Source organism: Microtus oregoni, unplaced genomic scaffold (assembly GCF_018167655.1).
Source record: "Microtus oregoni isolate MIOR12 unplaced genomic scaffold, Mior012 000030F_ref0000283, whole genome shotgun sequence".
Lineage (NCBI taxonomy): Eukaryota > Metazoa > Chordata > Mammalia > Rodentia > Cricetidae > Microtus > Microtus oregoni.
The window spans coordinates 13,010,268-13,082,356 of record NW_024543089.1 but is presented as its reverse complement, the minus strand read 5'-3'; positions in this window follow the sequence as shown (position 1 = coordinate 13,082,356).

Genomic DNA, 72,089 nt, shown 5'->3' with positions numbered 1-72,089 from the left:
CTTCACATATATAAGCTTGTGCCATTTTACTATTGTGTTTGTCCTATTTCTTTGTTATCAGTAACACAATGACGGCAAGTCCTCTTTTGTACCTGTTACAGATGTTCACCAGATACTATGGGACACACTTCACTAGAGGAAGCCAATGACTGTTGACTGTCACCTGTAGTTTATACTGATTATGTAGACTTGGAGTAAATCCATCTTATGGATATATATCATATAGCCATAATGTATTTTGAATATGATTATTACCCAGAACTCACACTGAAGTTTAACCCCACAGTTTGAAATTTTAAAACATTGTAAATAGAGAAAGGTTAGCATTTGACATGATCATTAGAGCAGTGTTCTTGTGACTGAATCCTGGTGACTTTATGAGTGGGGGTGGGGAGAGAGGGAGTGAGGCAAGGAGAGAGATGCAGGTTCAATCCCTTATCTGAAGTTCTGTACTCCATTGGCAAGTGTTGTGGAATATTATTTTAACTATGTAAAGATACGTTATATTTGTTTATGCTGTGAAATATTACTTTAAACGTGGAAAGGTGTGCTACATTTGTTTATGCTGCATTGGTTTATCGATGTAAGGATGTGTGTTTAATTATTTAAAGATATCATGCATTTGCTTGACCTTGCCTGCCCAAGGCACCTGATTTGTCTAATAAAGAGCTGAACGGCCAATAGCTAGGCAGAGAAAGGATAAGTGGGGCTGGTGGGCAGGGAGAATAAATAGGGAAAAAGAAGACACAAGAGCCAGTGAAAGTATGGTATACAGAAAGAAAAAATGAAGGTTGAAAGCCATAAGGCAAAAGGTAAAGATCAACAGGTTAATTTCAGTCAAAAGAGCTAGCCAGAAAAGAGCCTAATCTAGGTTGAGCATTCAAAACTAATGATAAGTATCCATGCCATGATTTGGGAACTGGTTGGGGGCCCAAAAGGAAAAGCCTTGTACAGGCAAGCTCATACATGTGGCTGCTACGCCAAACCTTTTCTGAGCTGTAAGCCAAGATGACACTGTTGTCTTTATACATTAGGCAGCCTCAGGCATTACACAATGCTAACAAAAGCAGATTAATACAAACCCTGACATAGGCTTTGCTTCTTGGGCAATCAATCTATCAATCAATAGGAGTACATATTAAGTCCTCCTATGTGGCAGGCGCTTGGCGGGATATGAGGAGAAAATAGAAAGTTATACGAAGCAGGAAATATCACATTGAAATATCTCAATGCAAATGTCTAGTTCTCAGGTCTTTGTTTTCCTTCCTGCTGCATTTAGAATCCATGCTTTGAGGGTTTTTTTTCTTCTTCTTTAGGTTCTCAGTGATGCGGGGTCTGTGGATCCCTGTCTATGTCATTCTCATCTCTTTCTTTTACTCATCAGAGCCACATCGCCATAAGAATGAAGCACACACCGTGTCCAAGGACTCCACAGTTAAATGAAATTCTGTTAGCAAATGTAATCATGGGGATTCCAGGACAGAAATGAGCGTCACTCAACCAAAAGAGGCCAGGTCAGGAGTTAAGAAAGGCTTTCTGGTTTGAGGGAGGTTTCTGAATCTTAAACATAAACAAAATGTCTAAAAATCCAGTGTGTATAAGATTGTTTCATTAAGAAGAACCAGGGAGTCCAGAGGCTTCCCAAAACTGTAAGGGAAATACAAGTACTTGCTCTAAGTAGATCATTTAGCAAAAGTGAGAGAGTGCTGCATACAGCCTGCCTGTCCATCTTCTGAATCAAGAGAGATGGCTAAAGATTTTCATAACCCATAAGTCACAAATTGACACCAAGAAGAATAATTTTCCTCTTGACTTTGTGAGATAGTCAATGCTAGAAAAAGGCTGGGAAGTAATTATTTGGCTCAGTAGGAAGACCCACCGCTCTCTAGGGCCAGGTCTACAGAAGGGGAAGTAGGTTAAAGCGGTTTCTTGCCTGGAGTGACATGAAAGGATCTCTCTGAAAAGCGGGTTCCCAGTGGGGTCTCCATCCCTTTCTACCGGGTTACCCGCTTCAATGCTAACTCGCTGACTACCAAGGTCAGCGAAAGTGGGGCATTGTCTTCGACAGGAGTCCTCAGCGATGATGCAGCCTGCCCAAAGAGCTCATTAGCCTAGATTAGCTCATTATCTTTGAGGTGAACTCCAGAGGAGTTTCAGTTCAGTAGTGAAAAGAGGATGAGCTCACAGGGTGCAACTCTGGGCAGGCAGAGCATGGAAGGGACAGTGGGGCCCCAGTGGGAGGTGTCAGATCTAGTATCTTGCTGTAAGCCCCACCACGGGGGGGCTCATTTGGGACTGTCTCCCTTCAGAAGAGAATCAGGTAACAAATGTGTGTCACTGAATTAGTTACACTTCTTGTTTCTGTAATGAATAGCTGACAAGACCAGCTTGGGGAAGGAAGGGGTGATTTTGCATCACTAGTGAAGAATATAGTCCATCATGGCAGGGAAGCCTCCTCAAGAAGAGCTTGAGGTGGTTTGATCCTATTGCACCAAAATCAGGAAGCAGACAGTAATGGATGCTCCTGTCATTTTCTTTTAATTCCATCCAGGAATGAAGACCATGGGTGGTACCGCCCAATCTGATAACTCCTCTGGTGCCTTTCCAGACAGAGGCTTATCTTTTAGGTGAGTTTAAATCTTTTGAAGTTGGCCATCAAAATGTACCCTCCCAATTATCAAAAGCTACCACGTCTTGGTACTTCATCACAGCAGTAAGAAGGCTCGAGTCTGTCTCTCGAATCTCATGGGATTCATAAATATTTGCGTGTGAGATCTGAGAGATGTTTTGGATTCTCTGACGTATCAGTGGACTCATTTGTTTTTTATTTGGGAGCTCTGCCTGGAATGCTTGTTTTGTGTCTGCCTGGGATGGTTTCATCTGATGCTGGCACCTTGAATTTTTCAACCTCCATGACCAAAAGTTAAATAAACCCTGATTCTTTATAAGTTACCCATACTGTGGTATTCAATCATAGCACTAGGAAGCGGACAAAGACAAACACCCTTAGATTTCTTATACATTGCTGTCCTTCTCTGTAGTAAATGGCTGTGAGTCAGAGCTCGCCTCTCCTACCACCACGCTCTTCCATTCCACTTTGAAATCTCTGGTTCTGTAGGGTCATCTGGGGTCAATGTCTCAGGTCAAACCATCAGCAGAGCCAGAACTGGAGTCCATATCACCTGTCTGGAAAACTGAGAGGAAAGAAAGGCCCACACAGACAACTCCAAAGTTTCCCACCACTGGTGTAAGGATGCACACAGAGCCAGCAAAAACAGGGCATGTGGGACTACGTGCAGGAATGGAGGAAGCAGGATCTGGAATGAGACAGGGACAGCCAAGAACAACTTGAGACCTGACGCAGAGGTGTGTGTGTGTGTTTTGGTCTTACATACTGTGGACACAGTGACTGAAGGATAAGGTATAACAAACTGTTCATGTTAGATCATCTTGACATAAGTCTCTTAAAGCAGTGAAGAATGTAGTAAACACAGAAAGGGAATCTGAGACTAGGAATAATTACCTGTTAGCATATACTCTTTTATTTTGTCTGAACAGTTGATGGAGGCCAGTATTGTATCCCAAAATTATCATTAAAATTCATCTTAAATTCTCAGAATCTCTAGCAATGTAGATAACTTATTTACCCTTTGAAAGTGACACAGAGCTCAGCCTTTCTAGAAGTCACCTAAAATGACTGAGTTATTCGGCAAGCGCTGTGATGGAAGGTCTGTTAGTGTTTCTATTGCTCTCATAAATCACATGACCGAAAGCAAAGTGGCACGAACAGGATTTATTTCTTCCCACAAGCCTCAGGTCTATCAGCCAGGGGAATTAGAGCAGGAATTCAAGGCAGGAACCTGGTGGCAGTAGCTGATGCAGAGACCATGGAGAAGTGCTGCTCACTGGCCGGCTCAGCCGGTTCTTTTGTAAAACTGAGGACTCACTGCCCACAATAGGAGGGACCCACTCACATTAAACATCAGTCAAGAATATGCACAGTAAGTTTGCCTACAGGGCAATCTGTTAGGGACATTTTCTCAATGGACAGTCTCTCATCTGAAATGACTAGTTTATGCCAAGTTGACATAAAACTAGCAAGCACAGGTTTTCTTTTTGAATTTTAAAAAGTCCTCAAAGATATATAATAATATATTGTATATATTATATACCACATGCATATATGTGCATATATATATATATATATATTCATTTTAATGTTCCGAAAATTAAATCCAATTTGCTGGAGTGACATAGGAAAATACAGCATCACAGGTGGCTTCAAGACTTGCTGCCTTTTCATTCACAGGCATCTGAGATAGGGATCTGTGGCCAGGGAAGCAAGCAGGACAACCGCAGACCTTTGCCTGTTTTCATCTCCTCCAAATCCATCCCGCGAGTCTCATCCTCACCTGCTGCAGTCTCCCTTCTCTGGCCCCACTGCCAGTGGATCATACAGGCCTTCCTCTCCAAAGTTCTTTCCTCCATTTATGCCATGCCCCCATCTTCAGCAGGGATTCTGTGGGAACCCACAAACCCAGGCTGCCAGAGAAGCAAGTGGACCATCAAAGCAGGTAGGCAAGCTTCAGATTTTCACACTGCCTCCTTCCTTAGGATCTAACCCCCCAGCCTCATCCCCAGCTCTGTACTCCACTCCCCATGGCCTTGCCTCTCTTGCTGCCCCAATCTCAGGGGAGTAAGCCCAGCCTGGGGTAGACCCTGCTTTCCTTCAACGTATGGACTCCCACATCCCACGTCACATTTCTACTCCCGTCAGCTTCCAGTTCCTAGAAGAAACACTTTTTACAGCAATTGCCTGTGACCACACCTAGCAAGATCCCTAAAGAAGTTCCTACCAGGCAACACATGCAACAGCAGCCTCCTAAGAATCAGAAAGGGCAGCAGAACCCAAGGAACAAAACAGCCACCCAACAAAGACAAAACCAGATATGAGCACCTAAATGCTCCACATTCCCAGACTCAGATGCCTAGATCACAGCATCACAATAACAGTCAGGATAGTACATCTCCACTAAATATCAGCAACCCAGCCACATTAAGCTCTGAGAATTGTGATGTAAGTGAAACACAAGACATAGATCTTAAAATAACATATATGGATATGATGGAGGTCTTAAGGAGGAAATGAACAAATCTCTTAAGGAAATCTACAAAATCCACAAACAGTGGATAGAAATGAATAAAACAGTTCAAGACCTGAATTTGGACATGTAATCAATAAAAAAAACCCAAACCAAGGGAAATTTTGATATAAAAAATTTAGGAATTTGAACAGGAACCTTAGAGGCAAGTCTTACCAATAGAATACAAGAGATGGAAGAGAGACTTTCAGGCATTGAAGACATGATAGAAGAAATAAATACATCAGTTAAAGAAGATGTTAAATAAATATAAAAAAATCCTCCTGACGCAAGACATTGTGGAAATCTGAGGCACCATGAAAAGACCAGAAGTAAAAATTATAGAAACAGCAGAAGAGACCCAGATCAAAGGCCCAGAATATAATTTCACAGAATTAAAAAAAAAATATTCCTAATTTAAAGAAGGAGATGTCTATAAAGGTATGAGAAGCATAAAGAGCACCAAATAAATTGAACTAAAAAAAAAGAAAGTCTCATGAGCACATAATAAATCAAACACTAAACATATAAATGTTAAATGCATAGTAAATGATGCAAGAGAGACCATGAAATTTTCAGGTAAATGGATGGAGTTAGAAAAAGTCTTCCTGAGTGAGGTAATCCAGACCCAGAAAGACAAAGATGGTCTGTAGTTACTTCTCTGTGAATATCACACAGACAACCAAGCTACAATCTGCAGAACCCCACGAATTTAGGTATCAGATAAAGGACTAGTTGAGGACAGACAGATCTTGCTGGTAAAGGGAACTGGTTATACATGGATGGGGGATTGAAATGGGAAAGTCAAGGGGGGTTGTGTATAAGACGGGGACAAGGGAGGGAATGTGGACAGAGACATTTGAAGGGTGGTATGGAATCCTAACACAGTGGAAGTTTTCCAAAATGCAAGCAAATATGAAAAGTCCCTAAATGAATTCACCAAATAATGGGAGAGACAGAGTCCCAAGTGGATATCTCCTGTCACCAAGTGAAGTTTTTAGTACTAGGATTAAGTTATATCTAATTGAGGCTTGGGCCCACGGGAACTGCCAAATAAGTCTGTTGCCAAGACATTGTCCTCCACAAACTGATGGTGAAGCCCCATTGCTACAACAACTACACAGCTCCGTGAACTTGGCAAAGTCCAGCTGGTGCCCACAGAGAGCTTTCACACTTATGTGCTAGTGTTTGATACAGGAAGGAACGCTGTGCACTATCAAAAGAGAAACGTTAACACCAGTCCTGCCACAAAACCTTTGATCTACAACGGTGTCCCGTCTGCAAGATCTGCTAGTGCAATGGTGGCACAAAGATTGTCGGAATAACTAGCTAAAACCCGATTTGACATAAGGCCCACTGATGTGGGAGTCCCCTCTGTGTGCTGTGATTACCATTAAGGAACAAAGAAACTGCCTTGGCCTGTTGATAGGGCAGAACGTAGGTAGGTGGGGAGGACTGGACTGAATGCTGGGAGAAAGAAGGGCAGAATCATACGGACACCATGGATCCACCCCTGGAGATAGACTTGCTGAAACGTCACTAGTGGGCTACGTTCTTGTGGTGATATACAGATTTAATAGAAATGGGTTAAATTAAGATGTAAGAGTTAGTCAGTAAGAAGGTAGAAATGGGCCAAACAGTGATTTAATTAATATAGTTTCTGTGTGATTATTTTGGTTCTGGGTGGCCGGGATGAACAAGCGGGCCCTCTTCCTACAGCCCACTTCATGTGATAAAACCCATACCCAGCACTACTTGGGTGACCAAGAACCTGAACCTAGATAGCCCTGGGACTTAGGGTAAAACCAAATCCAACTGTTAAAAAACAAATGTGGCAATTAAATGATGCCTAATGGCATTCCACGATACTGATGGATCAGTGCCCTGATGAGTCATCATCAAAGAAAAGATAGAAACAGATCCAGAAACCCACAGCTAGACATTATGAGATGATGAGAGAGCTTGGACCACTCAGCCTTAAACAGAATATCTCTATTAAATCTTTCCCATCAGGACCCTGGGAACCCTGAGAAGAGGAGTCTGGAAGAATATAAGAGCCATAGAGGACACATACAAAAAAGTCATCCTTGGTCGATGTACATATGAACTCATGGAGTCTGAGGCAGCATGCTCAGGTCTTGCACAAGTCTGCACCAGATAGGGTCCTACAGCTGAAAGTAGACACATGCCTCCATGCCTAACTCAAAAGCTATCACCAACTGATAACCACTTCCAAATAAAAATTTAGTTCCTTCCAAGAAACTCTCACTGGGGAAACAAGCCACTTTTAAGGGTCTGCTGCATGCCCAATAGTAGATGACCAACAGAAAATGAACCAGTGGAATTATTGGAGATTCCTCATCTTATGATATCATGTCATGGCTTTTTAAATATATATATATATATATATATATATATATATTTAAATATATATATTTCTACTTTTATGTGTATATATTGTGGCTTCCAGTTTAGTGTTCTATGAGATTCCTGAGAACTCAAAAGAGTAGGTCTCTGTGTATTTGCCTTTTCTTGTTTCATGTGCCTTTTCTTTGACTCTTTCCTTCTGTCTGTGTCTCTTTTTCTGATATGTTAGTTTTGGTTATATCTTATTTTATTGTTATCCTTTCAAAGTCTATTTGTTTCCTAATGAGACACAGAAAGGGAGTGGACCCGACTGGAGGAGAGGTGGGGAGGAAGTAGGAAGAGTGTGGAAAGGGAAACCATAATATAGATCTATTATATGAGAACAAAGCTATTTTAATAAATGAAAAAAAAATCAGAAAAAAGTTGAGATAGGAAATCTTGGTTTTACTTGAAAGACAGGTTTTTAACTTGCCTTCTCTTTTTCTGAGAAATGGCTGACAAAATCTGGTGGGCGAGTTCTGAAGCCATCACTGAGCCGAGAGGCCCACATAATCACCAAGGAGACAGATCTTGGGACTACGCGTGGAAGAATCTTCTGGATTCCCCGTCACTTTAGCACTGACATGCATGTCTGAGAAGAGTTCTTGCTCCATTTCTGAGGATCGTGAGGACATGGTTGATCAAGGCACTGTAGGAGGGGCCTGAAATACACAGCTGACAATGTTTATGACAAAAGCCAGGGTCTGAAGGTTCCACTTTAACATGAGATTCTTTCCCTGGGCAATAGCAACCATATTCAGAAAACATCACTTTCAGAAAGCAGTTCCCCTGCCGGTCAGCAGACAAATGCCCAGTGGAGAGGGTGCCGTGCACCTTGTGTCTTCTCATGTCTTCAGCTTCCAGTGCTCTCTTCAGGACGCAGTTGGTGACGTTTTGTGCTGGAATACTTTTTCTTAAAAATAAAATTTATTGTTAATTAATTACTTTGCATGTATGCCTTTGCCAGATGACAGCTCGTGGGACTTAGTTCTCTCCTTCCACTCTGTGGATTCCAGGAATCAAACTCAGATCAACGGGCTTGGACCTCACAGAGCCATCCCGCTCTCCAATCAAAAATGCTACCATCGTCCCCTCACCGTGGGGCCTCTTAAATGACCATGAGCACATGGTAGCCTTTGTTTAGGTACGTCTTTACAATACTGGCTTTCTCCATGACAACCTACGCACTCCCTGCAGCCCATGCGTAAAAATGCCACCTATATTTCACTGGTTCATCACTACAGGGTTCCCTTCTAACCCTGCTTTAGGCAGGATTTTAGAAGAAATATGGCAGGGAAAAATGGAGAAGAGGTAACCAACCATCTCCCTCTCTATTGTGATTTATGGTCCTAATTGTTTTTTTTCCCCACAGGGTCTGCATCTGGCCCAGGGTGACCTGGAACTCTGGAACTCTATCCTCCTGTCTCTTCCAAGTGCTAGAACTAGAGACAGGTGCCACAACTCCTGGCTATACACTAAGATCTTGAATTTGGTTCATCTTCAAAATATGAAATATTTGCTTCAAATCACCCTTCTGCAACTTTTGTCATTGTAACTGAACTGTACCACAGCAAGAGAAGATAAAACAAGACAGAAAGACCTCAAACCACCTTGGAGAGAGAGACAAAGAACTGAGACAGTTCGTAAGAAACTGCCATGCTCTGTGTGGCTCCAGGGACGAACTCAACTGGGGTGGCAAGGAACTGAAGAAATGATGAACACACGGATGATGTAGGCTAGGCTCTCAGATGGAGAAGTTGCAACATCCCAGAATATTGGCATGTTTGATATATATATATATATATATATATATATATATATATATATATATATAGTTGCTGCATAGAGCTGGGGTTACTGCATAAAGATGAACAAGGAGGCAGGTTTAGGTTTAGCCAGTCTGGGAAGAAACAGTCGCTTCAGAGGAGTAATATTAAGGCCATAAACATCTTCAGGGAGAAAAAAAGCTACAGTGGACATTTTTCTGCACACTCAGTCAGAATCTGCATTTGTCTCTGAGGAAGCCTTCGCTAGCCTTCTGAATGGCATCAAAACACTGTGGTCCTGTATAGGGCTGCTCCCACATAATAACACACATTCACCCAGAGCTTTACTGACCCCCTCCAAAAGATGATTTGGTAGTGACTAATACTTTCCAAAATCAAAAGATCACATTGTGGTGGTATTTATGTTTTCTTCAAGCATTAGGCTGAGCTTAAGAGATTTAAACCCAGTACGAAGCTGAATATAGGATTATCAGAGGCAACCAGTATTTTGTGATGAGAGACAGAGAGAAAGAGAGCAGAGGCAGCTCTCTAGAAGATGAATGTTGTGAAAACCATGAGAATATGGACAGCTTATGTTCTCACAACTTAAATACACTGAGTTGCTTTTCCAAGCGCTGGTCTCCTGAGGGGGGTAAAAATGTATTTACTTGGCTGCTATATATAGGATAACATGGAAAATGTATTCTGGGTTTGCTGCGTCCCCTGCCAAAGACTATCTTCATATGTCTGCTGATAATTAATCAAATTAACTAGCCTAAAAAATAGCAAGCAGTTTTAAATAGCACATAATACAATAAGTCTACAATGTCAATACATTTCTCTTCATAATTTCCCTGCATCTCATTTTCTGGTAGTTAAGGAAAGAAGCAGGAACAACCTTTCATATATTTTATTGTTTTATAAACATTAAAAATTTTCCTCGCGGTTATTTTGGCACTCATCCTGAGATCCTCTAAGTTATGACTAATATTTTTTAAATGTATACAATAAAAGCACCAATATTTTATTGAAGTACTTAAAATAAACCCCTTAAGATATAGACCCAGAAAGGGCTAATCACAGTGCAGAACATATTCATTAAAGATGTTGTTTTGAACTCTTCATACCTCCCAATATTTACCAGAGTAAGTGATGATCTCATTCGGGCTCTGGAACCTATCCCCCCCAGTCCGAGTCTTCTGGATTCTTCCTTTCGTTCTCCATGCTCAGAAGTATCTATTCTGTACCCAGGATCGCATTCCCTGGACACAGGTTCTTGTGTCTCCACCTCCTGAGGTCCCTTCCTTCTCCACGATCACCTCGTGATCTATCTGCAATTCTCTAGTTTCCCTAGAGGTTTGTTTGCCTCAAGTTACCTTGCAATAGTTGTGGGGGTCACAACTTACACTTAGGCACTTGACTTTTAAAGTAATCATTGTCTTTAGAAAGTTCTGAACATTAAGAGACGCACTTGAATCTTCTTGCCTTTATGCTTCTCAGCTGGGTGAGTGCAGGCTGGGAGGATGGACTTCTCTAATTAGCAGTTTTCTTCTTTGAAACGTTAGAATGTCGATTGGCCTCTCACTGTTTCTTGTAAAAATTAAATAAAATGATCCCTATAGAGTACTTGGTTCAGTGATTCGTCCATAATGAGAACCCAATAAATGCTAGATGTTGCTTTTACCTTGACATTCTATAAGGCAAATGTATTTGTGTGTATGCATGTATATGTGCTTTTTATGTGTGAGTGGATATGAGGGGTGTGTGCGTTTCTCCTAACTCCTTAACTGAATTGTTTGAATTTTGAAGCTGAAGAAAATAAATGTATGTAGACTTTTTCTTGTACATCAAGAAGCACCCTGAAATAAATAGGTACAATGTATTTTAAATTAGCTTTCTCTTGATTCTTTTGTAATACTTTTCTGGATGATTATTAAGAAACAGCTATTAGAGACTTATGCAATATAATTGTTGAACAACTTATTACAGCATGGACATTTCTCAACAAACTAAGCATTTATTTTGTGAGTGTAGATGCTTATGTAGTGTGCGTGTTTGTGTGTGTATATACTTTTCATGTGAACGCATTTGTGTTCATGTGCATGCGCATGGAGATAGGCTTGTGGAGACTTGGGGTTTCTTCCTGGATGGTTCTACTTTATTGCTGAGTAGGAATCTCACACAGGTGCAGATTGTCCAGCTAGACAGTCATTCTGGGAATTCCTTGTGTGTTTTCCTAGCCCTGGAACTATGTATGGACCAGCACTCTTGGCCAGCACTTGCTAGGAGCTGAGGACTTGAACTCTGATCTTCATACCTACACAGCAAGCATTCTACACTAAACCATGTTTCCTGCTTAATTTACACATTGAAAGTAATTGTTGGGTATGTAGTTCACATTCAACAAACATGTTACATGCATATTTCTTTCACAGTTGAATAGCATAATAAGATTTAGGTCTTCAAACTTTAATCTAGATTTGTTAAGAAATGTTCTCTGCTGATTTTGTCTCAGTTAGAGGAGTGTGTTGTATTAATACACAATCACATGAGTGGTTACCACTTCCAGGGTTTCACTGTCATTTAGCTTTAGTTAACGGGCACTTAAAACCTTGGTAAAATGTCCCCAAAGACCTATAGATCTTTATGACATTTTAAAAATAATTTGGCTATAAGTGGGAATTAACAGGGCTTTTTATTTTGAGAAATACATAGAAATGTTTTACCAATTTAAAATTAAAATCTATATGACAAAACCACAAAAACTTGGAACCAAAAACTACAACAAGAATAACCAAAATTCAGCTCTAAATTTTTTTTTTAAAGAAGGCCTCTTTTATAGCCTCATCCCACAGGTAAATGATAGATAGCACTTTCTAAAATGATCTCTTTTCCATGTTAACATTTTTGAGCCTTCAGTGTTAACCATCAATGGCCACACAGAATCTTTCACAACTGTAACTGCTTATAGAATCTAAGTCATTATGTCCTGCGGGGTTGCCTGGCTTGAAGCAGAGAGTGATTGTTTAAGTAGAGAGTGATCAGCATACAGCTATCACTATCCCATCTCTTGAGTCAAGGGTTTTTTTTTCCCACGGCAGGGGAATGAACAGTAATGTATGAGAAAGAGAAAAAGCAGGAGGTTTCCAACTATATCTACTCATTCATGGGAAATCCCTCTTTTCCCTGCGTCTTGGGGAGATGGTCTGCCATGCTTCAAGAGCTGAATATCACAGACTTCATATCTTTTCATATCATACTATCTTTTAAATACCAAATATAGTAAATGATTTTTCCTTTATAGATGAAAAAGCTAAAACTAAAATGAGATTGATTTATTCAAGACAACACACGCTTAGGAAAGAATTGAAACTTCAGGGGAGGCCCTTGACTTTAGAGGCAATGCAATTACCACTCTGCTTATTGCCGGAGCTATTCAGAAAGTGGACAATAAAATCATTGGTAAGTTAATGCATGCATCTTTAATGATATTAATAACTGCAACTGTGCTCCATGATACTAATGGTGTAGTAGACAAGCAGAGCACATAAATGGCTGGAATTAGCATGAGTTTCAAACATAGCTGGGTTTCATCTTTGCCATTTGTGGGGAAGGGAAACTAGATTAGTCAGAGGGAGAAGAAGATGGAGTTTCTTTGTAGATCTGCCATCCACAGCCTGGTTTTTGGCAAACTGAAGCTACAAGATTTTATTTTTCCACGTTTTCTATCAAAGCCTACTGCAAGGGCTAGGCACCTTATAAAGGTGGTCCCTGGGTTCGAACATGTACTGAGTGTTCTCTTAGGGAAGGCTAATTTAATCAGAGAGTTACCCAATTCCATCACTCATATATAAACTAGGGATTGTTTTCTTTTAATTTCTATAGTGGTTTTTCTAATCCTTAGAGAAGTGATGTCCAGACTTTGTGGAGAACAACTCAATTACAGCTGTTACAAGGCGTCTCGTCCATTTTCTGTTAAAGCCTAAGTAATGTATAAAGAAAAGAAGTCCATTTGGCTCACTATTATTGTAGCTGGGAATCGAAGGTCATGGTAACCGTGTCTGGCAGGGTTCCTGTGAGACAATATCCGTGGTGGGAATGCAAAAGGCCTGTAAGTACCTGTGAGAAGAGAAAGTGCAGGAAAGGACACACTTCATGTCACTGATGTGTCAGGAACGTCGTCCTGTGATGACAACTCGGAAGAGGCCTGCCCCGTAGCCAAAGCTTCCCCGTAGACCAACGCTGCTGCATTAAAGAAGGAAGCTTCCAGTGTGCAAATCCTGCAAGCGATGACTCAGGCCAGAGCATGAGAAAGAGGCCTGCTTGGTTATCCCTATCCTTCGCTTTGAATTTTGTGTCTACCCCACCCCTGTCCTCTTGCTCTCCCTTCCCAAGAACCCTTACTCTTACTGAGAGCTTTTATCTTTTTCTTGATCCAAGCTCTGCCTTGAAATAGCCTCAAATTCTTCTGGTTGCCAAATTATTTTAACCTCAAAGAAAACTCCCCATCCCTTAATATAGATCAAGATTCAGCAAACTTTTTTTGGTGAAGGCCAGATAGTAAATATTTTCAGCTCTGCAGGCCAGATGGTCTCTGCTGTAACTACTCAACTATGCAAGTTATAGTGTGAAAACAGCCATAGGCAATAAATAACCAAATGAGCATGGCTGGGTTTCAACAAAACTTTATTTACAAAAACAGATGCCAGGCTGGATTTGGACCAGAGGTGGAGTTTGATGATCTGGGATATGACCATTTCCCTCATCACACTGTGCTCTGGTGTCAAATTTTACAAGAACAGAGAGGTAAAATTGACTTTGGTCTTAATTCATTTAGCAGGGCAATGTCACAACCCCCATCACGCACCTGGGCTTGTATGTCACAATTCAGCATTAGGAGTGACTGAGACCTGGGTTATGTTGAAGACTGCTTTCTCATATCCTAGCAACAAAAGGTCAGGACAGAGAGATCAAAATTATGGCTTAGGAATTAATTTATTAATTTTTTTTACAGAAAGATCTCTTTGTTGTGTGTGTGTGTGAGAGTATGTGTGTATGTGTATGTGTGTATGTATGTGTGTGTGTGAGTATGTGTGTATGTGTATGTATGTGTATGTGTGAGCGTGTGAGTGCATATGTGTTTGTGTGCCCATATGTCTCTGTTATGTGAACATGTGTGTCGGAACTGGAGGAGGCGCTAGGAAGGTGTTGGGGCACCTGGGTCTGGTGTTACAGGCACCTGATACAGGATCTAGGAACTGGACTGTGGTCGTCTGCAGGAACACTGCATCTACCCACATTAATTCCTTTTTGAACTAGACCCTGGCTTTGTCGACAGAGCCAACTGGGATAAAACTGCAGTTAGACCAAGTTCATCATCTGTGTCTCTTCGGACCGTTGCCTCACCTGTGACCTTTGTCCCACCTCTGACCTTCGGAAGGTCATTTCCCTCATTCTTTTTACTAAGGGTCTTCCCTTTTCTCTCTCTTCTTCACTTCACACTTTATCCCTTCTTCACTGCCCGATGAAAGCTTCTTGTATTCATCCACCTTGGATCCTTGGCTCTGCTGACACCTGCATCTGTGAAGAAGCAGCAACTCTGAGGCACGTGTCTCCAAGTTCTGCCTAAGCTGTCAAGGATCAAACACGCCTTCTCCCTTTGGCAAAGGGAGAAAAGCTGAATTTGGAATTAGCAGGGCCCTCAGTAATTTTTCTCAGTTTGCTGAAAGAAGAGAGGAAAAAGAAGTGATATTTGTTAGAAAAGGACAGACAGCTCAAGGTCTACCTGGTGGCACCAGCCCAAACAGAAGGTATGGAATGAATCAGCTCGTCTCATTATGAGAAGTGTGTAATAACAGAGAAAGGCAGAATCCAATGTTAAAATGCATTGAAACAAAACATTGTGCCATCCTTTCCCCCTTCCTCGTGGTTTCTTAAGCACAGCCTTTGCTCAGGTATCCAGCAGTCAGCTGTAACTCATCTGTAAATTCACACGCATTTATGCTGTAGTTAGTAGGTAAGTGATGACTATCTGTTTCATTTCTTCGCTTGCCTGATATTTTTTTTTTTTTTTGCTGTTGTTTATTTCATCTTATTATGGTGCTGAGGATTTAACTCTGGGCCTTCTAGCACTAGGCAAATGTTCTACCACTGAGCCAACTCCCTGACCCTGACTGGGTATTTCCAATGAGAACTACACCTTGAGTGAATATTTCAATGAGAAATACAATGGTGGGTGCATCCTTAGGAATAGGAAACTGCAACAAGTAGTTTTTATTCATAGAAAAAGAAGAAAGAGTCCCATATTGGTCTGCTGGGAAAAGTCAGTGGGTATAACATATGGCAAAGAAGAAAATGATATACATCAAACCAGCATGCTGGTCCATACAATTCAGTTAGCTTCTCCACACTTGTTACACAAAGAATAAGACAAAGAGTCTTGGAATCTTTGCATTGGGCAGGCATGAAGCTTCTTGGCCTTCAGCTACCCCGCTGAATTTGTTTTCTTCTGGGCATTAAGTGTCTTGATAAAGTAGTCTAAAAGGAGTTGGGTTTCCCGAGAAGAGACGATTAGTTATTTTGTACAGAAAGAGTTATCATGGCTTACAAACCTCAGCTGTATCTCAATGAATCCATTGCTGTTACCTGATGAGCATGCTCATTGGATAGCAGTGAGCCAACTCAACTAATTATCACGTGATCTGTTAACAGTACTGTGAGAGCATCTTAGGATTCAACTCAGCCCAGCACAAGTAAGTTGGGTGGTGTGCCGAGAATTTGAAAATAAAAATTTATCAGCGTGGTCGTTCTAGATGCTTGAGACGTCTACAACAGCTCCTACCTTGTTAAACCTTGCTCTTCTCTCTGAACTAGGGATGTGCCTCTCAACATTGCCTTGGCCCTTCCAGGAAACTTCTGGAATCCTCCTCAAAAAATGCTTTAGTGTATAAAGTATTTCCCATAGGATTAGAAGTTTATATTACTGGGGCTGGAGGGTTGGCTAAGCAGCTGAGTGCTTGCTGGTCTTCTGGAATTCTGGAGTTTTGTTCCTAGAGCTCATGTCAGGGGAATCACAATCACCCGAACTCCAATGCCAGCCGATCAAATGTCCTTTTCTGGCCTCCATAGGCATATGCACACACACACACACACACACACACACACACACACACACACACGAGAGAGAGAGAGAGAGAAAGAATTTTAAAAACCAGTGAAATACAATTATAAATGTGAAAATTGTTACAATATATTAGTATATTCTTTTGTGTTTATGCGTGTATATGCATGGTTTTCATGTACATGTGTGCGATGTGAAAGTCTTAGGCAGTCTTTGGTATTGTTCTTATTTTCATTTTGAGAAAGGGTCTCTCATTGGGCTGAACCCCATCAAATAGGTCAGCAAGCCTCTGTCTCAGCCTCTCCAACACGTTACCGTATGTAGCCCCTTTTACAGGAAGAATGGAGATTTAATTCAGGTCTTTGTGATGAACCAGCTGGGCTCTCTTCCCCTCCCTGGTATATGTACTTATTTACAGCAGCCAACAAGATTCAGGAGTATGTCTGACAATCACCCTAACTGACTATTCATACTCTATACGATGTTTACATAACATTCCCATTTCTGTAATTTTTACTTGATATACAAAAATCGTCATTATCAATATTACTTCATTTTTGCCTATTTATAATGTATTTAGAGGTGGTTTTTAAAAATGTAAAATTTTTACCCACCTTTGTTCCTTCATCATAGACAAAAAAATTTGAAGTTATTCGGTAAGGTTTTGGAAAAAAATCTTCAATCATGCTTGACACATTTGAAGTGGATTTATTTGACAAGCCAGATATCAAAATCAAAAGAATAACTTAGGGCAGAATATATTCATTTATCAAGAGGACCCAGCAAGTAAGACAACTGGATAGAACAAGTTGAGGATCATTTCCTCTCTATAGCGAACACGCGGACTATAAAAAGAGTGAACACTGAAATTTGGTTAGCTGAAGCCACCATGCTGACGAAATGCCAGTGTGGTGATGTGTTTGTAGGATAAGCATTAGCCTCTTTTCAGTAACAGTTATCATCAGCAGTGGGCTTTATATTGTGTCAAGACACTGAAAATCCTTTTAGGGACTAGCTCCCTTTATGATTGCAGGCATCATAGAGGAACCACTAGAATTTGCACATCACCAATAAGTCATCCTGGGCAAGATAATTCTGTTCATTTCCCACAAGATGACAATGGTTAGAAGCAGGCCTTAAACCTTCACAGCAGACTCAAAGCATGTATCCTGTTTATCACTGCTATGATCCAACAGGACAAGAATCCATCTTTTTTTTAAGTGTAAATAACATGTAAAGCTTTTACAGAGGAAAGCAACAGTACAAGTGGCTCCTTTGAGGAAAAAATAGCTTTCACCCAAATCCAGCTCTGTCAAAAAGGCTGCTGTAGACTGAATGCTCATGTCTCTGTGAAATGTAAGTGTTGTGCACTAATCCCCCGGGAGTGGCTATCTTTGAAGATGGGGCTTTGTTGTGAAACATTACTTTTAGACGTGTTACATTTGTTTATGCTGCAAAAACATTTGTTTAGTGATGCAAAGATGGGTTACATTCTTTTATGCTGCTTTTGTTTAACTCAGTGAAACTGCGCTGTTTTGTCTGTCTAAAACATCTGATTGGTCTAGTAAAGAACTGAGAAGCCAATAGCAAGGCAAGAGAAAGAACAGACTGGCAGGTGGACAGAATACATAGAAGTAGAAATCTGGGAGGGAGGAGAGGGACTCAAGGGGCCAGCCTCTTAGCTACACAGCAAGCCATGGAGTAAGAAGTAAAGAAAGGTGGACAGGAATAAAGAAAGGTAAAAGCCCAGAGGCAACCGATAGGTGGGATAATATAAAAGTTAAGTTGGGAGGCAGAGGCAGGCGGATCTTTGTGAGTTTGAGACCAGCCTGGTCTGCAAGAGCTAGTTCCAGGACAGGCTCCAAAACTACAGAGAAACCCTGTCTCGAAAAAACCAAAAAAAAAAAAAAAAAAAAAAAAAAAAAGTTAAGAAAACCTAGCAACTAATGTCAGGCATTTATAAGAAAGAACAGGAAAAGCCTGGGATAAAACCGGACTCTCTGAACATAGCGGACAATGAGGACTACTGAGAACTCAAGAACAATGGCAATGGGTTTTGATCCTACTGCACGTACTGGCTTTGTGGGAGCCTAGGCAGTTTGGATGCTCAACTTACTAGACCTGGATGGAGGTGGGGGGTTCCTTGGACTTCCCACAGGATAGGGAACCCTGATTGCTTTTCGGGCTGGGGGGGGGACTTAATTGGGGGAGGGGGAGGGAAATGGGAGGCGGTGGCTGGGAAGAGACAGAAATCATTAATAAATAAATAAATTAAAAAAAAAAGAAAGAACAGGACTCCTTGTAGATTGACTTGGGAGCTGTAAGAGTAAGAAACAACCAAATGCAGGGCTTCTTACAAGGTAATTAGGGGTAAGTGAATCTTAAGGGTAGAGCCCTACTCTGATTGGTTAGTCTTCTTATAACTAGGGGCACCAAAGTGCTTTTCCTTCCTTGGTCCTCTCCCTCTTCCTTTCCTGCCCATCTTTCCTTGCCTTTCTGTCCTTATGCTGCTTGTGCATCCAAGAAGGAAGGTGTCCCATTGGAGGACACAGCGAGAAGCCACCTGTAAGGCAGGAAGGGCCCTCACCAGAAACTACAGTGGCTCAAATGTTTATCCTGGATGTTGAGTTGAGTCTGTACAACACAGAGGAAATGCACTGCCGATATTTCACCCACATAGCTTAGGATAGTTTGTTGTGAGAGCTTAAGTTGATTGAGGCACGGTGTTAAGCTACACATTCATAACTTCAACAATGAGGTGTGTAGTAATAACCAAAAAGATGTTTTTTCAAAAAGTCCTCAGATCTGGTACAATTCTTCTATAGGAGCAGACCTGAGCTAGGAATCTTGTAAGTAATGATTTTGTATTATATATTATATCTCTGTTGAAAAATGAATTTAGCCCAATCATTTGCAAATAGATAACAGTTAAACTCATTTGCCACTCCCATCACCTCTGAATGTTTGAGACTGGGGCTTTCTCCCTTACTGAAAGAAACAAACAAACAAACAAACAAAAAAAAGAGCAAAGTTCAGAAAAAAAATGGAATGCCATATTCAGTGAAAATACGAAGAAGCATCTCTTCTAGAGAATTCTTAAGGTATAAAATTTCTTTTTCCCGTAAACAGTTGGGTTGGTGTATAGTTACTGTGTGCTCCTCTAGTATTCAATTTGTGTTTAAATGGAGATGATGTTTGTGTTTTGTATGTGACAAGTGGCCATTATAAGAATCAAAGGAGGTAATCCATAGGAAACCTTGAAAAGTGTCAAGTTCTATTGAAACACCAAGTTGATCATTATTATTGAACTGCATTCCCTAAATGGCCAATACCACATTCGGAATTTAAATCACGAGTTCCTTTATTGAAAGGAAGCAATAGCCACATAAACTTTGAAGACAAACTCAGAGCTTCCTGAATGATCAGGACTAGTATTTTCAACAGACATGGAATACATTATTAATTACTGTTTAGTGACAAAATGTCTGTAATCAATACAGGGTTTGGGATTGGAGATGTGGCTTAGCAGGTAAAGCAACTGCTAAGTAAGCAGGAGGACTTTGAACCCTAGCACTCAGTGCAAAATTTCCCAGAGCTGAGTCTGGCAGCAGAGGGATGGAAGGCCAGTGCTCCAGGTCAGAGGCAGGGGGTCTCTGGAGCCGCATGGCTAGCCAGGCTAGCTGTATCAAGGAGTTCCAGGGTCAGTGAGAGGTAAGGTCTCAAAAATAAGGGAGGAAGTAATTGTGGAAGACACCTGGTGAAGACCTCTGACCTCCATACATTCATGTTCATGTGTGTGTGTGCGCGCGCGCACACACACACACACACACACACACACACACACACACACACACCACTAAAATAAAGTAGAATCAAAAAATATTAAAACCAGTAGAATAACATAAACGAGGCTAGCAGGGGACCCATTCTATGTGTAACATGGTGACTTTAGAATTACAGAGTTCATGATCAATATCATGAGACAGACGCCCAAGAAGAGCAACATTCAATTTCCATTCAGCTTGCAGAGGTAGCCAGTACCTAACACGTGTAAGTCATTGTGCTGGTTCAGGCACCATGGCTGTGCTCTGCTCAGATACTGTTTGAAGGTGTCTCTCAAACAATACTGTGCTGGAAGCCTGGGCCTCAGTGGGCAGTGTTGAGAGCCGATGAGCACAGTTCTCAGATGAGACCTAGGACAGGAGAATGGGGATAGAGGGTGCTGCTTTCAGAAGGGATTAAGGCTGATCTTATAATTCTGACAAAGAACTGTTAGCATAAAAAAAGGAGCAACCCTGCTTCTGGTTATTTTGACTTCCTGTCATGCTGTCTTTTTTTTTTTTCCCCCACACACTTGCCATTGTGATGTTTCCCACCAGGGTGCTGTCACCAAAGGCTGAGCAGATAGGGTCTCCCCTTCCTGGACTTCCTGTTCCCAGAACATGAGCTAAACACACCTCTTTATTAAGTTTGTAACTTAAGGTATTTTATTATAGCAACAAAAAGCAGACCAATACAACGAATTCATTTTTTATGATGCAAGTCAGCGGGAAGGCATGTTTGTAGTGTTGGATGATTGATCTTCACAATGAGATGTAAGTAATAAATTTGAAGAAAAAGACAGAGAGCTTTATTGAAACAGAAAGAAGAGCAAATGGTATAGCAAGTCCTTCTGTAAATGTGTTGCTTTTATTGATTAGTAAATAAAGCTGTTTTGGTCAGTGGCTTAGCAAGAGTAGAGTTAGGTGGGAATTCCAAGCAGAGATAGAGGAGAAAGAAGACAGAGTTAGTGAGAAGTCATGTAGCCTCTGCTAAACCCAATAAAACTTTGTCACTTACCTTGTGGTGATGCACAGATTAGTGGAGATGAGTTAGTATAGGATATAAGAGCTAGCTAGAAATACGCTTAAGTGATTGGCCAAACAGTATTGTAAATAATATAGTTTCTGTGTGATTATTTCGGGAGCCTGAGCAGGCTGGAAACAAACAGCCGCTCCCAACAAGTAAAAACATATTATTATATAAAAATACTCACTTCAAAAATAATACTACATTGTCAGTCAAAGACTAATTCTTATTTGTTGTTGCTTGTTTTTACTTTTATTCTTTGGGGGGACCATCTACCCAGCTCCCAAATAAATATACCCATTGGGGCTTAATCTTTCTTATAATTTCCTGGTCTTAGCTTGGCTTATTTCTAGGCAGCTTTTCTTAAGTTATCCTGTCTACCTTTTGCCTCTGAGCTTTTACTCTTATCTATTTCTTTATATCTTTTCTTTCATCCTCACTCCGTGGCTGGCTGTGTTGCTGGGTGGCTGGCCCCTTATTTCCACTCTTCTTCCTCTCCTTCTCCCTAGATTTCTTCTATCTATTCTCTCTGCCTGCCAGCCTTGCCTATTCTTTCTCCTGCCTCACTATAGACCATTCAGCAATTAGACCAATCAGAGGTTTTAGGTAGGCAAAGTAGCACAGCTTCACAGAGTTAAACAAAAGCAACATAAACGAATGCAGCACATCTTTGCATTATGGAAACAAATGTCCCACAGCGTAAACAAATGTAACACATTTTCAACTAATACTCTTATACTTATTCACTTGCCAGCTCTGTGATTCCTTGTTGAAGGAGAGAGGGCCTGCTTTTGCTTCTGGCTGCCCAGCTAGCAGACACCCGAAATAATCACACAGAAATTGTATTAATTAAATTACTGCTTGGCCCATTATCTCTAGCCTCTCATTTGCTAACTCTCACATCTTGATTTAACCCATTTCTATTAATCTGTATCACCACATGGCAGTGGCCCACCAGGAAAGAGTTGGCATGTCTGTCTCTGGTGGCTCCATGGTTTCTCTCCGACTCTGCTTTCATCCTTCCAGAATTCAGTTCTGTCTTGTCTGCCTACCTATGTTCTGCCCTATCAGGCCAAGCAGTTTATTTATTGATTAACCAATGAAAACAATGCATAAGCAGAAGGACCTCCTACACCAATTTCTGAAACTGAAAGCAGCCATATTACTAATGATTCCTCAGCAATAGAAAAGACATATGAGTATCTTTTTCTCTCTTCATTCTGACTCTTGTGAAACAAGTCTAGTGGATTTTTTGTTTATTTATTTGTTTGTTTTGTTCTTAAAGAGAATTCTTCTTAGTTGAGGGAAATGACAAAACGAAATGACGGTGACTTTTGCTTTCGTGCATGTAATATCTACACTGTCATCTTTATTTTACCTTCAGATTTCTCTGTTATGAAAAATCATCTGGTAGGAGGTGGTTTGGGAGTCTATCAAGCCATCAAACCTCTAAATACTGCTTTGTTTACTTCCATTTTAGGGAGAAAACAGTCCCAGAAAGTTTGCTTCCTCCTGTTCTGTAGCACTTTTTAGCGTGTTCCAGGGTCTGTGAAGAAGCATCAGTCAGATTTTAGTGAACAAATAGTGGCCTTCAAATTGGTGAGGAAAACCCAGCAAACTCATGAGTTGACTTCAAAGCAAGCGAATTCTCCAACGCTAAGGATCTTATTTGGTGAATGAAACAGTTAATTGTGCATGGCACTTATGCCAGGAAAGGCAGAAAGAAAAAGTTAATTTCTTTTCCATATCTGTCAATCGAAAATATGCAGTGTTGTCGCTGAAACATGAATATTTTAAAATACTAGCGAATGCCTGTAATTCTTCTTGGCCAGCGGCTCCAGGCATGTCCTTTACTGGCAGCAAACCACACGCAGTGCGAGTCTATTTCACGATGCCAAGGAGTTAATTATGCTTTTTCAGAGTCAGGACGACAGCGCCTTTATTACTTTTTCTTCCTCTTTTGCATGGAGCAATCCAAATGTCTCCTCGTTTTCCCCATCAGATTGTTTCATTTTAACCTGGTACGTTTTGGCTTTCCCCTTTGTGTTCAGGAGTCCATTTTTCAGAATCAAATCAAGAGATAAAGATATCCTACTTTATATTTTGGTATTTTTTCCCCCTACAGTTCACTGTGTGGTTGCTATCCCAAACCCAAGAGGGGCCATTCCCAGCAGTGTAATGAAATTAGGCACCATGCTATCCAAATTATAGTTAGTTTATATAGTTCATACATTAAAGAAAATAAGTGCAATTGCAGATGCCTAATGGAACTGTCTGGCACACATTGCTGGAGAGTACTTAAATATAGGCTGATAAAAAATTAAAACCAATTTATCAAAATGGCAAAACCTTTGGTAATTTGGAACACTCGATGTCCATTTAAAGTGCAATAGTCAGTAATTTATTCCATTTTAGGGATTTCAAGTTATCAGCATTTAGTACAATTTACAGAGCTCATTCTTAATTTTGCTATTTTTTACTTTAGCACATAAAAGAATCTTACCCTGACAAACACACACACACACACACACACACACACACACACACACACCCTGCAAAAGTGCTGGGTCCTGTCTTGTTTAGTGTCACTGTGTGACATATTTAGTATGGAAAACAAGCAGACTGCTTCCTAACTCTGCCCCCTAACTGAGGTGTGGGGCTCACTCTGTGTCTGCCTTGTTTATTTGTCTCAATGAATGGCCCTCAAAGTTCCGGTGCCAGCCAGGAAGGACCTTGTTCAAATGCAGATTTCCGACTGGCTTCTCGCCGCAGGTGCACTGATCAGACTCCATAGGGTCAAATAATCTGCAGTGATTTTTTTCATAATTACTCCTAAATCATTCTTTTCCTAGGACACGTGTTGAGGAAAAATTCATTTTGATAGAAAACATGTCTTTTTGGTATATCAAGTCATTTTATCTAAGACTTACTGTTGAATGGTTGCTATAATTGTGAAACGAAATGGATTGTTGATTCTGTCCAACTTTGGGGATTTATATTTGAAAGTTTGCCTTGTGAAATTGTTTCCTTCTTAGGAACATCACAAGTTTTGCCAGTGAGTCCAAATCAAATTCATCATATCAGTAGCATTTGGAGCTGGGGGTATAGCTCTGTGACAGAGTGCTTTCTGAACCTGAACACAACCCTGTGCTACAAATAAAATAAAATTTGATATGTAAATACATCATTTGGTAGACTGTGACACTCACAGACAGCTTCAAGTATCTAAGGTATATTTCCTTTTTTTTTTTTAGCATCACTCATGGGTAAATAAATGTCTCAGACTATAAAATGTATCATAAAATGAACATAACAAAAATGTATATATATATCCACTAGAAAGAATGGAATGATTTTGTAAATGTAATATGTTTCAAAGTCTTTCTAAAAATTATGTCTTTGCGTCTCAACTCAATGCTGATACCATGTTCTAGCAATGTGCTTCAGTGATCATTGTCAATATTTAGGGCTAGGGTTAGGTTTAAGCCTAAACATATTCTAAATAATTAAAAAATATCTCAGTTGATTTTGGAACTTGAGTCTCACTACGGGGCCCAGGCTACCTCATATTCAAAAGCTTCCTGCCTCAGCCATGCAAGTAAAGAAATAACATTGTAAAAAAACTATACATATAGTAACTCCACTTTTTCCACTCACAGATCTTGTTCTCATGAAAGCACTGTTTGCGAAGCAGAAAAAAGACAGTCCCTTTCTTGTCCCAGAGATGAGGAGCAGTGAGCTTCTAAAGCTATTCATTCAATCTTAAATGTTTCTCCAAACAGAAAATTTGATTATAAAAGAATGTGAGATGGAAACCGTAGATATTATCTTAGATTTAAAATGACAGTTTAAGTAGAATCAGCAAGACTTCTGCTTCTTGACTTACGATGGGGTCATGTCTCCAATAAACCCATGGTACACTGCAAATACCACAAGCCTAAATGTAAACACCCTAGCTTTGCAACACAGCACATGGTAGAGTCCGTAGTTCACCGTGATTTCACCGCTGACTGGAAGCTATAACTTGCTGCTACTGCCTCCTTAGACTGCCACTGTCAGAGGATATTGTAAGAGAGTATCGACACACATCTCCTTGGCCCCACTGTGAAGTAAAAAAAAGATAAGAAGAATGTAAATCAAAGACTGCGTGTGTTTCAGAGAAATGAAAGGGATCAGCATAGTTACAAGCTCAGAAGGAAATGCCACACGTCTCCTCAAGGAAGCCATGGAAATAGTCCAGACAGAGGCGTGCAAACACACTCGGTCATGGAGTGGAGGAGCAGACAGGGAGAGGAATCCGTGCACCACACAAAGGTTTAGAATGAATTTCTTCCTCTAGCTCTTGGGCAGATGCTGGCAGAGGAAGATGATTCCTGGGTGCTGAGCGACAGACTGGAGGGAGGGAGTGTGACAAGGGGATTCTAAGGAGCTTGGGGCCCTGAGCTTTCTTGGCTCCTACAGATGATACCACCACAAGGACTTTAACAGTTTTCTGTCTTTCTTTTTTTCTTTTCTTCCTTTCTTTTTCCTTCTGATATGCTATCTGAATTTTAAAAACAGAGGAAGAAGAAAATCCAGTTAGTACCACGTTCTACATCCATTATCCAAGCAAAAGGCCACGGAATCAAATCTATTGGTACTGTTTATGTTTGCCAAATGAACCATTTGAAATATTAAAATGACATCAATACAGGTTTCTGGAGGAGCTCACTGACATTAACAGCCTTGCCAAAAGCGAATTGCAAACCTCTGAACATTTGTCATATTTAGAAAGCTCTATTTCTTTCCTTTTCTTTTCTCTGGGTCTGGAGCTAGGAAGCACGAACTGCTGTGATGAGGAAGGAAACCGAAATGTCACTGAAGCTTATCACAGACTTTACGTTGCATTATAGGCTTCAAATATGACCTCACTTGCTAAGTGTGTGATATATGTGAAGTGTATCAGACATGCAAAAGGTAACGTTATACAGTTTACAGGCACCTAAGGCTTTAATGATGAGCAGGCCCCCTGAAGTGATTTGGCGGGTTGTGCTTACAAACTGTGGGAATTAAAAGCCCTTTTCAAACCAATGATTTCAAGAGAGGAGTTCTGGTATCCATATGTACTCCCTGGTACTTCTTGGCTGGCACGCTTTGCTGGAGGTTTAGATCGCTTTAGCAGTAAACCCTGGGGAAGGCAGTGCTACTTATTCAAATCATTATGCTCATTCTGATCACATCGTCAGGAAAGTTGGAAAAAGTGTCACAGCACAGATTTTCCTTAAGAAAGGCGCAAGGCAAAAGTTGGTAGGAGGTCACAGGTATGTCCTATTATGTCAGCATTGTTCACAGAAGCATGCAGGTGCCTGGCAGTGTGACTTTTTCCCTCCTAAGATGACTCTCTGTCGCGTAAGCAGAGAAGGGTCCTTCATCATCTCCATTTGGTATTGCCTGAAGGCAGAAGCCTGGATACGGTATTTGAGTATCTTATTTAGGAATGTACTATCATGGGAGTAGATTAAGGAACAGGCAAAAACATATGTTCAAAGAAGGACAATGGCCTAGAATAAATTATCCACTTGATCATTTATCCTATGGAATAACCAGAATTTTATGGCACACTTATAATTATCATTTGCTCAAAATATGAGGAAACACACATTGGCTTTCCTCCTAATGACCAAGAATTGTCCCATTGGGCCTTAATTTGCAGTGAGATTCTTAACACTTCATTTTTATGTGAAAGGAACCCTAGAATAAGATGGAAAATATATTCCATGTTTGAGGAAAGGCACCTTGAGTTTGCCTTTGTAGAAAGCTGATCAAAATCCCATTGCTGGAACAATGAATGGTATCTGCGTAGGTTTATGACTTTTTGGTTTACTTCCCATGAAGTAGAAGTCCCTACTATTTGAGACTCAGCCATTAATAGCTTAGGGAGCAGCAGTTAGAGCAGTTCCTGAGACCATGAGAGCCAGAGAAGTTTACAGAATCAGCTGGGACGAAGGATCCACCCACAGCTTGGGACTCGGCTTCCCAAGCAGCTGGAGGAAGGTGAGTTTCTCAGACCACCTGCTCATTATCAGGTTGTGAAGAGAAAAAGCACTTGTTATCTTATTTAGAATTTCTGACTGATATGCCATCACAGGTCTAAAGTGTGCAAACTTTTCTAATAAAAATGATAAGCTGTAAATAATAAAAATAAAATTCTTCTAATAAAAATAAAGGCCCCCAAGTCTTTGCACAAATGACACCATGTCACAGGCACCATTCTGACCTTAAAACCCAGCACAGAGGCCCAACTCCTGCCGGAATGGAAACAACGACCTAATCCATCAAAGACCTTGTTCATATTCCAGGAAGGCCTATAAATCTACAACCTTGCTTTTTGCCTTCTGTAGTTCTGCTTCTTGTTAACTGAAGTCTGACAACCAGGATTTGGGGTTGTTCATAAAAGGCAAAGGGCTATAAGATTTGGTCTGCATGGTTTGGGCAGGTTCCCTGTGCAGCTGCCAACTGACAATAAAGACTTTTTCTGGCTTTAAGAGTCTGCATGTGGTGGTCTCTGGTGGGCTTTTCTTGCAACATTCTGGAGGTGCTAGCAAGATCATCGGAGACTGAGATGATGGGATACCAGAGATCATGGATCCTCTTTGGGGGTGATAGCTTGGGAAATGAACAATTCCTAAGGCATGAGTACCCTGAGATGTCCCAGGACCCCTGTCTCCTATCCTACTGCCCGCAGAGACTTCAGACACCTTCACCCTAAGACAGGAAAGTGCAGAAATTTGCCTGAATTTATTTCCTATGGATGTAAGTCTGCTTATGGAGCCTTCTAAGAAGGACACTTATGAAAAACTGGATGCAGTTTTTGGTTGCCAGGATTTATGTGAGATGCCATTGGATCCCTGGTTTAAATTTGTGTGGTAGACAATTCTGGTTGCTATTATTGCTGTCTGCCTGTGCATCTATGTGTTTCTGTCAGTTCTGCTGGTTGGGGAAACAGATCTGAAATAAGAGACAGAGTGAGCAGTCCCAAGACACCATTGAAGTGCATGCTAAAACAAGGTGGGTTTAGCAGAGGAGGATGGATATGATGTTTGTTTCTTACACAGAAAACTCCCGACTATCTGTGAAATCTATTGGCCTATTGTAGGGGGCTGCTTGTTTGTTCCTGGCTGCTCAGTCCTAAAATAACCACACAGAAACTGTATTAATTAAGTCACTGCTTGGCCTATTAGCTCTAGCTTCTTATTGGCTAGCTCTTATTTCCTAATTTAACCCATTTCTATTAATCTGTGTACTGCCATGTAGCTGTAGCTTACTGGCAAAGTTCCATCTGGCATCTGTCTTTGGTGGGGATACATGGCTTCTCCTGACTCCACCTTCTTTCTCCCAGCATTCAATTTAGTTTTTCCCATCTAGCTCTGTTCTGCCCTGCTATAGGCCCCAAACATTTTTTTTTTTAATCAATGGTAATCACAGCATACAGAGAGGAATTCCACATCATGGGCCCTCTTTTGAATCAGGTAGATCTCTGGTTCCCCCAACCCTTCCAGACAGCTGAGGCCATCTGGAACTGGTGAGTGAGGACCTTAGCCACCATGACCAGTTCCTCTACATTGACCAAATGGCTTTCTCTGATATAACGCCCACACTCTGAGCTTAAGACTTATGCCCTTTTGTTGGTATTAGTCCTCTTGGGCTGGCAAGGTCACTCACAGAAACCCAAACCTCCACTTGTTTCATCCCCATGGTAGGAGTTGACTTGCCTCCTCCATATACCTCAGCAGGGCCTCTGGCCATGCCCAGGGAGAGGGAAATAGCTTCCCAGCCATACCTGGGGAAAGGGAAGTAGTTCTCTTGGCAGTGCTGGGTTGGAGGGTAAGAGGTAGTGTCTTCTACCTAGGACCCCTCTCTCCTCCACATCGCCAGTGGTTCTGATGATGAATGCTATAGACGGAATTTCCCTATGGAAACAAAGTGCCCCCCCCATGGGTCCAAGACTCGAACGTTCTCCCTCTACCCCTTTCATTGTTCATGTCTTCCTTTCAAACAATGATCAGTATAATTGGCAAACCCAGAACCCACTATTCTCTCAAATTCCCCAGGCTTTCATTAGTCCTCACAAAAGTATTTTTACATTTTCCAGGCAACCTGGAATGACTGCCAGCGGCTCTTGGCCTCCTTCTTTATGCCCAGGAGTGAGACTGGATCAGACTTGAGAGTGGGCCAAGTGGACAATAGCTTGATGACTATCCAGTCTGATTTTTCCCTCTGTCTAGTGTTGTTGGGGTTTCTGACCTGCCCGGTTCCTGAAGTCGTTAAGTCCCAACTCAGTCCTGGCAGAGCAGCTAGGGGGAGTGATCTCTTGATTAACAATTCTCCAAAGGTACTAAATAGACCACTTTCTTTTCCCCCTCCTTAGTCATGCCAGATTGTCCCAGTCCCATAATTGGGAGAGGCTTATTATGAAAACTGCAGGCCACCGTATCTTTTGAGGAGGCCACTAACCACCTTACTTTGAATCCCACCCAGTCTTACCTTGTATTTGGTGACCTGCCTTTCTAACCAGTGTGATACCCAAAAATGAAGCTCAAGCTTCAGGATGCCTGCAGATCTTGTATCTGCTGGTTGCCTGGTTTATTTGTTGACAGTTACTGATACAGGCATACTAGTGAGAGAAGCTGACAAGCTGATTGGGGAGATAAAAGTTGATTGTATTTACCAGGTAAATATACTGAATCTATCTTACATTTTAGGATATTTATTATAATGGAAAATTAGAGTAGTAGAAGAAATATTCTCCATGTCATATTTTAGGTAAATGTATAGGGTTGGCTGTTAGAATTCTCCCACTTCCTTCTATATTACTATTAATCTTTCTGCATCTTTGATATCATAAACTAGCAGATTGTACACTGTATTTTCCTCATTTTGTTTTGCTTCTTGAAACTGAATCTTATGTAGCCTATGCTAGCATTTATGTAGCAAAAGACGGTTTTGAAATCTGCAGTCTCCTGTGTCCACCAAGTAAGTGCTAGCGTAAAAGGCATCCACAACCCTCAGCTTATGTTGATGCTGTTTCCTATTAATAAACCTGTTGTTTTACTTTTAGGAAGGATCTTCTCCTAATCAACAACTCCTTCAATAATATGCCACTCTTTTCATTTTTGTACTTCTTCTTTCCCTACTTAAAGAACTCTGGATACTTTCCTGTGATGTCATTTCAGCTCAATGCACCTTCGTTCAAAATACTTTTGCTCAAAGTGTCTTGTCTCCAAAGTTGATTTACTTGCTCTCCCTCTTCAATTTGATAAAGAAGTGTGTGTGTGTGAATGTGTGCATGTGTGTGCACATATATGTGTGTATGAGTATGTGTGTGTGCATATGCGTGAGTGTGTGTATGTGTACGAGTATATGTGTATGTGTGTGAGTATGTGTATGTGTGTGTGTGAATATGTGTGTCTGTATGTGTGTGTGAATGTGTGTATGTATATATGTGTGTATGTGTGTGTGTCTATGTGTGTTGATGAAGTCAGAACATTTCATAAAGATCCACATCTGCTGAATGTCACTTAGGGAAGTGAACAGAAAGGAATCACTTGTCAAACATTTGTCCAGTCGTCACATGCATCGAACACTGTTCTCTGTGCTGTTGAGATGCTACAGGATGACAAAGAGCCGGGCCCCAACAACACACAAACTAATGTTGCAAACTCCGTTATTGTCAAGTAGTTAGGGTGTGCGGAATAATGAGTAGGGAAACAAACAGGGAAAGAATAATCAGCAGAAAGCCTCCAAACAGAAGCTCAGCACAGCAGGGGCTCACATCGGAGACAGGGGCACAGCATGGAAAAAGAAAAGTGCAGAGTAGCTTGCATATAGAAAAGAACCCCAGACAGAAGATGTGCTTTCTGGCAAAGACACTGCAGGGAAGACTAAAGGAGACATAGTGGAGCCACAGGGAAGAATTTGGGGTTAGGAAGCCCATTAGCAGTTGAAGTGCCCGCGAGCGACACTCCTGAACATCCATGGTGGCCTCTGTTCATGCAAGTAGTTTCTAAACCTCTGAATGTCCAGTGCATTGCCTTCTTATTTAGCCTTGTTTGTGTACAAAAATGATTTATGCTACAGTTTCATCATCACTTAATGTCTTATAAAACCAGCTATAGTTACTGACCTGCAGCATAAAACTGTAAAATTCACAGCTCCCAAGCCTTGTGTTTTAGCTGTTTTTACTTTTAATTATATCTAACATCGATGTTATAGAACCCATGAGATGAAAATGTGATTTATTTGGCTAGTAAAAGGGATTTGCAAATGTGTTCAAGGCCCTTGGGAACTACAGTTCAATAAGAATGGAGCCATGCAACACTGCATACTGGAAGGATCTAAGCACAAGGAGGAGACTTTCTGATTGCTAACCTGGGAAGAGACAGTGGAAGAAACACCTTCTTGCCAGGAAGGGCACTGCTATGCTGCCCGTGAGAACACAGGCACCAGGAAGTGTAACTCTAGGTTGCTAGACAAGTTCAACTCTGCAAAGATTTCACAAGCATCAAATCACATGTGAGCTGAGTCAAGAGTCAGGAGGTTGCTCTCTAGGTGAAGAATGGAAGGAAAAGGAGGTTGGAGGGAAAACCCTTAATGGCCTGAAGTTCAGACTATTGCAGGAGGAAGTCAGGGGGACTGGCCAAGAAATGCTTTCTATGTTGGACCGTGGGGACAAAATGATTTGTCAAGTTATTTCTAGGTGAAAAAGAAAAGGAAATCCTCTGACAAATGTCAGGGAACCTTCCATAGGGATTAGTGAGCGTGTGATATTTTTGGATCTGTGAGCTCTTTCTTAAGGCACCCATTAGCATGAACACTATTTTCCATGTGTATCTTTTGCAATGGTCTCAAGGGTCAGAGGACTTGTTGGCGCTCGATTTTCCCTGCTTGACAGTGAGCTGGTTGAGGAACCAGTCCTGATCCACAAGTATCTTTAGCCGGCTGACAGAGATGGACACATGGTAGCAGTCCATGGTTGAACTACCCGGATGGGGGATCTTGCTAGACCATCAGTTTGTGTCCTACACTGATGGATGGAAACGGAAATGACATTGATGATTTCAACAGAAATAGTCATGGAGGCCTGGAGCAGGGAGCACTGCTGTTTGTGTGTGGACACAGGAGTTTTAATTGACCTTGCCATGAAGAGTGTTATACTCAATGTAAATTTGGCATATGCTCACAACTCACATTTTAAATAAATCTTTCATCTTTATACTGTTGTTAGATTTAATTTGGCATTTCTCAAGCAAAATTTGTTTTTGTTGTTTTTCTTCCTTCTGTTCCTCCATCCATTCTTCTTGCCCCTTATACCTTCCCCTTCCCAATAGCTTCCTCTCTACTTTCACACCCCAGGTATATTTTTGTCTTCAGTCTGGCTTTCATATCATCTCCTACCCCCTCTCCCCCCCACGGCCTCCTATCTACATGTCTAGCCCTTACCCACTCTCCTGCCCCCTCAACCACACCCATCAAAACTCTAAACGACTCGGCGTATGAGAGAGACAGCGTAACTTTTGTCCTTCTGTATCTGGATCATCTTAGTCAAGTTCTTTCCATAGCCATCCATTTTCCTTCAAATATCCCAGTTTTATTTTTAAATGCATTGATACATTAGGACACTGGTTTCTCTTCTCCTAGTCAGGGTCAGGGTGGAGTTGTTCGTCCACCGCGTTTGGCTGAATAGAACTGGGAATTCCACGAGCAGTTTTTGAAACAGCAGTTTGAATTTTTCTTTTCTATAGTATTTACCATGGTCTTAGCTAAAAGCAAACAATGAAACAAAAGAAAAGAAGAGGATTTATCTATGCTCTTTGGTTTTTAAAATGTGCCTGGCTCTAAATGATGGTTATCTGTGTCTGAAAAGTATTCCACATGCAATCTTGTTTGTTCCATCAACTCTTAGCTCACGTTCATGAAACTTACTCTCCTCTTTCTACTCCCTTAAAATAGAACCGCTGTTCTATATCTGATTGGATGTAGCCAGAGTCGAAATTGCAGGAGGGTAAAGGCATTTTCTGTGTCATTCCCGACCTTCGTCAATGACACTGAGGACACATTACAACTCAGGAAGTGAAAGAGCAGCTGATGGGCTGTTTCTAGAACTGCCCTAGGAGACTGTGTCCTTGCCAGTTCAAAGTCCACTTCTGGATTTTTACATGCTTAAAGTTTTTGTTGGTTTATAAAAGTTGACCTAAAATTTTATAATTTTAATTATTTATATGCTTGCAAAAATAAGTCATTGCTACTGACCTTACAGCACTGGTAAATCTGTAATTGGCATTTGATTGTAATGACTTATGTGCACGCTGTCTCCTGCTATATCAAAGATTAGGTAATTGTAGCTAGACAATTTTTACTTCTTTTAGTTTATATGGAAGCTATTGCTAAGGTCATACTATTTATTAGCTTTATGAGTTAAGGCCTCATTCACATTCCTGAACAGTTAACCATATCTGATAATCTACCTGTTTATTCTCTTTCATTTCCTTTGGAAACTTCCATTCTGGGGTCTTCTGTCAACTATGAAATGGGTTTTTGTGAGCTGTGGTCCTGGATACCTGGAAATTACTTTGCCTGTTCTCATTTTTGATCTTGTTTCCTGATGTGTCATATTTTTCCTGAACTTACCTCTTGCAGGAGATAGAGCATACCGTTATCTCCAGATGAAGGGCAAACAGTTATCTACTGAGACACGTCCCTTCAAATGTGCTGACATCATTGTTATATAGTGATGGCGTGGTTGGGTACCGACCATTTGTATGGATGTCATGGAAGGATGGCGTTTACATGAAACATCTGAAATGCACCGTGCTGGTCCTCAGGCTTTCTATGTTATTATTAGAAGTAAGACAAGTTTTTACTCCCTATAGAATTCTAAGTTTTCTTTACGAAACTCCTGTAGAAAAGAGGACTTTTACTAAATGTTTTCTTTTATCTTTAGCTCCTCATTGGCTATAGCTTTATATTCTTGAGTTTTTAACTCTTTTATTTCATTCTTTAATTTGAATTTATTTGTTGTTTTATGATTTTCATGTTACTCTTTGAGAATTTCGTATATGGAGACGATTTATTTTGATCATATTCAGCTATTCTCCCATCTTCAGCTCCTCCAGGAATCTCTCCTTCAATTCTGCTTAACAACTTAATTTTCCATCTTTTTTTTTTTAAAAAGCATAATGTAATTTGAATGAGAAAAGTCCCATGTGGGCTCATCTATTTGAACACTTGGTTCCCAGTCACTGGAACTATTGGGGAGCTTTTAGGATGTAGGGTTGGTGGAGGAAGTATGCTGCATTCTGTTCTCTCTCTCTCTCTCTCTCTCTCTCTCTCTCTCTCTCCCCGCCCCCCACGCTCTTTCTTTGTTTCTCCCTCCCTCCTCTCACATGTGGATGGATGAAAATGTGACCAGATGTGACCAGCCAGTTTTCTGATGCTGTCAGGCCTTCAGTCTCTGTTGCCATGTCCATTTCTCACCAAGTTGGATTCTATCCTTTTGGACCATACGCCTAATTCAACCCTTTTGTTGGGGGGGTTATAAAAATTATTCTTCAGTTAAGATCACTTGCTGCTCTTGTAGAGGACTCACATTCGGTTCCCATCACCCACGTGGCTGCTGACAGCCACCTGTAATTCTAGTTCTGGGGGTCTAATTTCCTCTTCTGGCCTCCACAAGTACCGTATGAACATGTACACATGCATATATTCAGGCACAGATACACATAAAATAAATAAATATCAACAAAGCACTGAACTCTTTCTTAAGTCACTTTTATCTGAATAGTTTCTCCTAGCAGCAGAAATGGAGCTGCAGCACCTGCCAACTTCAATTAGTGCTACTCATACATGCATGGGTGCGGGTCATCCATGGTAGCAGTCACCATGCTAGAGGTCACACTGCTAGAGAACATGAGTTCTCCTGTACTGAGCAGTCATCGGCTATCAGGAGGTCAGCTAGGGGTGAGGGCTCACATGCTTCTTGCTATTTGTGCTGAAGGGTGACTGGCTTGACCTTTGGACAGTCTTGGGCAGACCAGCACAGCTACAGTAAGTTCCAGAGTACAATGATCCTGTCATGTACAGGTGAAGCAATAGTTTGCTTCAGTCTTCTTAGGGCATCTCCATTTCAAGTTTGAATATAAAGTTTCTAAAGCAATAGGTTTCTTGATGGCCTTTTCAAGCCCCCTAGGGCCAGATATCACTTTCTCTCCTTTCACTTCTCTGCCCTCTCTTAAGCCCCCCCTTCACTATTTCTCTTTTTTCTCTCCTGTCCTATGCTCTGTTTCCTGTCCTCTCTTAGGGCCACCCCCTTCCTAACAGCTTCTTTGTTGTCTCATCATTTCTATGAGCATTCCAAGTTAAACACTCAAATCAAATCAAAGATCAGTTGCTACAAATCACATATTTCTTAGCTGGAGGAGTCTTCTGGTGGAATCTTTGGCATCTCTCACATATAAACTCACAAACCGCCAACAGGGATACTTCAGTTTCTTCTTTTTCTCTCTGTCTCCCTTTTTCTCTTCCTTTTCTAGCTTTGCTACCATTGCTAGGACTTCAGGTGTTATATTGAATAGGTGGTGAGCGTATAAACCCTTTGTGTTGTTCTTGACCTTAGTGGGAAGTCTTTGAGCTTCCATCAGTTAACTTGGCGGTGGCTACAGGCTTCTCATGCAGCCTTTATGATGTTAGGATTTGTTCCTTCGAACCCCAGCACATCCAGGTTTTTGTTTGTTTGTTTCGTTTGCATCATGAAGAGATATTAGACTTTGTCCAAGTTATTTTCTGCGTCAGCTAAGAAGATGGGAAGATGGTGAGATCTTCCATGCACATGGATTAGTAGGAGTGGTAGTATAAAAATTCCCAGCCTGCCAAATCAGTCTACAGACTCAATGCCATCCCTTTAAAAAGTCCAATGCAATTCTTCATAGACATTAAAAAAATTTTAAATTTCATATGCAAGTACAACAGTCTTTAGATTCCAAATCCTGAATCATAATTAAAAAAAAAACCCAACCAAACAAACAAAAAAAACACTCCTGGAGGTATCACTAGTCCTAAGTTCAAGTTATGAATTTTTTGTGCACTTTGTTTTGTCTCAGGGATTTAGTACTCTCTCTGCTCTCCATGGATACTAATTACAGGATTTTTTGGCTCCCTGAATGTGCTGTGGCTCTTTCCCCACTGTAATTTTTGAATTTTTCTTTGATCTTTCTTTGTGGGACTTGTTTTCCTAATTAACATTAGGGGCTTAATAAGCTAGTAGGAAGGTTTATGAGTCTCAGCTGCTGTGATGACTAACCTTGGTCAGCAGTTTGGCGCACTGAGGACCAGAGAACTTTAACTGAGTAATCGCCACCAGGTTGGCCTTTGGACATGCCTTTGGGCACATTTTTTGATTGCTAAATGCATAGGAGGGCTCAGACAACTGGGTGGCACCATCCCTAAATTTGTGGGCCTGGGCTGTATAATTACAACCGAATGGGAACCGTGGAGCAAGCCACCCTCATTCCTGCCTCTGTTTTTTGTGGGTTCCCTCCTGACTTCCTTCCGTAATGGGTTGGGAAGTGGAGGTGTAAGATGAAGGCAACCCTTTCTTTCCCAAAGTGCTTTTGGTCATGGTGCAGCAACAGGAAAGCTAACCAGGATGTGTACACTTCTCAGTGCTAAACATTTTAGACTTAATATGTCTGACTGGCCATGTGGCATATGTGTTGTGAAAGTTCCAAATGTCTGTATCTCTTCTAGAGTTTTCTTCCAGGGTGTGCATTGCCTCTTAGGATACCTAGACTGTGTTGGCTTTGCTATCAGTTCTTGGGATCTGAAAATGAAGGCACATGGATCAGGAAACAGCTTTAGGTTAATTCTGGTTTTTCCCTTGTACCTAGTGCCTGAGGCACAGTAGGAGACAGGCATCGGAAGGAGTTTAGAGGGCTCAGGGCCAGAGATCAAGGCTAATTTTCCCTATGACTTTTTTCAAATATCCTCCTAACATCTCAAAACATTTGTTCCTGTACTTCAAACTCTTGAGCCTTTTTCATGTTCTTAGAGGACAAACACTGTGCTGTGTTGACCTGTGCGATTTCTTTCTCCTCTCTCAGTTATTCATTATGCCTCCATTGACTTAAGTCTTCAAACACAATGGCTTTGAATAATAGATGTCTTCTAATTTAAAAATATATTTGATTTGTTTTGATTTGGCTTTGTTTGGTTTTCCTAGATCTCAGAGTGTTTGGATATGGAGAGGAGGTATAGGAAGGCGTTAATCCCACCAACTTAACAACAATAAGTCGGGTGATGTAATCTTTTAAATAGATTCTTATACTTGTAGTTTTATCCATCTCTGTTACTGGGCATGTGACAAACAGCAACATAAGGGTAGAATCATTTATTTTGGCTTACAATTTCATGGTAGGAAGGCATGGTGCAGGTAAGTGCACGTTCAGTGGAAACTTATAGCATAACATTATATGTGTATGCATTTTAAAAGATGTATTTTTATTCTTATTCATGTGAATGTACATGTGTTTGTGTGTGTGTATGCCAAACATATGCACATACCAGTGGAGGCCGGAAGAGGGCATCACATTATGAGGGGCTAGAGTTACAGGGATCTACGAACTGCTTGATGGAGCTGTTGGGAATCGAACTTTGATTACGTGGAAAAGCAACCAAGCCTTCTCTACAGCCCTGTATCTTGGTGTGTCTAACCAAAGCAGGAGGCAGAAAGCAGAATACTAGTGTGCTGCCTGTTTTCTGTTTTCCCCTTTTGTTTTGTCCAAATCCCTGTGTATAGGAGGATTTGATCCATGTTGAGAATGAATCTTTTTCCCCAGTCAAAGTATTTTTAAAAGAAGTAATATTGCACACTTTCAATCCCAACACCAGGGAGGTTGAGGCAGGTGGACCTCTGATTTCAAGCCCACTCTTCCTTGTCTATATATATATATTATAACAATGACACATTCTTAATTGGTACATGAGGATATTATCATCAAATGAGTTCAACTATTTATGTTTTTTCATAGAAAACTAGCCTAAGTAAAGATCTAAACACTTTTAGTGAGGGTTAAGTCCAAGTAGAAAAAAACAAATGCTCTTAGTGCACCAAGTTATCACATTATCCTAGCCTGCCATACCTGAAAAAAATGGAATACTCATTCCCCTACTTTGATCAATGGAACTCTTATTTGGGAAGCCAGGGAAACATTTCCTGATGGACACCTGAGGTAATATGTAGGCAGCTCTCTGTTTTTACTCCTCTTTTATTCATGAAGACTATTGGTAATTATTATCACAGTAATATTCATCACAACATATATATTTATTTAATAGTTATTTAATAGTGTGTATGTATGTACAATGAGCACACAGGAGCATCTGAAGCCCAGAAGAGGAATTGAATCCCCTACAACTGGAGTTGAGGATGGTTGTGAGCCACTGTTTGGGGCCTAGAAACTAAATTGGAGTTCTCTGCAAGAACAGTAAACACTCTTAACCACTAAGCCATCTCTCTTGCTCCTCTCATCACAACTTTTAGATGAGAAAGGAATAGGCAATCTGCTTGGTGCTAATACTGTACCATGTATGTTTAATAATTATTTCTGTGTCACATATATTTAAATCTGTATCTGGATTTCACGGAGGAACTTGCTTTCTTGATGATGCTTAAAGGCGTTCCATCACTTGTATGAATCATTTCCTGAGATGTGTTTCAACACAGCTACATATATTCATTTTACAATGATTTCTACACTTTTCCTGTTAATGGACTATTCTTAGCGTTTGGGTCATAACTCAAATCATAAAATCATAAATCTTTCATTTACCCACATCATGCATTCACTACATACTCAATGTTGCATAGGATTTCTAGATTATGCTTGTAAGATTCAAGGAATAAACATCTTTGCATTTGCCAGAGTCTTTGGAAGGCATAGGAGAGTCCAAAATTTAGCGAAAGACTTTTCTGTTTGGTTATAACTGAAAAAGACACTCTGCTCCTTTGAAACACATACTCATCAACACACACACACACACACACACACACACACACACAATCAGGAATAGACAGCTTTAATCACTGCGCATTCTCTCACTTCCCAGGAAGAACTGTAACAGAGGAAATTTTGCCATTCTGCATATGCTGGATACTTCTTTGAATTTTCCTTCTTCTTCTGCTGTAAGGCAGATTGGCAGGAAGAAGGTAGGTCAGATTCCAACATATTCTTCCTTAGACAATCACTACTATGTCCATAATCATGCAGAACTTGAACCATAAATGCAAGTTTATGAAAAGACTATTGAACATAATAGCTGATTCTCAGTCCAGCACACTTGGAGATGAAGAACAGAAAGTTATATTTCTAGAAATTTTATAAATACAACGCTTGCTTGTTACTGACAGCTGACCTCGAATTCTCTTTTGATGAGTATGTCTGTAATTCTTAAATGAGCCTCAGACACCTTGAAAAGTCTTCACAAAGCAAATATTGATAACCAGTGGTATAAAGGTCAGCAGTTCAATGTGTGTGGGCAGGTGCTTCCTCAACAGGCCAGGAAGTGCTGAAAAGGTGCAGTGTTTCCCACGACAGTTTGTCTGTGTGTGGTGGTAGAGAAGTCTGTGCCTGCGTGAGTTTGTACACGCATGCATACACAAAAGACCTACACAAGCCCTTTTGAAGTGTATATCTATGTAAATTATGTCATAGATCAAGCCATTTAGAACAAGGTTCTGTGGGCCAAGAAGTTTATTCATTTGGTGAAAAATTTGAGAATACACATGAGACTCTTAAGTGGCATTCTCAGAACCCATGGAAAGCTGGGAGCTGGAATGGACATCTCACTGTTCTTTTGGTGAGACAGGAGATAGACACTGTAGACTTGCGAGGGAGTTGCGGGTCAACTAGCCTTCTAGAAATGGGAAAACATATCCTCTGACATTCATATGCATACCACAGCGTCCACGGTTCATAGTCACATGATACCTCCTCTACATACACAGAAGAAAAGTGAGAGAGAACACAGAGAGAAGACAGAAGAGTGAAAAAAAATTAAATATTAGAAAAAAAACATGGTTCAATTTAAACCAATACAGCAATGCAATCACTGTCTTGTTTTTAATGTGACTCTAATGTTCCCAGGTTGTCAGCAGTATCTATGATTATACACAACAGGACACTCAACGAAGTCCAAATTGAACAAATACAATTTTAATATTATGCTAATGAGACAAAGATTGGTTGATTGCATGATGCAAATATTTAGACAATGGTCAGCTTAAAATGTGGGAAGAATTATGTAAAATCAGGCAAATTCGTAAAAAGCATTGGTCAACAGCATCTTCACACACACAGTGAATTTACAATATTCAAAAACAGTTTCTTCTGTCCCCTGTGCCCCGTAATTAGTAGAATTAGATCACCAAATACTTAGCAAGGCAAACATTAGTAATAAAAAGTTGATTGACATTTTTTTTACCCCAGTTCTATGCCTGGATTTATAACATCAGCTTCTATTGTATTTTTCATTTTGTTTTTCCCCCATCCTTCTTTCTTTTCTGGGACACCACCTGTTCTCAGTCATTTTAGGGAAGAAACTGGAACGAGAAGAGTGTCTTCAAGATATTATATCCTATGGCCTTTCTTAAGGTAACTCAAAGTTGGAAGAGGCCAAAAAAGAACTGCATGCTAAATTTATGTATGTTCCCAGAGACAGAGAGAAACTATTTTTTTCTCTGTCCTCTTCATGAGACATTTAAGCAAGTGAGTAACAGGTGCTGCATGCCTGGGACACACTGTACTCTGAATATCCTTGCGAGGAGTTGCTTACTCTGAGAAAGCATCTCAGATCTCAGTGTGATTGAAAAATACATGCGCTTGGTCATCCTTGGAAAGATAATCCTTGGTGATGGGATAGGATTTTATTGGCTATGGATAGACTGGTTTCTCCAAATGCTTGGTGAGGAAATGGATACATAAAGCCTACTATGTTGAATAGTAGCCACATGAACTCTGGGACAAGATATTTCATCTGTGTTTTGAATGAAAGAAATCACTTAAGAACCACTCTGATTTGTGTTTATGCCAAATATTGACAGTCATGTAAGAAAAGGACATCTGTAACAGAAAGGGGGAAATGATGGCCGGTTAGGCTAAAGTCAAAATCTCTGTCTCTGTCTCTCTCTCAAGCTTAGAATTACTGAATACAGCTTGTGGATTTGACCTAATAAAGACAATTTACACAGTGATATGGATAAGAAAAGAGTCCCAGAGACAATATTTGTAAGCCATGAATTACTAATACATATGTACTTTATATGAATAAGTTATTTTGTAATAAGATAAGCATGATCTTTCCTTGAGGAGAAAAAGAAAATCTAGGTGTCTAAAGAAGAACTAGGCCTGTGGGGAATGGGGTTATTTTCAAGTCATAATATTGAATAGAGTTATATGAATGCTTAAAAACAATGAGTTTGTCAGGGGCAACATCTTCCTAATTCTGCCAGAAAGATCTGGAGTATGATTTAAGCTGATGCTTGAAGACTTTCATTAGCATGGCAAAGAGGCTCACTGTCAGCTTCCCATGACTGATGTGGGATTCTTCTCTGTATGCTGAGAATACCATTGGTAAATAAAGAAACTGTGTTGAGCCTATAGCAGTGCAGCGCAGAATAGAGATAGGTGGGGAAAACTAAACTGAATGCTGGGAGAAGGAAGGGTCAAAGAGAAGCCATGGAGTCACCACTGGAGACAGATGTGTTGAAACTTTGCTGGTAGGCCATGACTTTGTGGTGATGCACTGATCAATGGAGATGGGTTAAATTAAGATGTAAAAGTTTGCAAATAAGAAACTAGAGCTAATGGGCCAAGCAGTGATTTAAATAATATAGTTTCTGTGTGATTATTTTGAGAGTCTGGGCAGCAGGGAAATGAACAAACAACCTCCTACAACACCATGACCCTGTGTCTGTGAGTCACCACCTTGCATTAGAAATAAAATACTTCTGCTTATCCCATTGATGGTTAAATTAGCACTTGAACAGTGCAGTGTTCCAGGTTAAGATCTGTATGCTTGCATGCTCTTTTATTCATGCCAGACTACCAGAGTTTTGAATGTTCTAGTTGGGAATTATTGGGAAAACTAGATGCTGTGGAGAGGATGGTCTTAGTATCAAAAAGTCAACCTAAAACACCAAAGGTTGTTGGGATCTAGAAACAGAACAATCAGGTTCTGTAGCATTTCATGTTATATTGTCAAGTGTTAACTTCTGATAATTGTAGGGAAATTTCCCAGATAGGCATGTTGGTCATGGATAACTAACACTAAATTAATTTTTCTTTCCACTGAGCCCTGTTTTTCTGCTCATCTTTTCTGCTTGAGATGTTGTGAAGCTAGAAATATTGGGGGTAGGAGAGTCAAGTAAGGGTGTAAGTTGTGTGGGGAGCTCTGCTATGTCCAAGACTGGGATTTCATCACTTCTGGAAGTAACACACTTCCTCAATAGCTTGGTGAAAAAGACATGATGCTACCAGCTCTGTTTTAACCATCCTCTGATACAGTTGAAGTTGCAAGAGCCTAGGAGTGGAACACAGAGCTGGTTGGTATAGATATGAGTGATCCTCAGATGCCTTTGCTCTAAATGCATTGTGTTCAGAGTTGAGGCTTTTGGGAAGTGATGGGATCTGGGGGTTTCTACCTTCATCAAGGGTGATCCATTTCAGAGATTCATGATTTGATGGCACACTGAGAAGTGGATGAATCAGGAGGTAGGCCCTGATTCCCTGGTGGGAAGGCATGGGGGACTAATTGGAAAGCCTGGACTTAACCTGATTCTTTGTTGCCAGACTGCTTCTAAGTAAGTTGTTTCCATAATAACACACACACACACACACACACACACACACACACACACACCATGATGGACACCTCCTTGCTGCATGCTCAAAGCAGGGCAGTCAACCAACCTGGGACAATGCCTCTGAAACCATGAGCTAAAAGGAAGCTTAGTTCCCTCAGGTATTTGTTACAGTGACAAAAAAAATTAACCCAGCTGGGAATGAGATATAAAACTTGTAGAGAAATGAGAGAAAATTCCAAGAGCCCAGTACACTTGGCTCTGAGGAAGTCCACTAAAAGATAGGGTCCTCAGAGTTCGACCTTTCCACAGTCCACCGCAGCAGCAAGCGTATCAGCGGAACAGAGAAGAAGCAGGGCTTCCAGCAGCCTTTCTCTGGGGACTAGTAGGGTCCTCTGGCTTCACTGCCATGTCTATGCCCTTTGGCTAGTGGTAAGACATAGAGGACCTGTACCGTTAGGCTCCCAGCACAGGCCTGAGGAGCGGTGACTGGTAGCCCACTGCATCCGAGGGAGCAGAATGTCTCACAGCAACGGAGCAGAAGCACAAACACATGGGAAGCAGGTCGGAAAGTCCATTCAAAAGTCCTTGAAAATGAATGCAGAACCGTATCATAGAAATCGAAAACAAAACAAAAACCCCAAAGCGTCTCTCTAGGGCGAGACATTCAGCATGGCCCTGGCATCTTTGATGTTCACTCAGGTATGCGTTATGCTCCTTTAAGAACTGTTGAGGGACTTAAATTCGGCTACAGACCTCCCACAGATCTTACACTGAATCCTCTGGGAGCCAAAGAGATGGAGCTACAGGATGCCCCGTTCTCTGAAACCAAGATTCAGGAGCAACAGGATTGGAGGAGTTCTTGTCTAAAGTCCCCTGGACTCAGCTTGCCCCGCCTTGGGGCTTAAAGGCTACGCTGTCATGGTGGCTTAATCTTTGAATTTATAGATTCCTTCAGGGATAGAAAAATTCCTCATCCCCATTTATCAGTATAATGTTTAGCAAATAGTACAAATAAATACTAGTTGAGAGAGTGAGCAACCTGGAACCACAATTTCCATCAATGTAGGGAGACCAAAGTATCTGCAGAAGTGTCCTGTACGGTCGAAGACTTGTTTCCCAAAATATATGCCCCGCCCTGCCCAGCACCCCGAGAATATGATGTGCTATCCTGATTTCATCAAAACCCAGGGAAGGAAAAGTCAAGAAATTCTCCCTCTTTCTAGAGGAAGCAGATTTTTGAAACCCCAGACTGAGAGTAGCGCTCCTCCAAAAATTTCAAAATCCTGATGAGTTCCAATTTTTACAGCAAACAGACAAGAAATTTAAAGTGGATCCAAGCATTAGGGATTTAGAAGCCAGAGTCTAAACTGTATGCACCAAGGGTTTTGATGGAAGTTGGTAGAAACCGCAGTTTAGTGTGAAGTGGAGCACTGATAGTAGCCAACCCAGAGAGGCGAGGAGAAGGAAGTGAAGAGAACAGTAACAAACAAGAAAAACACAGACAGGAGAAGGCAAGTCTGGCCCTGAAAACCAATGCTGGGAGAGGCAGCATTTCCCCCTCCGATTAGTACAGCATTCTGGGTGCCTCATTTGACTACCCAATGAATCATGGCTAAGGTATGTCAGCCAGGGAGAGGCCAAACCTTCTCCTCCATAGATTCTATCTTTCCCCAGTGCCCCCGGGAGCATCACATGGCCACTGCATTCCTCCCTTCCTCAAGCAGTTCTGCCCTCCAGATGTTTTACTGCATGGCTTGTGACGTTGATGTCACTTATCTAAATGAAGGAGACCAATTTCGGTGTCCACATCCCATGAGGTCATTAGCGTTGCCGACTCTGAGATTTTAATGTCATTTGAAGTTTTGTTCCAGATCAACCCTGGTTATTGGGAGTAATTTCATAGTTTGCAAATTAGAGTCCAGTGAGTAATTATCGATTGCCCAATTGCTGGTTACGTACCTTGTTCCTGGGCTCCTAGTTTTGAGGTATTTTCCATCATTTTTCTCCAACTGTTCTGAATAGGTTGCATACATAGAGTTTCCAAGCTACCGTTTATGATGGGCTTGTAGCTAAGCATGGAGGAGATGAGCCGCATTCTCATGGAAGCAAGTTTCCTTAACTAATAGCTTGAAAGTATTGAAAATAAAAGCTGAAGGGATCCACACTCCCAGCTGCAGAAGTTTTCCCACCTCCTGCTACCAAGACCAGGATGCTTCCAATCTGTGTAAAGAGTCGAGAGTAAATCCATTCAGATGTGAGATTACACATGTTTGGAAATGTCTTTAAACCTATTTTATACAGACATTTAATAAAACCATTTTATGTTCACAGTATTCTTTTCATACATACAATGGATGCTCATAGGACATTAAAGTTCAACCACATAATTACAACTGACTTTCTTGATTCAAAGACAAATCTTCCCATTTAGAATGTTTTCTACAAGCTTTATAGATATTTTAGTGGGTATTTAATATAAGAAGTTATTTTTGAATTGATAGCATATTTTGCACAGAAAAGTCTTAAAATAAAAAAAATGTGCTAAAATAAAAATCTGTTCAAAGTTTTAAAAGCCATAGCTCACACCGTCACCTGGATAGTCTTGATTTTGAAGTGTTCTTCGTGCCTGGGATTGCAGCATGGTCTACCATGCCTTGCTTCTCTCTACTCTTCCTGAAACATTTTGAAGATGCATACTAATCCATTGCTTCTAAGTTCTTTTGTCCACTTTCTTCATTTTCATCTCTCCAAAGCTAATTTATTCAGGGAAAACATACACAAGCCTTTGAGAATGGTCTAGGAATAAGGTTTACTGGGCTTTCTAGTCTGTTAGAGAGAGCCATGTATTATCAATGAATCAATGGCAGGGGACGTTCCCTTCTCACTGATGTTTGAATCAGGTGTATCAGTCCACCCTTATTCTTTACCAAGCTGCTGTACGAAGTCTGGCTGAAGCATTGAGACAAAACTTACAAATGACACCAGGTCCAAGGAGCTTCAGTTTTGCACCTGGCTGCACTCCCCTCCCCCAACCAATATCTATCTATTTGTGGGAGAATTGACTAAGGGTTTGTATCATTAGATGGCAGTCAGTTGGGACTATTTGCTTAGTGACAGGAAAAGAAAATGTTTTCTCAAAGTTCCGTGAAAGGTGGTGAGGGAATGGAAGTCAGCTCAGGAAACAATGAGGGGAATAAAAAGGCTCTCTTTGACCATAGTTCATAATAGAAGGTTATTTCCATTTTCTAGGTAGTTATTTTAGCAATTAAATCTACTCAAAAATTTTGCCTCTAAAAAAAATTAATTGTATGTTGAAAAAGGCAACTGGGATAATGTAGTCAGCAAAGGCTAGAAGAGGTCACTGCCAATGCGATTTCAGTGGCATTAGATTTGTGGTTGGAGGCTGAAAAGTTGAAGATATTAAAAGGTATGAGATGGCCCAAATGTCTTTTCTCTGAAAAATTATTATTTGATTTTATTATTGAAAAGTATCTCCAATACATATGCTTATTATCACGGGCTGCTAATTTAGATTGTGCTTTGTAATGCGATGCCAATGTGTGCGGCTGCGCATCGCATTCTCTTGGCTTAATGACTAGATTGATAAAGCCCTTCAGAGCTCTGGCCGTATTTCATTTTCTTCAACAGTTACCTTGAAGTATAGCTGACCTGCTCTTGACTGTCTATATATAAAATATGTAATTCATTGGGTTACCCCAGCACCCATTGAAGATCTCCCTGTTTTTTTCTCAGTCTTTTAAATTAGTTTTCTCTTGTTTTAAAATATCATACACGTACGTAAAGAACTTTAACCTTTCTCACTTCCTTTTCCTTGCTCTCATTCCCCCACTTCCCATGGAGACCTTTCTTACCAGCAAGTCCCTTGCTACTTTCTTGTCTTAGTGTGTGTGTGAGACCAGCGAGTTTAATTAAGGTTTCCTATAGGAACTTGGGGACATGTTATTCACAGGAGATGGGAGACTCATCAATAGTTACACTCCTGAAGAAAGTAAGCCACCACCCTTTCTCCAGCCACAATGATGTGTCTCTCAGGGAAGAGAGACATGATGTGTCTCTCATGAAGCCCCACCCCTTTAAATGATGGAAAGGTGAGGGGCCTTTGTCTTGTATTGGTGCTCACAGTAGTAATAAATTCAGAAGGGAACTGACCAGGCCATGCCCAGAAAATACTGTTTAATAGCCCTTCTCCTCAACCTTTCGCTCTAAAAGTCTTTCCATTTCCTCTTGGAGCTTTGAGGGGGAGTGGTGTAGATAACTTTCCTTCACAGAAGCCTATGCTACCTTCGTCTGCTTTGGAAGCTAGACAGCAGAGAGCTTCTAGCTCAGTTCTACCTTCATTTGTCTATGTTCTTTGGACAAAGTATGGGAAACACAAAATGTCTGGGTAGTTAGAGCAATCTTGAATAATAAAAACACTGCAGAAGATATTACCACTCCTGATTTCAAGCTATGTTACGGAGTCATTGTAATTTAAAAAAAAATCATGGTGTGTCACAAAAACAGACACATTGATCAATGAACTAGAACTCATGAAGAATCTACGGCTACCTTACAGTTTTACAAAGTTGCCAATGATATACCTCAGAAAAAGCACAGCACTTTCAACAAATGGTACTGGGACAATCTATAGAAAATGAAAAGAATTTTTTTCTCTTATGAAAATCTAATATTAACTGTATCAAAATCCTCAATGATTTTGTTAACTTCCAGAAGAGAGAGGAATGAGTATACTCCAGTGTATCTGCTCAAGTAAGAAAATTCTGAACAAGTCCCGGGAAATAAGACTGAAAACAAGTGGGACCAGCCCTATGATATTAAAAACCTTCTGCTCTGTAAAGGACATTGTCAATCAAGTGTCAAGCACAAATTTTGAGGAAATCCGTAGACATTCTTTGAAAAGCTCAAAATAGAACTGCCTTATGACCCAGCCATACCCTGAAGCATATACTCAAAAGACTTTATATCCTACTACAAAAATTCTTGCTCATCTATGACCATTAGTTTGATCCACCTGTAAAGAAAAATAAAAATACACAATTTACAGGTAAATGGATGGTACTGCAGAAGTATGCTAAGTGACAATTCAGGCCCAGAAGGACAAATGCCTCATGTTCTCTTTCATATATGGATCCTAGGTTCAAATCTTTAGATTTTTCTGTTTAAATTGGAGTCCTATAGAAGCCAGAAAGCTAGAATGGAGAAATTGGGGGGAGGGAAAGATCTTAAGGGATGAACTCAGGTGGTATGAATAAGAAAGAAGACCGAGGTGGGGTGTAGGTGGAGAAAAAGAACGATGGGGAGATGGATAACTAACACTAATGTTTGGAAAACCCATCTAGACAACTATTCTATAAGGTAAAATGTAAAGTCAATAATAAAGAATTTGAACGGAGGTATCCTGCTTAGCGGCGGTAATGATCCTTCCAGAATCCATAGGTCCTTACAGGGCAGGCATGGGATACATATTACCCTTTTAATAGTTGGTCGGTGATATCCCAGAAACGGCCAAATTAAGATGGACTGTTGATATTGATTATTGTTGGGCACCAGAACTTGATGGTAAAGTCCTGGTGCTGAATATTGCCAGCCTTTTCCTGGATGTTTTATTTTGGAGTTTCTAAAAGATATTTCCATGTTCACAAGCCCTCTCATTTGTAGCACTGGAATTGTTGTAAGTTCTGTCTACTGTAGTCTTTTCTTCCTCCCTCCCTCCCTCCTTTCCTCCTTCCCTTCCCCCCCTCACTTTTATTCCTCTCTACCTTTGCGTCTCACACTGTCATTTTCCAATGTGGATGCCCAGGGCATCTGCAGATATTCAACTTAGGCTTTTAAAATTATCTTCTATGTCTCCACATGACAGCTTGAACATATTTTATATAGCCATAAATGTTTGACTGCTTTCCTCTATTGATTCTAACATCTGTATTAATTGTGGGGCAATTCCAATGGATTTTCTGGACTTCACTATTGGTTGTATATGCCCAGGTTTTTGTGTGTGGGTCCTCTTTGACTGGATATTGACTATTTTACATAGCTCATGGTGGGTAGCCACTCCTGAATGGTAGTTGAGAGGTTAGTGAGCACAAACAGTTCACATAACAGAGTCATTGTTTACAGCAATGGCATGAAGTAGGATTCACTTACTGGAAGTGAAGTCGTGTTCCGGAGATGCCACAGAAGGGAAGGGGCAGGCTGCCGGTGGAAATCTAAGTGACCTTTTTATTCCTGTAAATGCTCTTAAGTTTTGTTCCAGGGTGTAGTAAAATATCTTGGAAAATGTGATGTCTGCAGGTCTTGCCATTAATAATTATTAGGTGGAGAAGGGCGCGGTTCTGCATGACTATATCACAGCCTATGGGGCATGAAGCAAGGGGGTCATCAGCTGGAAACCAGCCCCGGAATGCATAGAAAAAAATAAATGTGTGTGTGTGTGTGTTTGCATGCGTGTGTGTGTGTGCATGTGTATGTGAGAATGTGTGAGTATGTATATGTGGTGCATCTGTGTATGTAAAGAAAATATTTGTTAGGTTGGACTAGAATAATATTTACCTAGACTCTTTTATTTCTGCGGTAGGTGGTTCTGAGCTCTTTACCTTGTGGATTGTGCTAAGTTCTGATTGGACAGGTTGCATTTCTGCTACTCTGGGGGTCCCAGGCACCATTTCTAGTCTCATGCTGCTTTAGGAAAACCTTCCACGGGTTTCTGGCTGTGCTCCTCTGTACTTTCTCTCCTCGCTAGTGTTCTGCCCCTGATCTCTGTTTGTCTGGTTGTCCTTGATACCCAGTTCTTTGCTCACACTTCAGGAGCTCTGCCAGTTCAGCAGGTGTCCCCTTTCCCTGGATGATGACCTGGAAACTCTCAAAGCAGGAAGCTGGGTACAATTGTGGGCACATCTCTTTAGATTTTTCTCTTTCGCTCTCTGATGTTCTGTGTCTTGAAAGGCAGTCTTTCAAGTTTGAGGCGGAGGAGTGACCGCAGTCTCTGTTCCTCTTAGGTGGGGATGCTCGTTCTCTACACCAAGTCCACCAAGTGTGGGGTGTGCAGGGAGAGAACTGGAAGTCTTGCCTTGCCTGAGAGAGCATTAGCGGCTCTGAAGGATGCTCACCATTTCATTCCCACCTTTTCAACCGTCTTTCAGATCGCCTCCCTCTTACAGCGCTGAAGGGAGAATCCTAGTTTGTTGTAAACAGTGGGATTCATCGTAGTTCGTCCAGCTTAGGACCTGGTTTCGTGGGTCACCTGAAGACATCTTCTAAAATGTGAGCTGAGGATGGCTAGAAGGAAAACTAACGTGAAAATAAACTGGAAGAGATTTCAGCCCTTTAGAAAAGGTTTTTTATGCAAATCACTCCCTGTGGCACATTCAAGAGTTATCTTTAATAAGGTGCTTGCTCCTGAGAACACCGCTAAAGGATACGGAAAGTCTTCTTTCTCAAGAGTAGTCAAGTGTGGCTTCTAGGGCTTGATAAAGAAAGCAGGACAATTTATGTGTAATAAAGTCAGCTCAAAGGAGAACTCAGGTCTGTTTGCTTTTTTTTCAATTTGTCTGCCTTTGCTATTCTAGACAGCTGTTTCTATAGTGCAATTTAAACTATGAAAATGGCTCATAATTGCTAACACCTAATTTAACATTCTGAGGCCAATCATAAAACAACCTCCCCTTTCAGAGGAGAGACACAGTTTCAACTGGGCCCTAAATCCTCATTATATGACAAAGTTCCAATTGAAATTTTAGCTATCAACCAAGTGACCTTCAGACACCAAGTTCTGGGCAGCCAGTAACCAATCTAAACAGATCTCTAGGCAAAAGCCTCACTGCCAACTTGGTTTCCAGCCTGTTGCATTATTCACCTCCTGAAAAGAAAGGCCAGCTGAATATGAAAAGCAAATGATTGTGGCAGCCTTCAACCCCCTGTTCTGGAAAGGCTGACAGCAAGCTGTGAAAATATTCCCATGACCGAACTTCCTGTGTGGAGGCTCAAGACTGATAAAATGTTTATACTGTCTGCCTACAGAGAACAGTCTGTAATTTTTTTCTACTTTTAAGAAAATTTTATCTTGGCAAAATTTATTGCTTACATTAAAATTAATAAAAAAAAACCAGAATCAAATCTTCGCTGAAATTTGAACAGCAAGATAGGCCGGGTCTTGCTGGTGGTGGTGTGTGGCAACCTGTAATCCTCTCCCACAAATAGCTTCATTTGGAGGGAGTTTACCTATCAATCGTCTTTTATAGTTTTGCCTCTGTCCAAGATAAAATTCTCCCATAATATAATTTTATTTTATTTTTTTAAGTTGTCTTTTACAACTTAGAAAAACAATCCTGGCATAGGTGCATAGGGTGTTGCTGGACAAGAAATATCTCATTCCTGCCATTAAGTAAGATGGGTAAACACCTTGGCTTTTAATTGCTAGGCTGCAAATGCCTTGAAGGTGATTGAGCTTTTTAACCCAAGTCTGCAGTCTCCTCAAGGGCCCCCACCTGCTGCCTTGTGGGAACCTGGCATTATAAGATGCTTGGTGAATGAATATTGGGTTCTCCTAAGAGAAGGAATGAGCAAACTGATTTTCATTGTGAATGTGATTTTGCTCTTGCAGTCTCTTCATTTTAATTAATTAATTAATTTAGTTTGGTAAGGTTATGTTTACGAAATTGTACCAAGGGCCTGCATTTAAATAGCAGCTAACTGTATATTCCAAATGTCTCTATTGAATTCAACAGCATCTTATGACACAGAATAGAAAAGTTTTCAAACAAGTGTGACCCAAGTGAAACAAAGCATTTGTAGACTTGACATGATACTCCAAAACTTTCCTTTAGGAACATCAGCTGGCTAACGTACAAGTCACACAAAAATTGTATATAGCAAGGCAGAAAAAGGAAGGTTAAGAATAAGAGAAGAGGGGCTGGTGAGATGGTCCAGTGGTTAGGAGGGCTTGCTGCTCTTCTGAAGAACCAGAGTTCAGTTCCCAGCACCCACTCCAGGCGATCCAGTTCCCACTCCTGTCCTTTTGCTTCTGTAGAACTTCACAAAAATATGGCCAACACACACACACACACACACACACACACACACAAATACACACAGTGTATTTTAAAGAAGAATAAGGAAGAAAATAGAAGAAAGAAGAAGCAAAAATGCCAGCATCTAATGGCGACCTATTACATATGATTACACATGAAAGTGAGCCATATAGTTTTTGGCATATAAAACCAGAAAGAAAGTAAGAAAAAAGATGAACAGCCAGCGAATTATATAAATCACTCTCATTAATGGAAAAAATAGAAAATTTTCCTTCTCTTTGAAAGAAGGCAGTTTCTTTCTGGTATAAATCCTGGGTAGGAAACCCTGAGTAACTGAATGAGCAATGTTCTTCAACCAATTTCACAGGAAATGGAGAAGTGGGCCTCATGCAGCTTTTTCCTGTAAAGGCCTTCAGTAAAAGTTGGGAACATAATGATAAAATACCAGGGGAGACACAGATCTGGAAGGTACCTGATTCAAGAAACAACCAGAGGCCAACACTACACTCCTATCCTGGACTGTTCGATGTTGCTAGTCATACCATCATTCAGTAATAGCACAGGGTTTTCTCTTCTTATCTCCTCCATCTCCCACCATCACTGGTGATATCTAATCCTGGCTTTTCTGTGCCAGTCCTGTTATCCAAGAATATCCCCCCGCACCCCTCTCTACACTAATTTAGTATGGTAATGACTGTCTGATTGTAGACAGATCAGTCCTAAGAATGAGGGGTGTTGTCTAATACATTCTGCTTTGGAAGGAGTAGCATTTTATCGTTTCTTACTTTTGACTTGGCTAAGGAGTCTCAACTGCAAACAATGATAAAGAAAATTAGAGGTACCTGCCTACTTCTGAAAGTCAGCCTCTTCAAAGGGCACTGTCCAGATAGACATTTCCATCCTATTCCATTCTAAAATGTCATGGTAGGAGGGTTGTCATTTATGTCTTCTTTGCGTTTTAATCTTTTTTGATTAAAGTTCTAGAAGCTACTGTCTGGGGAAGCCAATGCTGCTCCTTTGATGAGAAAGAAGTATAAACTGATGTTGAATTTCTGGTAAGACACCAGTGATGTTGCTATAGGATTGCAAACAAAATACAACATGGGAATGTGTGTTTCTTCAGGACAAAGATAGCATTTTCTTTTTCAAAATGGTTTTGAAGGAATTTGTCTCTTTTTTTTAAAAAGAATTTTATGCAATAAATAATCTTGATCATGTTCTTTCCCCTCCCCAACATCTCCCACATCCTTCCCCACCTCCCTACTCACACAACTTCATGTTCTTATTTGCAAAGAAGTTTTATCTTGCCAGACTAAACAACTTTTTACATATAGTATTAACAATTTTAAGGGATGATGAAATAGTGGATAAGAACACTTGCTTCCAAGACTGAGAATCTGCGTTCAATATGCAGGAGAAGGAGAAAATTGGACAGTGTCTTCTGACTTCCACATGCTAACATGGTTTTTGGATGCAAATCAAACATAAAAACTTAAATAAATAATTTTAAGATATTAATTTTGGGGCCAGGCATACTGGTACATGCCTTTAATCCCAGCACTCAGGAGGCAGAGGCAGGCAGATCTCTGTGTGTTCAAGGCCTGCCGGGTCTACATAGTGATTTCCAGGACACCCAGGGCAATATAGACCAGTCTCAAAACAAGATATCAAAAGCTGTGCATTTTTAATAAACGGCAAGCTCTAGGGATGGTCACTATGATATTCTCTCTATTAGAATATCATATCACTTTTGCCTCCTATGCTTTTTTAGAAAGTTTACAAACTACTTTTGCAAACTGGCCATATCAACACTAACAGGAATAAAATATCACAAATATGTATGTATACATATTTATGAGTTATTTACCTACATATAATTATAAAATCATTTTTTTTCCCTAAGTTAGCTGGTGGGATGTGAGAGGAAGTCTTGCAGGGCTAAGTTTCTGAGACATTGAGGTCCTTAATTTTCTTTTCATTTTTTTTTTATTGTTTTTGGTTAGCTATACTTTTTTCTCTGTTCCCCTTTCTCTTCCCCCTCCCCTTCTACACTCTCCCATGACCCCCATGCTTCCAATTTACTCAGGAGATCTTGTCTTTTTCTCCTTCCTATGTAAATCCATGTACATCTCTCTTAGGATCCTCTTTGTTGTCAAGGTTCTTTGGGGCTGTAGACTAATCTACCTCAAGACCCAGCAAAACAGCTCTTGGGTATTCACTCAAAGAATGTTCAATCATACCACAAGGACATGTGCTCAACTATCTTCATAGCAGCATTACTCATAGTAACCAGAACCTGGAACCAAACTAGGTAGATGCCACTTAACTGAAAAATGGATAAGGAAAATGTGATATATTTACAGAATGGAGTACTACACCACACTAAAAAAAAAAATAATGACATCAAGAAATTTGCAGGCAAATGTATGGATCTAGAAAAAAATATTGACTGAGGAAACCCAGACCCAGAAAGACAAATATAATATGTGCTTATTCATTAGCAGCTTTTAGACATACAGCAAAGAATAACATTATAATTATATGTAGGAATAATAACAAATAATCCTTTTAATCCCTCCTCTGTGTTTATTTTGTGTATGAGGGTCTTGCCTGCCTATATGTCTGTTTACCACATGTGTGCAGGTCCCATAAGGGACAGAAGAAGGTGTCTGACATTCAGGAACTGGGGTTATAGACGATTATGAGTGACCACATGGTTGCTAAGGAATTTAGCTTGGGTCTTCTGGAAGAGCAGTCAGTGCTCTTAACTGATAATGCTGTATTGTCTATATACTTCAAAATGTGAAAGGTAACCATTAGAAGTGATCTTTCAAAGATCTGATCTAGGAAAGATGAAAACACGTTCAGGTGTGTGTTGAAATAAGAGCGGCAGGGCTGCGTCCCCGGCACCCAGCCTCCCGCACAGCTAGCTTTACCCGAAATAATTACACGGAAACTGTATTCTTTTAAATACAGTTGGCCCATTATATCTAGCCTTTTCTCGGCTAACTCTCGCACCTGGACTAGCCCATTTCTTATAATCTATGTAGCCCATGAGCTGGCTTACCAGGAATGATCTTAACCTGCATCTGCCTGGAGTGGGAGAATCATGGCGACTCTCTGACTCAGCTTCTTTCTCCCAGCCTTCTGTTCTGTTTACTCTGCCCACCTATGTTTTAACCTATGAGGGCCAAGCAGTTTCTTTATTGCTTAACCAATGAAATCAACAGATTGATATATGACACTCCCACATCAGGTGTGATGCATTGAAATGCAACAGCAGGGATCAATTCCCTACTGGGACTTTTAGGAATAGTTAAAATATAAGAAAGGCAGCAGCACAAACCTTATAGAGATCCCAAACATGTGTGTTCAGGAAGAATCAAACAAGGAACTCACAGCCAGGGGCCCCTGGGCTTGTTGACAGAAGCCACAAAGTCAAAGGCGGATGCTGCTCTTTGTATGTAGTCATCTGGCTCAGGACTGCAAATACTGAGCTCTTCTTGTAGAAGACTCCTTTTCTCTTCCTCTGACCTAAAGAATGAGGAAACCAGAGTTCGGATGAAATCAATCTTCTCAAAGAATTCTCACTACTCCAAGGATGTCAGGCATTGGGAGACTGTCCAGCTCACCATAGTCTTAACCTCCTACTTCCTGGATTCTCCACGGCAAGGACAATTTCGGATTTCTTACAATTTCACATTAATTATCAATGAGTTACACTTACTCAGCTAAGAATATTTAGTAAGTCACCAAAATTGCATGGTCATTTTGAATTCCTAAATGAATGACACAAACAAAAACATACTCAGGGTGAAAACAAACCATTTTTTTAACGTATGAAGGAGAAAAAAGGTCAATTTTCTTTTATTAATAAAATTCTAAAGTTTTTAATTAAACTCTTTAAGGGTGTAAATTAAATAAATGAGAATATTATTTTTAAATAGACTTTTAAAACTCTTCTTCTATTTGTAACATTATTTAGCAGATAGTAACATATATTTCCTTACAAATTCCCATCATTAAATTTTCATATTCTTAATTTCTTTCAGTAATCTGCCATCATTATTACAATTAATGAATAAATATTGCTTAATTATTATTAATGATAGCCAATATTTTTAATTAAATTCCCCATGTGTTATTCTAACATTTTGGCAAATGCACATTGACATGAGTTCACCATTACCACTTCATGCTGTTTGATTTCAGGACCTTGTGCACCCATCCCCCGCCCCGTTCATGTGTTACTTCATTCCCTTTGAACACTTGTCTATCACATATGTTAGTTGTCTGTATTTTTTTTCCTTTCCCTGACTGTTATATAGTTGAAATCATACCATACATCCTAATCAGATTGACTTCTTTCACTTAGCAGTATTGCATGTAAACTTTATTCCTTTTTTGTTGTTTTTCTTAATGACTTATTTCTTGTTTTCACTGACAGCTTTTTAAAATAAGAAAGCTTTCTGTGACATAAATTTCTACAGCAAATAATTTAATCTAGCAAAGGAATAACTTTTTCTGGAACTTGACCAACTAGGAACCTACCTGAGACATTTATGCTTAGCTATTTTCTATTCATTGCATCTCTCTTTACCTGCAGTTGACAGTGTCTCCAGACTCCCAAGCAAATATGAAATTCCATCACAGTGGAACATGTGCAATCAGGGGGAGTTAAGAGAACATATATTTTAAATTGGATCTAATAGTTTCTGTTTATCTCCTTTCTAATATCGATTCAATTCTGATTAGTTAAGTGAGCAAATATTTAAGCAACTATGCTTATGAAAAAACACATCTGACCTGGAATAAAAATAAATGTTAATAATAATCCAGTCTACATGTGTTTAGGGTCTGAGCCACATGCTGTATTGAGTTTTGTTGTCACGGTGGTAGCCAGTTAGCTTAGCAATTTGAGCATATGTTTGGGACACCCTTCAGAAAGATCCACGAGAAACAGCTTTACAACCACAAAAGATGGAAATGAATTTAGCATACTGGAAAATATAACTGAATGGTATGATTAAAAGTTCATTTTTCTTAATAAATAATTTGATTAAACAGAATGACATCTTGTAAAATGGCTTACATTCAATATTTTTGTTCTGCTTCCTCTTCTAGGAACCATATTGATTGCAGCTTTAGAAATAAAGCTATTTAAACAAAATCAATTAAAATGATATTAAGAAGGTCATGCACATATTTATAAAAATCAAATGATCTGTTAATTAAAAAGCACAGGCATTAGGAATGCTGCAGCTGAGATTTCCATGGTAACAGTTTAAAAAATTAACAGCACATATTTTATTTACCTTGTGGAAGAGATAGCTCCAGTAAAACAGGCTGCTGACCTAATATGGGCAGATTTATAGTTGTATATTTGGGCTCATAAATCCAGGTTAAGGATCAGAAAAATTGTCAGAGAAATATAGATTTGAAGTCACAGCATATACCAGGCCACAGTGGAAAATCATATATAGTACCAAACAATCCACTTATAAGTAATTTGCTTTTTATGAATTTTCCATTGCTTCATATAAAATCACTTATTATTTTTAAAATAGGAAAAGTTTTCCGAATGATCATACTTTTACCATTTATTTGGGCTAGTTGCTAAGAAGGCTGTTTTTTCTCTCCAACGTTGTCATTATTTTGGAAATAAATCCACCTGCCACTATCAAAATACCCATGTCTTCCTCAGACTCTTTTCATTTTAACTTCTCACACATGGGAGGTGGGAAAGTAATAGTTTCTTTAATTTGTCTTTTTTTTTCTTTCTCACTTTCACTAAACACTGAATTTTTGTCTCCCGTACCACTGGAAATTCTGCTTGTACTCAGATTTCATGTGACTATAATTCATGAAGATCAAGTGTCCCTATAATTTAATGCATACATGTCTAGAATATATATCCTAAATGTTTAACAGTAATAACAGTAAATACCCATCAATCACTAATGCTCTTATCGTGAAAGAAAACATAAACATAGAGTTATGTATATTACTTGGTGGTCTGTATTCTCTGAAGGCTTATGAGTTATTCAGGGAGATAATATGTTATAAATGAAATTGTAACAAACAAAGCTCTGAGAAATTTGTTCCTGGAGTGTGATATAGATCCAAGCACCAAGAATAGAGATCATTTAGTGCCGGGTGATCAAGATAAATCCTGATAGAAGAGGTGAGGTTTAATCTGAACCCAGGAGAGATGAGTTTGAGTATCGCAAAGGAGGACATGGAATTCTGAGCAATGAAAATGTGAACGAAGACAGATGTCAGAAAGTTCAAGGTGCATAGGAGAGCCCAGGCAGGCAAGAACAGAGACCTTAGGAACTCTGAGGAACAGAGGGTTGTAAAGATAGAATATTCTCAGGGATTATTAATTCTTGATTATTAATATCAAGAGGGCAGACACTAGGTGATCATTTCATGGGTTTTCTACAACCTAACCAGTGTTCTTTGAGGAGACAGACCTGGCACCGAATTCTTTGAGAGTTGCCAGGAGAAGGGGGAGTCTGTGGAACTATGAAAGCCTGGAAGAGGAATTTGTTGGATAAGAGTTGAGGAGGCATGATTAGTTTAGGAAGGCTGAAGCTGAGGCAAAAGATGAAGCAGCCGGTTAAAATGGGAAAATGCATTTGGAAATTGTTGGAGGAGATAGACTATAAGTGCAGGGATGCTTGGCTAAATTCTGATTGGTTAGTGAAAGCGATAAAGTTAACGCTCCAAAGACAATGACCATTCAAACAGATTGCGTGCTTGGAGATTGAACAATACAAGTAGCGGGAAGCACAGAAGAGTGAAGATCAAATGTTGGAAGGCCTAGCCCCCCTGGTGGAGGAAGAATCAGCGAGAGAAATCCTGAAGGTGTCAGGGCAGCGTGAGAGGAGTACAGCCTTGAGGAGGCAGGCAAGAGCAGCCAGTCATCTGCCCCGGACACCAAGGAGACCGTTCGTTTAGTCACGGTTTCCACTACAGTCTTCACACATCCCTAGGAAATATTTCACCTAACTGAATATTCTCCTCCACTGCCAACAAGTAGCAACATACCAAGAGGACTGTTGCAAAATGATTTATTACATGAATACACTCTTGAAAAACATGTGCTTTCATTATGTTTATGGATACATGCCCGCAAAGATCCTTGAGAAAATCTATCCACGAAGGTCTGGACCATACCACAGCCTGTGTGCTTCCCCTTGCCAGGCAGTTAGTTCCAAAACTCAGCCATTAACCACAGAGAACACAACCAAAGATGACCTGGTCGTTTTAATCCCGAATCCAATATGACAGAATATGTGCTTTCTCTCACAGTGTGCCCGGATGTAAATGATGGTTCCAGTAAGCGAGTAATGAATCTGTTCAGCTCTGCAGGAAGAGAACACTCTTGGCGTAGCAACCACACTGACACACCTGTGCACGCTAGTGCAAAGTGAAAGCCAGACATTTGGCTGCTCCGTAGACTGTGTCATTTCACTGCTGGGGATGAGCCCATTACTTGGTCCCAGAATAGTAGCCACTGCAATAAACCTGCAGGCTTCAGAGCATAGCCGGCAAGGATCCTCTGCTTTTTGGAAGGCTATATCTATCCCCTAGGTTAAAGGTAAGGGGTGAAAAGTAGCTGAGGTTAAATTATGATAGCCTTGCACTGATGACTTAGAAGACAGAATGAGGTTTGTTTAGTAGGCGTCTTCCTGCTGATGTTGTTGAATCGATATAGAATTTGAGAGACGTGTTATATAACTAAATTTGCTGAAAGAATCCTGGACCATGTCTAGACCCTCTTATGTCTTTAGGTTAGTTACTGGGCAAAATCACTAGATCCATTTTGCTTCTGACTTTCTCCCCCCATGTCTAATATGAAAGGAAAGCATGGGGATTATTGCTGTTAAAATGAAGAGCATTGTGCTGACGGACGGTTTTACAGTGGCTGCTGGATCTAGGAAACATGCACCGGTTTTTCTTCTATGTGTTTTCTGATTTACTGATATATTTTTAAAATTCTGAAAAACTTCAAGTAGGAATTATTGATTTCTGGGAAGAGGACAATGTTCCCAAGGTTGGCTTCTCTCTCCTGTATGATAGATTCTATTTTCAACATAGTTTTATTCAAATCACAAGTAAAAGAGATTCCTTGTGATAAATTCTGAACAGTAGAGGTCCGTGGGTGATTTCTTGAAAGGCAAATCTGGGGTAAACTGACTGGGTCCGGAGAATGCATCTTTTGCCTGAAATTTGGTCTGCTAGCTGAGCAAGGACAGAGGGACAGAACCATGACCCTTTCTAGACATGGAAAGCATCTCATATTAGGTAACGACCACCACCAACATTACTAACAGGATGGAAATGTGTAAAAAAATGGTAGGCAGATGGTGTCAAAACTGGAGGGACGCTCTACAAATCTCCAAACTACAGAATTCACTAGAACCGACAAGGATGTGGAATCTGAAAACTGTATTTAATCGGGAGCTATATCCATGTAGGTGAATGTTGTTTTGGCTTGCTGAGTTGAATATGTTATGATCAGGCTATGACCTACTGAGTCTATGTAATGGGTAGCAGTGATTTTACAGGCTGTGTCTTGCCCTAGGACACTCCATCATATAGGCAGATTTTTATTTCATCAAATAAAAGAATGATTTTATGTCCTGGATAAACCCAGAAACTATTTATTTCATCTACTAGACACCGGTCATCTAGTACAGGCTGTTAAGTGACTTATTCTTGGGAGCAGAAAAGATACAGTCCCATAAGTTTATTGGAAAGAATTGAAACAGTGAGGATAAAATATATGTGTTAAATCATATCAGAAAAACTAGTCAAAAGAAATTATCAGACGTATCAGACCAAAGAAAGTGTGCTACTCTTTTCTCTGGACCCCATAGATGATGATGATGATGATGATGATTAGGAGTTCATGAACTCCTAATGCTGTGTTAATGTAACAGTATACCAACCTGTCCTCTGATACCTATTGTGTGAGTCAAGAATCATGTTGTAGAGGATTCGGCAGCCATTCCTGTGTCTCTAGGTTGGCTTGGTCTTTCATTATTAATGAGGAAATGTTCCTGGACCTGTACCTGCTGTTTACTGCTCTTGGACCCTAGTTTGGCCTTCCACCTCACTACTGAACTCTGCAGCTTCACTCTCAAACCCTGGCTTCTGCAGGTCCAATAGCAGCTGCCTCCAGGCACTGGCTTCTTCATTATCTTATCAACACAGACTCTTTCTCATCTCAACTCTGAAAACACTTGAACTTTGCTGAAGCCTTTAACTTGCACTCATTCTGTAATAAGTCTCTCTGTGTGTATGCATGTATGTAAATGTAGTGGCGTAAACAAATGCAGACAGAGTGTAAAAATATATATATAGCTTTAATGTAGAAATAGACTTACAGAACCACCGTTCCCGCGGAGACCAGGAAAGCAGAAGCAAGCGCTCGGAGCTTGCTCGCCAAATTTATAGGCAGACATTAGCCCGAGGCGAACACGCCCTCTAAGGGGCGGGACTTATCCCTACATCTCCCCTTTTTGTCTAAATAAGACAGAACTAAACCAAATACAACTACATACAATAACAACAAATAATAAATATAACAAACAATATTGAGAACAAAAGCTTTGCTAAACATTCTATCTCAAGGAGTCCAAATAATGTAAAGAGTAACTACAATTATATAGTCTTCAACTCAGTCAAAGATCTGAGAAGGGAATAAACACTACTCAACAAACGAGATATATCCAAAATGTGCAACAATTGACAGAGACAACTGACTACCTGGGCAATCACCCAAAGTCTCGTTTGCAACGTTGAGTCAACCAATTTTGGCTAAGGCCTAACATAACTGACATACCATTATTAAAGGCAAGGAACTTTTCAAAACTATCTTACCCTGTCTTGGCAGGATATGACAGTCCTGTTTTATCCATTGATGCACGCTCTGTATCTGTGTCAGTGGTTGAGGTATGGGCATTTCTTTGCCCAAAGGCCAGTTCTGCCAAAATAGAAAGGCTCCAGGTGGAGTGTTTTTGGTGCTCAACATTCTCTCGGGAATAGAGCGGTGTTGCCAGGAGCAATTGTGTCTCACTATCACGAAACTCTGAGTTAGATTAAAGGCCATATTCTACAGCTCTTTGAAGAGGTTGAAGATTATCTATCTATACTGATTATAATCTCTATATATCTAAAGAACCTGATTAGTCTAATTATAAATGACAAACTTAGATGACAATTAGTCTATATAATTCTCAATATCTATCTAACTTAAAGACTAAGACAATAAACGACTGTGAAACAAATGAGGACAATGACCTCCAAATATAAACAATGTACAAATATACATTGCAGTAGGTAAATATATATCAATACACAAATATTATATAAGTATCTTAATCAGAGGTAGAAATGTACACTGCAATATGGTAAATATATACAATATATATATCAATACAATATATGTCAATACATAAAAATGTTTTAAACAGAGGTAGAAACATGAGCATGCGTACAATAGTCCATATAATTTAACTTTGTTTCATTATACAAGAATTGATACCAATATATTTGTCTAAAAGCAGTAACTCACAATTATAAATCTATTATCCCATCATTCCCTCTTTTTTTTTTTTCAGAATGATCCTTGAGCTTATAAAATTCCTCTCCCAACCCTCAATCATATACTAATTATAATCAACCCCTAAATGATGTCCCTAAACCCAAGGGCAAACTTTACTGGGAGAGGGGACGTCGTTCTCTAGAATTACTTCCAGCTGTCATAGGAGCGACGTTCTTTCTGGGGGATCCTGTGAAAGTAAAATGATGGTTAAATTTCAAGATAATGTCTTTTAAAATTGCAAATAGTCTCTGAGTATTTTCGTGCAGGTCTGGCCAAAATGTTGTATAAGATGTGCACCATTTCAGCTAACCAAGTTGGAACTGTCTTGTGCAGCTGGTACCAAAAGCAGGTCTTGTAGTAGCGCTATCAGTATCATGACGTCATATCAACCAGGTGGAGTTGTTGTTATGGGGCCCCATCTTCTTCCTGGAAACTTCAAATGTCACTTCAGGAAAAACTCATTGTTCATTATGAAAAACTTAAACATTAATCATATAGACATATATATATATATATTCAATGAAAGACATGATAAGATATATTCAATGAAAAGTATGATAGATATGAAGAGAAGCAAAGATGTTTTCTAAACTCATATTTCTTTCTGTCCCATATCATGGCTCTTGACATGAGACAGAAACTCCAGAAACTCTGGGTTTTTCTCTTACTAACAGGCTTGGAATTGGAGAGGGACTGAGCCAGAGTCCAACTTCAAAACCAGCTTTATAAATTTAGAAATATGGTTTAATATTACTTACACAACCCATTCAGTTGTCTTGATATTTCCTATTGGGCAGGTATTTTTCCATCTGTCAGTATCCAAACATCCAGGGTCCCCTGAATTTCTCAAAGATGAGTGTTTTCCTGTGGAGATAAGAACAGAACCCTGCCCCCATTCTATATGTTTTTCTTACCACCTGTATGAATATCATCGTTGTGGATGAGTTGTCATTTCTCCTTTCCAAGAGGTTTCTCCTCTTCAAATCGAAACTTTATTAATTTTGATGGTATCCACAATTTTTCTTCTCCTGTGGAAACAAGAGCAAAACCCCTTCCCCAACGTAGCACATCTCCTGGCTTCCACTGAGAGGTCAGCACATCTTTGAAATAAATCGGTTGATTTAGTTCAGCAGACTTTTCCATTATCCAATGTCTTTCTGCTGCTGTCGTTCCTTTCTCATTAGCGTTAAGAAAATTCAAGGTTAGTAAAGCATTATGTAATCTATTTCTGGGGGTATTTTCAATCCCTTTCTGTTTGTTCAGCATATCCTTTATAGTACGATTTGATCTTTCTATAACTGCCTGACCTGTAGGATTATTTGGTATACCTGTAATGTGTTTTATATTATAATAATCAAAAAAGCGTTTCATTTTCTTAGATACATATGCTGGACCATTATCTGTCTTTATTTGCGCAGGTATACCCATGATGGCCATAACTTCCAATAAATGTGTGATTACTGAATCAGCCTTTTCTGAGCTCAGGGCAGTAGCCCATTGAAAACCTGAATACGTGTCTATGGTGTGGTGTACATATTTTAATTTGCCAAATTCTGCAAAGTGGAACACATCCATCTGCCAGATTTCATTCCTTTGGGTGCCCTTTGGATTAGCCCCTGCAGGCAGTGGCGTTTGGTTATAGAAAGAGCAAGTAGGGCATTTCTTTACAATCTCCTTAGCTTGTTGCCATGTAATTGAAAACTCTTTCTTCAAACCTTTGCTATTAACATGATGTTTTTTATGAAATTCAGAGGCTTGTAGCACACTACCAATCAATAATTGATCAATTTCTGCATTACCTTGTGCTAGAGGACCTGGCAGACCCGTATGGGATCGGATGTGTGTTATGTACATAGGGCAAAGCCTGTTCCTGATCAAATCTTGAACCTGGAGGAACAATGAGGTTAGTTCAGTATCATCAGGTATAAATTCAGCAGTTTCAATATGTAAAATAACTCTTTCTGCGTATTGTGAATCTGTAACTATATTAATAGGTTCTTTAAAATCCCTTAGCACCATAAGAATGGCATATAATTCCGCCTTCTGGACAGAAGTATACGGACTTTGTTCCACCTTATCCAAGTCTTCTGATTTGTAACCTGCCTTCCCTGATTTATTGGCATCAGTATAGAATGTACGGGCTCCAGTTATTGGAGCATCACGGACGATTCGAGGAAGAATCCAAGAAGTTCTCTTTATGAAGTTAAGCCGCTTGCTTTTTGGATAGTTGTTATTAATGTCTCCCAAAAAATTAGCACAAGCTCTTTGCCATGGTTCATTATCTTCCCATAATTTCTTTAGTTCATCAGCAGTGAAAGGCACTATAATTTCTGCTGGGTCTATGCCTGCTAGTTGACGAAGTCTCAGCTTGCCTTTTATAATTAACTCAGAGACTTTTTCCACATAAGTTTTCAGTTTCTTACTTGGTTTATGTGGTAAAAAGATCCATTCCAAAATAATATCATCTCTCTGCATTAAAATTCCTGTAGGAGAAATTTTTGATGGTAGTATGACGAGAATACAATCGAGCTCTGGATTCACCCTGTCCACATGTGCCTGTTGTAATTTTTCCTCAATCATTGTCAGTTCCTTTTCTGCTTCAGCTGTTAATTCTCTGGGACTGTTTAAATCCTTATCACCATCCAAGGTTTTGTTCAAATGAATTATTAGATCAGGTGTTATTCCAATAGCTGGTCGTAGACTGGAAATGTCTCCTAACAGTCTTTGAAAGTCATTAAGAGTCCGTAGGCGATCTCTCCTAATTTGTGCTTTTTGTGTCTTAATTTTTTGCAAACCTATTTTATAACCTAAATAATTAACAGAATCTCCCTTCTGAATCTTTTCAGGGGCTATTTGCAATCCCCATTTAGGTAAAAGTATCTTTATTTCTTCAAACAGTCTGTTCAAGGTATCCATGTTTGAATCGGATAACAAGATGTCGTCCATGTAATGGTATACTATAGATTTGGGAAATTTCTTGCGTATTATTTGCAATGGTTGGTTCACAAAATATTGGCACAGGGAGGGGCTATTTAACATACCCTGGGGGAGAACGGTCCAGTGGTACCTCCTCGAAGGTTGAGAATTGTTATAAGTAGGCACTGTGAAGGCAAATTTTTCTCTATCTTCTTTTTGCAAAGGTATAGTGAAAAAACAATCCTTTAAATCAATAACTATGAGAGGCCATCCTTTTGGTAATAAAGAGGGCAAAGGAATTCCAGATTGCAGAGGGCCCATAGGTTGAATAACCTTGTTGATGGCCCTGAGATCTGTCACCATTCTCCATTTACCTGATTTTTTCTTAACCACAAATACAGGAGAATTCCAAGGGCTGGTAGATTCTTCTATATGTCCAGCATCTAATTGTTCTTGTACCAGCTGTTCTAAAGCCTGTAACTTTTCCTCAGCTAAAGGCCATTGCTTTGTCCATATTGGTTTCTCAGTCAACCATTTTAGAGGCAAGGCTGTTGGTATCTCTGAAGGGACATCAATTGCTTGTTCTTTTACAGCCCGAATGGCCGGTTTTCTCAGTTTGTAATATCTTTTAATATTATTCTCAGAAATATAGGCTCTAGATTTAGCAGGAATGTTAATTTCAGTATTCCATTGTTGTAATAGGTCACGACCCCATAAATTCATTGCAATATTGGCTACATATGGCTTTAATTTTCCTATTTGTCCCTCTGGCCCTATACATTCAACCCATCTCGTGCTCTGCCTTACTCGAGATAGGGTTCCAATTCCCAGGAGCTGAACATTTACATTCTGAAGAGGCCAATACGGATGCCAAGATTCTGGGGTAATGATACTTACATCAGCACCTGTGTCCAGCAGGCCAGTAATAAAAATGCCATTTACACACACTCTCAGTTTAGGTCTTTGATCATTTATAGAAGTTTGCCAAAACACACGTAACTTATCTTTCTGATCATTATTGCTTGTAACAGTAGGCATGGGGCTTCCTAATTGTCCTGATGAGGCACGTTCTCTGCAGAAACTGGATATGATTGAACCATGTTTGCCATGGGGGCCTGTGAGGCCCCCCCCTCTCACGTTTCCCGGCTGTATCAGGTTGCCTTGTCTATCTCTTGTAGACCTGCATTCATTCGTCCAATGTCTGCCCTTTCCACATCTTCTACATAAACCTGAAGGCTGAGTCCTCCTATTTCTGTTTTTTCTAGAAGATGCATTATTATTATTATTTCTGAAAGATGCATTATTATTATTATTATTATTATTATTATTATTATTATTATTTCTGAAAATCCGTTGTTTACAATTCCTTTTAATATGACCCATTTTTCCACAATTAAAACATTTGGTATTCTGGTGTCTCCTTTTACCATTGGAAATTGCTTCTTCTACCCATGCTTCAGTGCCATAATCAAATGTATCAACATTGAGTGTATGCAAGACCCATTCTTCCAACGGTGCTGATCTGAGCTTTAAAGGACCCAAAATCCTTTTGCATTCCACATTTGCATTTTCATAAGCCAAAGACTCAATCATTATACGTCTTGCTTCTGGGTCAGATATTCCTATTTGTACAGCCTTAGTTAATCTTTGTAAAAAGTCACTAAAGGGTTCTCTCTGACCCTGTTTAACTCTGACAAATGATTCCATTCTCTGTCCTGGGTCTTGTACCCTGTCCCAAGCCCTTAAGGCTGCTGTAGTACACATGGAGAGTGTGTTTTCATCCAAATTAGCTTGTTCCTGAGGATCGGAAAAGAGCCCTTCACCTAGAATTTGATCTAGGGAAATGTCAATTCCCTTCGCTTTTTCCTGCTGTTCTAAGAGTCTAGCCTCTTGCCTGAATAAGCATTTCCATTTCAATTGCGGTCCACTCTCGAGTACGGCAGAGCTCAGCAGGAGCCAGTCTGAGGGGGTTGCTCTGCTTGTCGTGGCCCAAGATCTTAGCATCTCTTTAACAAAAGAGGCTTGCATCCCAAAAGTCATGACAGCCTGTTTTATTTCCTTGAGATCATTCATACGCACAGGCTCCCATGTATCCTCCTTGATGACCCTAGGGTTTTTGGAACCAATCACTTTCTCTGTTGTTATTACTGGAAAGGCAGGTAGAGCTGTAGGTAGAGCTTTGTGGAAATTGTCCCGGAGAGACTTACCCACAGATGTAGTTAAAATTTGCCTTTCTACCCTTTGCTCTTCCTCATCAGAATTTAGAAATTCCTCAATCTTTTCAATTCTATTCACCATTGCCTTCTGCAATGTCTGAATCTCCTGTCCAGAATTATGTTCCAAAGCCTTCATTGAGGATTCTAAAGTATGAAGTTTGTCCGTTAGAGATAACATCTCATCTTTGGACATAATTTTTATGGCATAAACCGTGCCTTCTTGTATTGACAATCTTTCCGTCAATCTGTCATAAGCTTTAGACAAAATCCGATTGTCACATTCAGCAGTTTTGATTCTCTCAGTTAATGTTTCATTTCCTACAGAAAGGGACTGAATCTTATGGTCCAGATCAGCTGTTCCCTCTTCCATAGTAATGAATTTCTCCTTAACATCAGCCTGAAGAACTTCAACCTGATTCTTGAGAAGATTGTTATCAGCCTGGAGAACTTCAAACTGATTCTCGAAAAGATTGTTATCAGTCTGGAGAACTTCAACCTGATTCTTGAGAAGATTGTTATCAGCCTGGAGAACTTCAAACTGATTCTTGAGAAGATTGTTGTCATTCTCAATTGTTTTTAAGCGTTCAATCTCTACCTTAAGAATCCTGGATTCGTCTCGTAAAGACTTTATCATATTTCTATTATCAAACCATTTGGCGCCAATGAAAACTACGAATCCCAGAAGGATCCATATATGTGGGGTGATAGACACCTCTTGTAAAATCTCCCACATGGTACAATTAAAAAAATCATTAAATTCTTGAACAGTAATGTGTTCAGACATTTTATTTATAAAAGAAAATTTTTTTTACCTGCAATGATCGGTTCCTGCCAGTGGTGGTCTCTATGTTTTTGGAGCCTGTCCTAGAACTAGCTCTTGTAGACCAGGCTGGCCTTGAACTCACAGAGATCCGCCTGTCTCTGCCTCCCAAGTGCTGGGATTGAAGGCGTGCACTACCGAGGCCTGGCAGGCCTCAAACTCACAGAGATCTGCCTGCCTCTGCTTCCCAAGTGCTGGGATTAAAGGCGTGCTCTACCACTGCCTGGCCGGCCTCAAACTTGTGATCCTCCTGCCTCTGCCTCCTTCAGCAAATCCTACCGGCATGGGCCACCACAACCGGCCAAGTCACTTTGTAACAGACCAAATCTGACGCTGTGGCAGCTTTTGTTGCAAAACCGCAAGTACTTGAGCTTCTGCTAATTCAGGCAGTGGGGTTCCGCTGCAAAACTTAGCCAAGGCAGGCAGAATGGGCCTGTGTTGCCGAGTGTGTCTTGGACTCGGCACTGGGGCCGGAGTCACGAACTGAAAAACAGCACCCGGGAGGGTGCTGTGTTAGCTAGCGCTACCCGCTTGAGTCGGGGGCAAAATAGCACGACGTTGGACGCCAAAATGTAGTGGCGTAAACAAATGCAGACAGAGTGTAAAAATATATATATAGCTTTAATGTAGAAATAGACTTACAGAACCACCGTTCCCGCGGAGACCAGGAAAGCAGAAGCAAGCGCTCGGAGCTTGCTCACCAAATTTATAGGCAGACATTAGCCCGAGGCGAACACGCCCCCTAAGGGGCGGGACTTATCCCTACATGTAAATTATATATATATATATATATATATATATATATATATATATATATATATTCACTGGGTACTGTGTGATATGTGATAGCTAATATTAACAATTAAGAGTTGAATAAAAGAACACAAGTTCACCTCAGCCAGGCTATCAAGGTAGCAGGGATTATATGACAAATTACTGTCATTGGCACTGAATAATTTTCGGAATATGTTGCACTCAGTAAATTTTGAGCTTGTGCAAACACAGATGCATCCATGTATGCATAGCATGCTCTAGACATCCCTTATACTGTAAGGGATGCCGTTTAAAGATCACCTTATAAAATTCATTCTAGTCAAAGAGAATTTTGATTGATAGTGAAATGAATTAGTGTTCCTTTTTTTCCCACAATGTTGTTTTTGTAAAACAGCTTTATAAAAAGCTCACTGCTTGAGAAAATATCTTATACTGCCTAAATATATTAAAAAGTATTTTCCAAATGTATTCTTAAAGTCTGGCTGCTATAACTGTGATACTCTCTGTCATCAAAGTAAAATAACTCGTGAACTCTCTCCCTACCTGAGTCAGTGGGAGTGCGACATTTTGGGGGAGATGCTCCTTAGCAATTTACCTTAAGGCATAAGTTTCTGGTAGTAACTGTTTTGACAACTTAGTCACTATTACTATACTTTTAAAAGTGATATTTGAAAGCTGTGTTTATATGAAAAGCTTGTAGTTATCAGAGCATATATCAGAAATAATTTTCAAGTATGTGTAACTTTACTTGCCTCATTTAAAAAGTTAATCGTGACATTATTTCGGCTAGTGAAACATTCCCTGATACAATTTCACTATTAAAATAAGGAGATAGCATTTGATACAAGAAATCCTAAAAGATGACTCTCTTATTTTCAGTCCATATGTTATGTCTAAACATGTATGTATGATACATGCATTGCTTCAGTGACCTTATCCATTATTCATTTTTCTTGTTGCAGTAACTAAACATCTAGCAACAAAAAAATTTAAAGGAGGAAGAAGGATGCGTTTATATTAATCTCAAAAATTAAGAGATAAATAAAAGCATGCCATTATGATTTTGTTTCTTTTTTGAATTTATTTTCAAGGTTATACTATATTACATTTCTCCCTTTGCTTTGCTTCCTCCAAATCTTGCCATATACACCTTCTTGCTTTCTCTCAAAGGAATGGCTTCTTTCAAAATTAGCTGTTACAGTAACAGACACATATATATTCCTAAATATAACCTGCTTAGTCTGTATAATGTTACTTGTATGTATATTTTCACATTGGCCATTAGGTAGTGGATAACGAATTGTTTTGCTCTTCCATGGTGAAGAAGGTTTCTCCCACTCCCTGTATTTCTTAGTAGCCTGTAGTTTCATATAGGGTTGAAGCCTCATAGGCTTTCCCGTCAACTTTAGCATGTCTGTTGTTGTTCTTGTTTGACTCAAGTTTGGGCTTTCCTGCTGGTGGGACTTTATGGGTGTAGCTTCCGATACTACGAGAAGATACAGTACCCCAACAAACTCCCTGATCCTCTGGTTCTTACAATTTTTCCGCTCTCTTCTTCCTCAGTGTTTCCTGAGCTCTAGGTGCAGGACATGTGGTGTAGATGTATCCTTTGGGATTGGTCTCCACAAGTCTACGTTTGATTCATTGTGCTTTTCTGTAGTGGTCTCCATTTGTCGCAAAGAGAAGTTTCATTGTTGAGGGGCAAAGGCTACATTTATCCAGCTAGACACTGGTGGAGGTTGTGAGAAGCCTGGGAGGGTTGGGTAGTTGGGAGTCATGCAGAAGTGAACTTTGGGTGCTTGCAGGTGAACTTTCTGTTTTGTAACACACTAGCATCTATATTGCTCAATGCTCTGTGGAACCGGGACAGTTAACTCCATAATACGTCCAGAAGTTATCAATTCCTCTTGTCGTATGTGTGTGTGAGTAAAAGCTGTGGTTCACGGGCCACGATTCCTGAATTCCTCTGTTGGTATAGAGATGCAGCCACAGTTAGTACACAGATGAATCAGAGGGTTAGCCCCAATAAAATTCACCTTATAAATGATAAAATCTGAATCTCATATGACGTCCATGTCTCACAAATTATATTCGTTTTTTGTTTTTTCCTAACCTGTGAAGTATGCAAACTCTTTTTAGTTTGTAGACTGTATAAAAATAGGTGCTGGGCTGGATTTAGAGACAGGCGGGAATTTGCTGTCGATAATATAAGCAATACAGAATTTGATACAGAGAACTGAGAACTTGCAGAAATTGTGAAGGGATAGAGGAACTAGCCGGTCCTTAAGTCCCAGGAATAGTTTGTAGCTTCTGGAAATAGCCTGCCTTTGCTAGAGACACAGGTAAACTACCACTGCAGATGCAGGACGATAACAAGTTATGAGTCTGGCTCATCCTGCAGAGATGTGATCCTATTGCTCTAGAAAGATGCTGAATCAGGGTTCCACCATGGGAAGTCTCCACTGTTGCTGTCACCTGGGCCTTAATCCTCACCAGCAAAGTGTATGCCTTCAACATGGGTTCTT